This window comes from Ochotona curzoniae, unplaced genomic scaffold, assembly GCF_017591425.1.
Source record: "Ochotona curzoniae isolate NIBS_2020 unplaced genomic scaffold, NIBS_Ocur_1.0 contig_1071, whole genome shotgun sequence".
Lineage (NCBI taxonomy): Eukaryota > Metazoa > Chordata > Mammalia > Lagomorpha > Ochotonidae > Ochotona > Ochotona curzoniae.
The window spans coordinates 11,462,539-11,534,627 of record NW_024464939.1 but is presented as its reverse complement, the minus strand read 5'-3'; the positions used below and the strand labels follow the sequence as shown (position 1 = coordinate 11,534,627).

The 72,089-nt window shown below is 42.7% G+C and overlaps 1 protein-coding gene across 2 annotated transcripts; it reads left to right on the top strand.

Moving 5' to 3' along the window:
• The first annotated feature begins 18,042 nt into the window (after positions 1–18,042).
• ZBTB10 (zinc finger and BTB domain containing 10) lies at positions 18,043–46,843 on the top strand. Of its 2 annotated transcripts, none has more exons than XM_040994065.1 (6): positions 18,043–19,068; positions 27,856–28,747; positions 37,583–37,681; positions 41,298–41,402; positions 41,575–41,747; positions 42,005–46,843. In XM_040994065.1, exons 1-6 carry the CDS (start codon positions 18,043–18,045, stop codon positions 42,308–42,310), a joined length of 2,601 nt encoding a protein of 866 aa, XP_040849999.1. In that variant the 3' UTR covers positions 42,311–46,843. The 2 variants fall into 2 exon arrangements, with proteins under 2 accessions (XP_040849999.1, XP_040849992.1); XM_040994058.1 differs by having other exon boundaries at positions 41,226–41,402.
• Positions 46,844–72,089: the final 25,246 nt, after the last annotated feature.

Here is a 72,089-nt window from a genome sequence, read left to right as displayed (position 1 = left end):
TATATCTGACTTTCTAAGAAAAACAGATCTTTTAAAAATGTATTTATTGTATAAGGAATTGAAGAAAATCATCCTATCATGCTCCAAGTGAATCTTGAAAGTGCAAGATCTAGCAACACACTCCACAACTGAGAGAGATGTGGAGAAAGGGAAGAGATTCACAGGGAGCCACAGAGATGATTAAAGGGTTGGAAAAATAGGAGCTAGAAATTATTTAGCCCAAGTTAGAGAAGACTACTAGGTTTCTTAATAACAGTATTCAAGCATAGGAAGGGTTGTTATATACAAGATGATAAACAGCTGCTTTCTATCACAACTAGAGTGAACACAAGAAATGGACTTTCATTAAAGCATGGAAAACCCAAGTCGCATGTAAAAAAGAGATTTTAAAAATGAAGATTATTGGATGTGCAGTCTTGTCAGGATTCTCTTCTTGCACCTGCTGCTTAAATGATGCTATCTCAGAAGTTTTACTTAAGTTCTCTATCTCTTCCCACTTTATATAAGTCCTCCTTATTTGTCTCTCTTACTTACCCACTATGAACTGACAAGCACCAAATATATAGGTAAGTATCTTTGATTCAGACAACTCCTTAAATGCCTGCCAGACATCAGGCTTTCATCTCTTAACTGTTCTGTTGCCGCAACAACATGCTATCCCTGGCTCTCAAGTCTCCAATTCTACTCTATCTAAAAACAAGCCTAATTGTACCATTTGTTTAAAATCTTCTAATAGGTCCCCACTGGCTATTTGATTGCCATCATTTCACCCCTAAAAAACCTAGTATCATCACCCATCAATTCCCCTACATCTTCAAAAATGGTTTATTTTATTTGTTTGAAAGGTGGAGTTAGTGTGTCTTCCATGCACTGGTTCACTCTCCAAATGGCTACAACGGCTAAGGGTTGGGCCAAGCCAGGCTGAAGCCAGGAGTCAGGAGCTCCATCTTGGCCTCCCACATGGGTGAATGAGGACCGAGCCCTTTGGTCATCCTCTGTTAATTTTCCAAGTGCATTATCAAGGAGGTGAATCAGAAGTGGAGCAGCCAGGACTTGAACTTGTGTCCATATGGGATGCAATGCAATGGCTTGACCCACTGTGCCACAATGCTATCCTCTCCTCAAATGTTAATCTAAGAAAATTTCACTTCTTTCATCTGATTCAGGCTTTTATGTCTCATTGTGTTTTAGCTAACTTGTTGTTGTTAGCTAATTTTCATTGCTAAACCAGAAGACTGCTTATTTCAGCTCTTAGATGTAAAGGTTTGCACCCTGAGTTCTCGTGGTCCTTCTGGCTCAGCATCTGTTGATAATGTTATTGCCTGTAGAGTGCTGAGGCAGCTCAGAGCATTACATGGCAAGAGGGTCCACACATGGAGGACATAGTCAGCCAGGAAGCCAAGAGAATGGCTTCATCCAACTCAGGTTCTTATAACCAGTTGAGGACCTCCCACCCAGCCCCACCTCTTAGGGATTCATCCTCAAAAGTGGTAAATAGCAGACCACTCTGTTTATTGTATTAGACTCAGGCTGCTATTTGTTATTTCAAAAATACTACTCCACTACTGGCCTCAAGGCCTTTCCTTTGCTCTCTCCTAGCCCATTATCCATTTATATTTAGTGTTTTATATCCATTGTCTCCTACTCAGTTGTTACATCCCTGGGAAGCAAGTTCAATAGCACCATCTAATAGTTGAATAACTTCCCACCTATATGCATATGACATATATGTATGTGTGAATGTATTTACACAAACATCTATTGGTTGCATCTTTTATGAGCTCCAGACTATTTGGCATGTCCTTTCATATGACTGTTCTTTAAACAGTTCTTGGAGGGACAAGCATTACAGGAGACCATATTAAGCCTTCAGCTTGGCCAAGAGCTGGCTAATGTAGACATCTGGCGATATATATCTATGTATAAGTATGTATGTATATGTGCCCTTTTCTCTCTGTTGCTCTTTCAAATGAATCTTTTTTCTTTTTGTATTATCAAATTTTTACTTTTTATTTTATTTTTAGTATTGTTACATAGTTGAGAAGGATATGTGCATATGTGAGTCTCTGATTAGGGTAGGGAGGGTCAGCTATGGAGGAAGGGGGTAAGACAATTTTTTTTCCTTCCTATGTCCCTTAGAGAGGGAAGGGGAAGGGGCTACTCCTTGCTGTCAAACTACATCAGCACCCAAGGATAGGGGACAGTTGTTTGATGACGCCTTAGAAACCTCAATGTGGAGAAAGAATGTTCCGAGGATAGTTACTTGAGTGGTTTTGATAGTTCTGAGACATCATTGGCTTTGTTCTATCAGAGTTCAAAAAAATCTTTCCAAGGTCTACTAGTTGACAAAATCCATCTCAAGTGCTTTCACAGATCCAAGAATATGCTGCAAAGCTTGGCCAAGAGTTGCCCAACCTGTTCTGCTTTCCATCCTCTGACATGGCACCCCACATTCTCTACTGACCTAGATGAGCTGACTGTCGCATCCCCCATGTGTATCTGGGCATACTGCCCAGGCCTCAGCAACTGAAGAGGCCTAGTACCAATATATGCACTCCAAGGTCAGACCACACATCCTGATTTTCCAGGGTGGGTCCAGCAGTCCATCTGGGGATTCCCCCACAAAACCTCATGTCTGGTGACCTCATTCTTGACTCTTATGTGCCAGCCAATACAGGGTCAGGTATAGCTTGTCATCTGCATCAGCCAACACATATCAGTAGACGCAAGCTTTCAATTCAGCCCCTAGCAACCATATCTCATGTGAACCAATGGGTGCTGTGGCCCCGCCTAGCCAGTCCACCACAGAGCAGGTCCTCATGCATGCCCTGTGACCCCAAGTAATCCCTACCAGGCCCACCCCAAGCCCATTTTGGCATGTACTAGCCTCTGCTGTGGCCTAGCCCAGCCCAGCCCACATCCCATCCAGCTCTTGTACATATCTGTGGTGCTGCAGCTTAGCTCAATGTAACTGGCCCCAGACCCAGCCTTCATGTATGCCAACAGATGCTGCCACTTTGTGCAGCCTGGCCCACCCCCAGCCCTGGCTCTTGTGCTCGCCAGCGATAGGTACAGCCTAGCAGGTAGGTGCCCTCAGTTCCCCTGCCAGGCCTGTTCCCAACCTCAGATCTTGTACCTGCTGGAGGCATTATCATCTAGCCTAACATGATTCATACCCAGTCCTGGCACTTATCAGATGGTGCTGCAAACCTAGCCCAGCCTGGCCCACCTCCAGACTAGCCTGCCCCCTAGCCACAGCTCTTACACTCACCAGTGAAAACAGCAGCCTAGCAAGGGAGTCCTCAAAGTTTCCCTACTAGGTCTGCTCCCAGCTCAGATCTGTGCATGCCAGCAGGTAATGCAGCCCAGTTCGAGATTACCTGCCACCAGTCTCAGCATTTGCCAGCAGATGCTACAGCCTGGCTCAGCATAGCCCACCCTCAATCCTAGCTCTTGCTGGCATGTGCAGCAGTCTAGCCCAGCCTCGCCTACTATCAGTCCCAGACCTCATGTGAACTGGCAGATGTTGAGGTCCAACCTGCCTGGCCAGCACCCCATCCTGGCTCTCACTCATGCCAGTGTGTGCTACAGATTGACCCTGCTAAGTTCATCACCAGACCAAGCTCAAGGGTATGCCAGCAGGTGTTGCAGCCTGGCTTGGTCTAGCCTGTTCCCAACTTTCGCTTTTTTGCTCACCAGTGGGAACTGTACCTAGCAGGGGAGGTCCTCAAGTTCTCCTTCCAGGCACACTCAGAAATGAATCTCGTGTGTGCCAGTAGGTGCTGCTACCCATATTGACATGGCCAACAACCAGTCCTGGAATTCACCAGCAGATGCATGGCCTAGCCCGCCCTGTCCCACACCCATTCTGGTTCTCAAGATCACCAGTGGGTGCTGGAGCCTAGCCCAGTATGGCCTACTCCTAGATTTAGCCCACATATGTCGATGGGTGCTGCAGCTTTGCCCAGCCTGGCCCACCACAGCCCAGGCTCTTGCTTTCACCAGTGACGTCCCTATAATTCCCCTGCCAGGTTTATTCCCAGCCCTGGGTCTCGTGCATGCTGTTGGGTACTTCAACTTAGCCTGGGATGTCCTGCCCGGAAACTCAGTTGTGATAGCCAGTTGGGCATGGTTCATACCCTGTCCTGACCCTCATGTGTGCCAGTGGGTGCTGAGGCCTGTCCCCAGACACAGTCCTCACAACCGCTGAGTGCTCAGACTTGACTGGCCTGGCCTGCCCCCAACCCTGGCTCCTATATTTCCCAGTGGAGCTACAGTTTAGAAGGGCAGATCCTCAAGTCCTCCTTCCAGTCCCAGCTCCCACATTAGGTGGGTTCCTGTCAGGTGAGTTATCTGGTCCGTTCTGGCTCAGCCTGTCACTATCCTCAGCTCTCTTTGTAAACCACCAATGGCTACTACAGTCTCACAGAGGTAAGCCCACAAATCCCCTAGAATCTGCCACAAGATCCAATTTTCTTATGACCTGCTGGGTGTTGAGGCCCAGGCTTTTCATGGCCTAGAAGGCAGAATTAAGTGTTTTCATTTTTTGTATTTTAAATATAATCAAAGTACTTAACACAGGGCTTGGCAAATATAAACCAACAAATTAATTGACAACAAAACTTATTCTATAATAGCTCCATTTTATAACTGAGAAAACAAGAGTCTGGGGATAGTAAGCCACTTGATCAAGGCTTTACAGTAGGAACACTGCAGCCCTCTACAGCAAAACCATGAGTGATTTCTTCTCATCATTTATGAGATGTCTTTGTAGGAATAAATACATTAGCCTAGGGCCCAGGAGAGAGGGAAGATAACTCTGAATCATGAATTGATCATTTCTGTCTCCTGAGCAAACCTGAAAAGCCTGAAATATTTAGTCAACAACAGAATCCAGAACCCCATGGTTATTAGATCAGGTTACTTAAACGGAAGAGAAGTCGGCTGTACCTGAATTGTACTTGCTCAGTGAGCCTAATTGTTCCACTGACCAGTGAGGCATAGTAACATGGCACAGTACAACACTGGCTGTGACTGGCCTGGGGAAACAAACCTGAGTCGGAAATTCACCAAGTCAAAAATAATGCCCTGATTTTCATTTTGCCAACAGGCCAACAACTTGCCAGACACACTTGTGTTGATCAGTCTTCATTCCTGCAGGAACTACTACTGGCCAACTGTAAGAAGTGCAACTGCTCTGAGCAATTTATCCAATGGTTCTCAAGAATGTTTCCTTCTCCACCCATAGTCTCTGGCCCAGCCCTTCTGTGAATAGAGGCACAGTTGCACAGCTGTTCTTTATGGCTGTTCCTGCAAGAATAATATATCGATGATAGAGGGAAAGTTTATGCTGGTTGACCATGAATGTTTGCAAGAGCTTCATCTTTATTTCTGGAAATTGTGTTGAGGATTTTAAAATATGTATATTTATTTGAGAAGCATGTAGAGAGATGGATGACAGAGAGTCCTCAGTCACTCATTCACTATCTAAATGCCTGCAATGGTCAAAGCTGGCTGACAAAGCGCTGGAACTCAAGAACTCAGTCCAAGTCTCCCAGGTGGATGATAGGGGCACAACAGATACATTAGCCATCACCTGTTGCTTCCCACAGTGTACCTTTGCAGGAAGCTGGAATGTGGAGAACAGCAGGAACTCAAACACAGGCACTTCTACATGGCAGCAACTTAACCACCAGGCCAAAAGTCTGTTCCCAAATTTAAAATCTCATTGCCATCTTTTACAAATTCATTGCTGTGGAGTCTATGGAATTCTCATTTCACCTGAGAAGTGGGAGGCAGATGGGGACATAGCTTACTGGGTACTACAGAGGAAGTAGTTAGAAATCCTAGTAGCGAACTGCTGATCTCAGAACCCCAACCATGAAGAGACTATGTCAGCCAGTGGATTCTGAAGAGATATCATTGTGCTTGGAATGGTGAGGTTGGTGGCAATTCAGAGCTGTGGAACTATCAAAACTGCATGAGCAGGACCCTTGAAGCGTGCCCCACACTGGGGACCTGGGATGGGTGGGAGGCTGGCTGAGGCTTTTCCTTTTCTCTTTCCCCTTACACCAGATGCAGAAATAATAATAGTAATTATATTAATGTGGAAACAATGGTCTTACCCACTTTCCCATAGTCCTTTACCCTTTGTGCCCTAATCAACTATGTAAAGATGGTTAAAATAAAAGAATTTTTAAAATTGTAAAAAAATCCATGAAAAAAAGAAATCCTAGTAGCTTCTCAGGAAGGACTTTGAGAGATGGCAAAATAATGTTTGCATCTTCTTAAATCTCAGTGGACACCCAACAATGAACTTGCAATATACTTACCATATATTAGATCCTTGGACACTGCTTCAAACAAATGAAATTCAGAAGAGATTATGGATTTATGCTTTTAGCAAATCATTTATCTGACAAGTTAATGTATCGTATCGTCTAAGGGAATTTCTTCTTTAGGGATGATCTACACAGGTGGCCAAATTTAAGATCACACTGTTCAAGAAGCATGGAATTAGACTGAAGGAAACTTATAATATTAATAAATTCCCAATTTCATCTTCTCTGCACTCAAAATACTATTAGGATGAAATTTAAGTTCATTTATCACTTCTCCTTTCTTTTCAAATCTCATCTTAAGCATGTCTCTATCATCCAAATACACTGGGCTACTAAAAATGTCCTTGCTTGGGATAAATTTTCTTTTGGCAACATCATATTTGTCTCTCAAAATTCTGGCAATTCAGATTTGTCAAATAAGCAAACAGTTCTGCACTGCAACTTGTACATGCCTCTAGCAACACTTCACCTTTATATTTACTAATCTAAATGTTCTTTTCCCTCAGGGAAATGTGGGGCTTCTTGACAAATGGAATCATCTTACTTACCTGTTAAAGCCTAATGTGTGGCACACAGCAGAAACGCAAAGAAACGCCTTTAAACTGCTGGCTATGTCCACTAACTTAGGTGGGAAACTGGCTCTCTCCACAGCTCAACAATTACAGAACATTCTGTTTCATAAAATATTCCCCTTTGCATTCCAAGGGACCAGTGGTTCTCTTAGGATTTTGAATTTTGTTAGTAAAACAAACATTTAAACATTTAGAGAGCAATGAGGAAAGAACAATATGACAATTTGAAAAAGTTCATTTGAACTCTAAATCCCAGAGGATAGAATTTCAGAATATGGCGATTGTCCAGAAACGTTTGAATTTTAGTTTAAAATGAAAGAGAGAAACAGAGACAGAAACCCTTTCATTGGCTGGTTTTCTCCCAAATGCCCACAACAGCAGAGGATGGGCCAGGCTGGGGCTGGGAGCCAGGAACTCCGTCCAGGTCTCTCACTGTAGTGGGCAGGGGCCCAAGTCCTTGAGCCATCATCTGTGGCCTTGAAGGAGGCACATGAACAGACTGCAATTGGGAGAAGCCAGGAAGTAGGCACCCTATTCCAGGACATGGGTACCCTAAACGGACATCCGTCCTTGGAGGTGTTTTAAATTCAATTTAACTTGATGAAAAAATTCTCTGTGTTTTCACTGTGACACCCATTGGTGGAAGACAGATTTTGGAAAATACTGAACTAGATTAGTGTCCTCTGTACAATAATTTAAAAAAAACTTTATACCATTTTACACATTATGCTAGCATTTGATACATTTATCAGTTTGTAATTTCAAACTGTTGTAATAAACGTTATTTCTGGCAAATTGCAAATTTCTTTTTTTTTTAAGATTTACTTATTTTTATTACAAAGTCAGATATACAGAGAGGAGGAGACAAAGAGAGGAAGATCTTCCATCCAATAATTCACTCCCCAAGTGACCCCAACGGCCGGTGCTGAGCCAATCCAAAGCCAGGAGCCAGGAACCTCCTCCAGGTCTCCCACATGGGTGCAGGGTCCCAAGGCTTTGGGCTGTCCTCGACTACTTTCCCAGGCCACAAGCAGGGAGCCAGATGGGAAGTGGAGCTGCTGGGATTAGAACCATTGCCCCTATGGGATCCTAGCATATTCAAGGCAAGGACTTTAGCTGCTATATCTTTATACATGGAAGTATATGGTCAATCTAAGTTTCATATTAAAAACTTTTGTTACCAGATGTTATATATAAAAAAATTGAATTAGGGCTGGTGGCACAATGGCTCAGCTCCCTAATCTTCCACCTTCAAGCACCAGCAACAGAGAAGGCCCAGTACCAATATATGCACTCCATGGTCAGGCCACACATCCTGTGATTTTCCAGGGTGGCCAGGGTGAGTCCAGGAGTCTATTTGGGGAGTCTCCCCAAAGCCTTCATGTCTGGTGACCTCAGTCTTGACTCTTGTGTGCCAGCCAATGCAGGGTCAGCTATAGCTTGTCATCTGCACCAGCCAACACACACCAGTAAATGCAAGCTTCCTGGTCAGTTCCCAGGACCCATACCTCTTGCAAATCAACAGATGCTATAGCCCAACCCAGCTCACCACAGACCCAGTCCTCATGTATGCCAACAGGTGCCACAGCCCAGTTGAGGCAACTTCCAACAGCCCGTTCCAGATCTACTCCCAGACCCAGTTTTTGCATGTGCCAGCCTCTCTTGTGGCCCAGCCCAGCCCACATCCCATATGGCTCTCGTGCACACATAGGTACAGGTGATTAGCCTAGTTCAACCCACTCCAAGACCATCATGCATGCCAACAGGAGCCACTACCCTGTCCAGCCTGGCAGGACCCCGGCCCTGACTCCCTTACAGCTCAGCAGGAAAGTGCCCACAGTTTCCCTGCCAGGCATACATCCAGCCCCAGATCTTGTACCTGCCAGTTGGTCAGTATTGTGGTCCAGTCTGACATAACCCACACCCAGTCCTGCCACCCCCCGTGGTACTGAAGCCTGGCCTGGCTGGCCCACACCCATTCTGGCTCTTGTGCATGCCAGTAGGTGCTGGATCCTAGTCCAGCCTGACCTGCCCCCAGTCCCAACTTTCACACTCAACAGAAGCAGCAGCCCAGCAGGGAGTCCCCAAAGTTCCCCTGCTAGATCGGTTCCTAGCCCTGGGTATTGCACATTCCAGCAGGTGCTGTGACCCAGTCTGAGACAGCCTGGCCCCAGTCTCAGCATTTGCCAGCAGGTGCTACAGCCTGGCCCAGAACAGCCTGGCTCAGCAGTCCTAGTCCCAGTTCTCATTGGTGGGTACAGCAGCTTAGCCCAGCCTGGCCCATCCCAGACTTCATGTGAACTGGCAAGTGTTGCAGTCCAACTTGGCCTGGCCTACACCCCGTCCTGACTCTCATACATGCCCAGTGTGTCCCACCCCAAGGCCTGGCTCACACAAATACCAATCAATACTGCAGCCCAGCCTGGCCTGTCCTGGCCTGCCCCTAGCACTGGCTATTGCACTCACCAGTGGGAGCTGTAGCCTAGCAAGAGATTTCTCCCAGTTCCCAGGCGCCTTACCTTTTTGCTTCACCATTCTCATCTCCACTTCAGAGTCCTATTTGTAGTGAATCAGAATTGAGAAACACTGAAACCACAAAACTGTAACTTTTGAATATTTTTAACAGTATGAGTTCACAAAAAATGTTTTCTTTGAATAGATTATTTTCAATGACCTAGTTAGTTTTCACTGTAATAATTTTAATTTCAAAAATTACTTGGGCCCGGCAGCATGGCCTAGCGACTAAAGTCCTCGCCTTGAACGCACCAGGATCCCATATGGACGCCGGTTCTAATCACCGCAGCTCTACTTCCCATCCAGCTCCCCGCTTGTGGCCTGGGAAAGCAGTCGAGGACGGCCCAAAGCCTTGGGACCCTGTACCCATGAGGGATACCTGGAGGAAGTTCCTGGCTCCTGGCTTTAGATTGGCTCAGCACCGGCTGTTGGGATCATTTGGGGAGTGAATCATCGGATGGAAGATCTTCCTCCTCTCTGTATACCTGACTTTGTAATACAAATAAATAAATCTTTAAAAAAATTACCTAAAACAATTTAAAAGTGGGGCTGACTTTGTGGTGTTGGCCTTTACAAAGTTTTAACAGGGAGGAGCACAATGGGAGTAAGTATACAATTTTATTTATTGTTTTAGATTTATTTGAAATGCTCAGTGACAGATCATCCACCCATTGTTTCACTGCCCAAAAGGCTGCAAAAGCCAGATTTTGGGTCAGGCTGAAGCCAGGAGTCTGCAACTCCACATCTTCTGTTTTCCCAGATACATTAGCAGGGAGCAACATCAAAAGCGGTTTGGCGGCCAGCGTGATAGTGTATTGCTTAAAGTCCTCACCTTGCACGCGCCGGGATCCCAAATGGGTGCCAGTTCTAATCCCAGCGGCCCTGCTTCCCATCCAGCTCCCTGCTTGTGGCCTGGGAAAGTAATCGAGGACAGCCCAAAGCCTTGGGACCCTGCACCCACGTGGGAGACCCAAAAGAACTCCTGGCTCTTGGCTTCAGATTGGCTCAGCTCCAACCATTGCAGCCACTTAGGGGGTGAGCCATTGGACGGAAGATATTCCTCTCTGTCTCTCCTCTCTGTATATCTGCCTTGCCAATAAAAAAGCGGAGTGGCCTAAGTGGAGCCTGTGCTCCAATGCAGGCTGCGGTCATTGCCAGCGGATGCTTAACTCACACTGCCACATGCTGGCTCCTACACAAGTTTATAAACTGAAATTATGACAAGTGCTGAAGGGCAGAATTAAAGAGGGCTGTGAGGATCTGTAACTGGATAGCCTAGTGTTGGGGGGATATGGGTGATGAGGGTGTGGTCTGAGGAAGAATGTGGGTTGATCCAGCGGGAGGGAAGAGCAATGCAGAGGAAGCACAGTTGGTACTAAGGCTAAACAGGGATCCGAGCAGACAGAAGGCAAAGGAAGCCTCGTTCTGCAGGTGACTTCTGGGGGAGAAGGGGAAGAACTGCAGCAGATGCCAGCCAGACCTCACTGTTGCTGCTGCTATAGGCCTCAAAACGTAACTGCCAGGTCACAGGGATTAGGGTGGGGGACCTCAATTGAGGGTGGGGTGACAGGCTTAGATCAGTTCCCATAAAGCTTATCAGCCTTAGTAGAGAATGGACTAAAAGGTGGGGTCAGAATTCAAAGCTTGATTTAATAGATGGCCCTGAAACTGTACATGAAAATGTAAACAAGATAATGCTTTAAGGGATTGAAGTTGTTGAAGAAAACACCTCGGTTTTTATCTTTTCAATATTCTGTGGGTTTTTCAAGATAAGGGAATGTGGGGCGAAGGGGTGTAGAGGGAGAAGGCAGTCTAACTGGTTCATAGAAAGTGAAGAAAAAAAGTTGAATGGTACCTTTTCCCAAATGTTTTGGGGAACCTACGCAATTGATTACTGAGATTAATTATTAACACCTTTTTCCCCTAAAAATATTCTGTATGGGATGCAGGATGGCTTTGACTGGCCCACAAAACATGCCGACATGCGCAAAAACTGGGGTTGGGCCCAGGTAGATCTGACAACCAGGATGGGGTGCAGGACATTCTGGATTGGGCCACAACACCAGCCAGTTCACATTAGCGCCAGGACTGGGGGCTGACTGGGCTGGATTAGGCTGCAGCACCCACCACCATGAACTGGAATCCAGGGCAGGCAGGACCAAGCCAGGATACAGCACCTGCTGGCAAATGCCGAGGTGAGGTGGATCATGCCAGACTAGGCCACAGAACCCAGCAGCACACATAAGACCAGGGATGAGGGGTGCAAGCCCAGTAGGTAGGGGACAGCACAGGCTCCCCTGCTAGGCCACTGGTGAGTGTGAGAACTGGGACTGGGGGCAGATCAGGCTTGCCAGAGCTGTAACACCTGCTGGCCTGCATGTGAACTGGGTTAGGGGAGAATCAGGCTGGGCTAACTAACTGTACCCTTTGGTGCATGTATAAGCCAGAGCAGTTGCAGGCTGGTTGGCTTTGCCACATCAGCGGGCAAGTGCTGGGACCGAGTGCAAATCCTGTCAAGCTATACTGCAGCACTACAGAAGAGCTGGGACTGGGAGCATTTCAGAAGCATCAAAACCACTTGAACAAACCCTCAAAGCATGCTTCATATTGGGGACCCTGGGGGCTATTCCACATTGCACAGTACTGAGGCAGTTGGGAAGCTGGGTGTGGCTTCTTCTCTTAACTCCTTGATCCCCCCCGCCCCCCCCCCAGACACAGGAGGAAGAAAAAGAAAACTTGGAAACAATGACCTCACCAATTTTACCCTAATCCTCAATACTCTGCACCCTGATCAACTATGTAAATATTATCAAAAAACAAAATGAAAAAAAAAATAAAACTTGGGGCAGGCCCGGTAAGAGTTATTGGGGGTTGCCCCTTCTAGGCTGCAGCAACCACAGGTACGTGTGAAGCTTGGGCCTATGGAGGGCTGGGCTGGGCTAGGATCCAGCACCCATCAATTCAAATGAGAGATGGGGTTGGGGACAGAACTGATCAGAAAGCTTGCATCCACTAGTATGTGGGATACCTGGTGCAGGTGATGCACTGACTGGCACACAACAATCAACTAGATCGCTGGACTCAAACCCCAGCCACAGGGCAAATCACAGCATATGTGGTCCAACATTGGTGTGCATGTATCAGGACTGGGCCTCCTCAGTTGCTGATGCCTGTGCAGTGCCTATACATGGGATATACATGGGAGACAGGACAGCCAGCTCATCTAGGCCAATAGAGAATGTGGAGTGCCTTGTCAGAGGATGGAGAGTGAACCGGTTGGACAACTCTTCTGGGCAACCTTTGGCAGCAAGTATGTGGGTCCACTAAGGTGGACTTGGTCAGCCAACAGACCTTAGAAAGATTTTTCTCAACTCTGGGGCAATGAAGTCAACAGCAGTCCAGAACTATCACATGTGACACCCTTAGAACATTCTTTCCCACATTGGGTTCTATAAGGAGCCATTGAATAACTGTCCCCTATCCCTGGGCACTGATGTAGTTTGACAGCAAGTTGCAGCCTCCAACCTTTCACCCAGTGCAGACACAGGAGGCGGAAATAAACAAAAACCTGAAACATTTGTCTCTCTCACTTTCCTCTATATCTCAACCCTGCCCACACTAACTGGAGGCCTAACTTGGTGCTCATTCATATCAACTACGTAAACAATATTAAAATTATATTAAAATAAAAACAAACAAATTACATTTAAAAATTATATTAGGGCCTGACACGGTAGCCTAGTGGCTAAAATCCTTGCCTTGAATGTGCCAGGATCCCACATGGGCCTCAGTTCGTGTCTGGACAGCCCTGTTTCCCATCCAGCTCCCTGCTTGTGGCCTGGGATACCAGTCAAGGACGGCCCAAAGCCTTGGGATCCTGTACCTGCGTGGGAGACCTGGAAGAAGCTCCAGGCTCCTGGCTTCAGATAGGCTTAGCCCTGGCTATTGCAGCCAGCTGGGGAGGGAACCAGTGGATGGAAGATCTTTCTGTCTCTCCTCTCTGTAAATCTGACTTTCCAATAAAAATAAATCTTTAAAAAATTTAATGTAGCTTATAATTGCACAGATATAACAACTGCTACGTATTGTGTATGTGTTAGTAAATAAGCATGCCTATCTCTGACTGGAAAATATTACTCCTGTTTGCAGTCTGAGACTTCTGCCTCATCCAATCACCCAAGGTCAGGTGGTTAACTTCTGTGTACCTGGGTCTCCTCATACCAAGCCAGGATAACAACACCTGTTTTGATTTAAGTCGCTAGGAGTTTGCATGAACTAAATGTTTGCACTTCATGGTAAGCCACATAGCAAAGAACATCAATTATATTATTTATATTTAAGTACATTATTGCTTTTAAAATAAATACAATAACCCTAGAAGCTATGGAACTACATCATAAAACAAAATGTTTAAAAAACAAAAAATAAATACAATAGAAACATTAACTTCATGCTGCTAAAAAAAAAAAAAGAATATTTTTCACTCACCTAAGGAGAGTGAAAAGAGGAAACGGATGGAAAGGGTGCCTGCTAAAATACATTGCAAGGGCAGACGTGGTAAATGATCGTCTCCTTTGTGCCAGGCCGAGCTCGGGGGAAGTGAGGGAGACCATTCTCCCCTTCCCAACCTTTTACACAGTGACTCACAGACTACTGACCTTAGACCCCGAGGGGGCAGAGTGCTGGCAGAGGTGCCTGTATCCAGGCAATACACAACACATCAGCTGGGTTCTGTCAGTTACAGCGGGGCAGGATCCGGCGTACTCTACAGCTTTTACATAGCCTGAAATGACAGTAGGGGACAAATGGGTTGGGGATCCCCCATTCTGAAGGGGTTCCCCTGGTAAACATAAGGGGGAATTCCCTTGAACCCTAACTGTAAATATAGGGGTTCCAGGCGAGAACAGATCCCTGATTGCTGGTGGGAGGCTGGGAGAGGTGGGGGAATTCCTAAAAACTCCCTGTGCGGGGCAGGAGATCCCCTTGCGTCACTCAAGTTCCCTTATCACAAGGTATTCTGAGAGGTGTGTGACTGCGAGGGCCTTGACACAGGCCTCTGCTCTGACCTCCCCGCGGGGTTCGGGAGAGGGCAACCGGGCACACACAACAAGGGACAAACCTGTGACTACACACGTACATACAAACACACACCGAGGCCTCGCAGTCACACTTCTTCCTGATGTTTGGGTCTTAGGATTTGGGGGACCTAGAAGCTCAGTCATCTGCCTGCACCACTTGAACCCAGCGTCATTCACCCGTTATCAGTCCATGCTTAAATCTGCTCCAGGCAGGAGATAGCACATACACTACACATCTGAGGAAAATGCAGTGCTGACACCACGAGCACGTTATGAATTCAAACATTTGCAGGTGATGTTGGGCAATATTAAAAAGCAAAAATAACAAAATTAACATAAACTTAGATAGTGGTAGTTATGTATAAGACAAGAACCAAAAGATTTGAATTTAAGTGCTGGAAAGAAAAAACTTAAACTTCAATTTTTTTTAAAAAAAAAGATTTACTTATCGTTATCAGAAAGGCAGATTTACAGAAAGAATGAGAGAGAGAAAAAGATCTATCCACCAATGGAACATCAGCCAGAATGGAGCTGATCCGAAGCCAGGAGCCAGGAGCTGCTTTGGGTCTCCCATGTAGGTGCAGGCTCCCAAGGACTTGGGGCCATCCTCTACTGCTTTTCTGGGCTGGAAGCAGGGACCTGGATGGGAAGCGGAGCAGCCAAGACACAAACGGTGCCCCATGGGATGAGCCAGTTGAACTATCGTGCTGGCCCCTCAAAACTTCAGTAACTTTCTTCTTTTGTGGAGGAGAGAGGTGTGGTGATTGGAAAGAAATACATTACTGAATATATTTAAAAGTGCCAAGGATGGGGAAAAATACTGACAATGGATTAAGGGCAAAACACGCTATTAGTCTATTCCTTCACACGAGGCACTAGTAATATGCAGTCAGAGTATGTAGGAATTGTCTACATTCTCTCGGGCCCAGAGCAGGTTCAGGTCACAAGCTCCCCATGTCTGAAGCTTTCCAACAAGTGAAATGAAATAAAGCAGGACAAGAACAGGGCAGCAGAATCCTACAGCAGAGGGCCTCTGGTCCTTGATGGCCTGGGTGACAGCATGCCTAAGAGCAGGGCAGGAGTCGCTTCTCTATGTAAAACTTCCATGTAATCCAGGCGGTACAATTAACGTTCTCTGTTTGATGTACAAGCTTGTCCCTTGCCAAACGACCGTGAATTAGGTGAAAGTTGTCCCCAGTAAATCTCTCTCTATAATCAATACATAGTGGGTCTGGATGAGCAGATATTAAGAGATATTAGAGACATTAAGACCAATGACATTTTATGTGTTCAGAAAAATTATTTTGTTTTCTAATTTTGAAAAATATGCTATAGTCCACATAAGTTCAAAAGTGTTAAGCCCTTTTGTTATTTTAGGAATAGGAAAAAAAAGTGTCTGAAGAAGAATTATAAGGCTGGAGGCTGTGAAAACTGCTAATTCACACACTTTATAAGACATAATTTTACATTAATATATAAAGGATAAGCCTCTTCCAGAGTCCCTTTCACCAGATGATCTTTCATGAGAATACATGCATATTTTCATCAATATGCATATTCTGAATAAATTATTTATATTATGTTAAAAATCATCTTGCCATATAAAGGTCCGCTTTTCTCAACAATTATCCTCAACGTGTTTTATATTCTTTTGCGATTCAACTTGTAATTGATGTGCTTTTAAAGAGTAAATAAAAGGTCTCTCCCACTAACTGAGAACATCTTTTTTTTTAAATGTGAAACTGGCTTAAACCACAAACACACACACACTTGATTTATCTGATCGTGTAAAGCAATAAATGAGACTAAACACTGTAGTCTCCGCAACATAAAGCATCTTAAAACATTTTTTTTTTAAGTGATGAGTGTTAAGGACTCTAAATCGTAAAACGTTACAAGTGAAAAAAGTCGACCAGGGTTTATCACCACAGGGCCTACATTCCCCAGCTCAATCAGTTCTAATCACTCTAAATTCCATATACAATGTAAACAGCCTTTTTTTTTTTTTTGCGTTGGGGCACAGCGTCCAGGGAGCCGAGCTTCAGGTCCGTGTGAGCAGCCTCCTCTCGCGGCTGGGGAAAACCCTGCCTAATATTTATAACGTTATGACATACTGTAATACTCACAAGGTGGTTGTAGAAGTATAAACACGAGCCCCGTCCTCTGATTGGCTGCTGGTGATGTAACACCCATGTCAATACTTCCCAGTGAACGCACGTGTTCGACCTTTTATTTAAATTTCCATTTCATCACAGCAATAAGACACTCGGGGCGGTGCGTTTTTCTGCGAAATGACTATCTCTCTGCCCGGGGCCTGAGGTGCTGCCTCGCAACACACAATGCATCCCTGGCAGGAGGTGGTCCGCGGCTTGCCACCTCCTCGCGTGAAAGGCACTCGCCCTGGTCCGGTCTTTGTCAAGGGACAGCCTAAGTTCACTTCCCAGGGGCACCGCCACCCTCGCCTCTGCCCCCCTCGCGACACACGCACTCAGCCCCCTTCTCCTCGCCACCCACAGCCCCCCAGCACCAAATGACAAGGCTGGAGCGCAGCTTCCCACCGCCAACAGCTATCCGCAAAGTCCCAGGTGAACTCGGTGGCGAGAGGAGGAAAAATGCGCGTCCCGGGCGCCGGGAGGTGCGTGTGGGCAGCGGGGAGGCGCCCGGACCCTGACACTCGCCAGCTGTTTGTCCTCCGCGCGCCCGGGGCCCCTCCCCGAGACCCCCGGCCGGCCGCCCGGCCTTTTGTCCCCCGCCCCTCGGCCCACTTCCTTCCCCCCGGGCCGGAGGCGCGGCCCGGCCCCTTTCCCGGTCCCCGGGCGCCCCCACCCCACCCCAGCCCAGCCCCAAGCCCAGCCCCCCTCCCCCAGCCGGCCCCCACCCTTTCCCCCTCCAGCGGTTACTGCTACCCCGGTGCATTGTGGGCGCACGGTCCGTTGTTCATTTGCCATTCGACCTCCGCCAGGGCCTGGTCGGACGGAAGCGCTCCGCCGGCTTTATTGTCGGCTGGTTATGTGGCGGAGCCGGGCAGTTTAACGCGCCTCTCGTCCTCAGCGCGTCGGGAGCCGGCGGCGGCGGCGGCGGCAGCGGGACTGCTCGGCGCGCCGGAGGAAGGATATCAGTTTGGAGAGGATCGGTGTGTGCGCGCGCGGCTTTAAAGAGGGGCAAGCGCAGAGGGGCTCCCCGCACTCCGCCGCTCAACTTGGAAGGCCCCACGCGCCCCGGCTCGCTCCTCGGCTCGCTGCTCGGCTCTCCGCCGGCCGCCCCCTTCTCCGCGCGGGACGCAGCCCGCAGCGCGGCGGGGCGGGGGTGGAGGACGCGGAGCGAGGGGCCGGCGGCGGCGGCGGCGGCGGGGGCAGCGGGAGCGGCGGACGCGTGCGGCAGCCCCGGGCGCGAGCGCCAGCCGGGGCGCGGGGAGGGCGAGACCGGAACGCCGGGGGCGGGGGCGCCGCGCAGGGGGAGCGGCGGGGAGCGCGCGGGACGCGGCCCGAGGCCGGGCGCGAGCCGGGGCACCGGGCGGCGGCGGCGGCGGCGCGCGCCATGTCGTTCAGTGAGATGAACCGCAGGACGCTGGCGTTCCGAGGAGGCGGGTTGGTCACCGCCGGCGGCGGCGGCGGCAGCAGCAGCAGCAGCGGCGGCGGTGGCGGCTCTACGAACAATAACGCTGGCGGGGAGGCCTCGGCTTGGCCTCAGCAGCCGCTGCCAAGACAGCCGCCGCCGGCGCCGCCCGCGCTCCAGCAGCCCAATGGGCGGGGGGCCGACGAGGAAACGGAATTGGAGGGCCTGGAGCCCCAAGACCTGGAGGCCTCCTCCGCTGGGGCCGCCGCCGCAGCCGCCGCCGCTACCGAGGACGCCAAGGAGTTGCTGCTCCCCCAAGACGCGGGCGGCCCCACCTCGCTGGGCGGCGGTGGCGCGGGGGGCCCCTTGCTAGCGGAAAGGAACCGTCGGACTCTGGCCTTCCGAGGCGGCGGCGGCGGCGGCAGCGGGGGTCTCGGCAACAATGGCAGTAGCCGCGGCCGGCCCGAGACCTCGGCGTGGCCCCTGAGGCATTTCAATGGACGAGGGCCGGCGGCCGCGGAGCTGGAGCTGGACGCGCTGGAGGGGAAGGAGTTGATGCAGGACGGCGCGTCCCTGAGCGACAGCACCGAGGACGAGGAGGAGGGGGCGAGCCTGGGCGACGGCAGTGGGGCGGAAGCCGGCAGCTGCGGTAGCAGCAGGCGGTCGGGCGGCGATGGCGGGGACGAAGTGGAGGGCTGCGGTGTGGGAGCTGGCGAAGGAGACCCCGTCCAGCACTTCCAGCTCGCGCGGCGCAAGTCCCTAATGCAGAAGCTTCAGTGCTCCTTCCAGACCTCCTGGCTCAAGGACTTTCCCTGGCTGCGCTATTCCAAGGATACCGGGCTCATGTTTTGCGGCTGGTGCCAAAAGCCCTCCGAGGATGGGGGAAGCGGGGACCTCCCCCTGGCGGGGCATGATGAGCTTTCGCGAGGGACCCGCAACTACAAGAAAACCCTTCTCCTGAGGCACCACGTCTCTACCGAGCACAAACACCACGAAGCCAACGCCCAGGTACGCTGTATCCTGCGTCTGCTTTTTGAAAAAGCGGGGCCTCGGGGCTGAGATTGGTGGGCTGCAAGAGTTGACTTTTCCTGAGTTAGGGCATCGTTCCCCCCTGCGGGGAGGTGCGGGGGAGGCTGCCGCGTGGGGGGTTCTGGAAGCCTGGGAACAAGTTTTCCAAAGTTGTGGCTGTGTGGTGTAGGGGGAGTGAGGTGGCGTGACACTTTGCTAATCGTGGCGCTGGGTTTGCTTTTTTTTTTTTTTTAATGTCTTTATGACAGATTTTTGTTCCAAAAGAACGTTTTTTTTTTAAAAGTAGATTGAAGGTTTTAGCCTAAAAGGATGACTTTGAGTGCTGTGTTTCATTAGCTGTGATTTTTAGAGAAGTCTCCTTGAGCTGGAAGACATTTAGTGTGCTGTGAGAAGTCTTATCTGGCGACTCTTGGTAAAGAGTGGATTAAACCAAGTTCCCTAACCTGGCGGTAACCCTTTCAAGAAAACATCTAGCTGAAAAAGTTCTTACGTTAGGGCTCGGGCTCCTCACGGGAAGCCTCGGAACAGTATGTAAATGTTGGGGAAGCTATTTGAATAACTCCTTTCTCTTGCGAGTAATTTTAACTAAACTCTCCTCTGCTGAACTTGTGGAAAGAACTTTCTTACCAAGGCTTGCTCGTGGTAAATCTTCCTGGCTCTTACTTGTGTACTTCTGCTCGGATTCCTGTGCTGAGATTTCTCTGGATCCTCTCTGAGAAGCGTGCTTTTGTCAGTTTTTACGTGAGTGCTTTAGACTTAGCAACGCTGGAGATGCTTTCATGTGGAGTGCTGTGTGTTAGGTAGTTGATCTGAACTGGTAGGGAATTTTTTTGGTCGCATCCTTGAAAACCCCAAGTCTTTCAGTTGCAAAATAAGTAAGCCGTGCTTTAGTTCTTAGTCCTTGTTTTAACATTGCTAGTCTAAAGATAGTAGCCTAACCAACAAGCTGATAGATGTTGACCGGTCCAGGTTTTTTTTTTGATTTGTTTTGTTTTTGTTTTGTTTTTTTCCTTTTCAGAAGACCTGTGGTGGTGGATGGCCAGTCATTGATTTTAGAAAGTCAGCTGTCAGACATTTGTCCCTTGGTGTGGCGTTGGCTGGAGTGATCCTGCATCCAACAGACCTCTCACAGCAGGGAAAGGGCTCGAGTTGGCTGTAGCCAAAACGCACAGGGTTAGGATTCCCACAGAACACAGATAGGGTTTGGAGGGGGCGTTGTTTCTCTCCCTGCGTGTATGTAGTTGCTTGGAGCCCAGGAGGAAGGTCACCGAAAGATACAAGGCCCAGAAAGGTTAAGTAAATTGCCCTAAGTCTTAAGCATTCTGTGTGGCAACTGAGACTAGAGCCTATGGGAGTGTCGTAATAGAGAAAGAATGGGTCTGGAGTAAATCTGGGTTCAGATCTCAGCTTTCTGCATTCACTAGCTTTGTGAGCTCGGGCAATGGAGTGAGATAGGACTGACGTTTTCTTGTTTTTCTGTGTGTCAAACACATTTACTGCGCAAAGTATCTTTGTTCCCATTTTATGGAGAGGAATGTAAGGCTTTGAAGAGTTAATTAACATTCCTGATGTTATTTAGTGAAGACCTGTAACAATTTAAATTTCCAAATAATGGTGAGTTGGTTATCCAAAAAAAAAAAAATTCTTTAAAAGACAGCAGAAATTAATGTACTGGGAGTAAGTTATTCCGCTTATCAACACAGTCTCTGTGGGGAATGGGGATGCAAATTGTAATTAGCTTCTTCGTGAACCTGAAATTCTGGGAAGGGAGAATTAGTTGGGTAACCTTAAAGTAGACTTGGTGTGAGGTGTATTCTAAGCGGGAGTCGATCCTAGTTCATTTGAAGGGGAGTCAGTGTCTGTCGTTTTTCAAACTTGAACTGTCATCATTTTCCCCTTTGTGAAATTCTGTGTGGTGTAATTGGTAGATCATCTGATTTTTTTTTTTTAAGGTATTCTGTTAGATTGAGGACAGTACAGTTTAGGATAGCCCAGTTTGTTTAAGGCTATGTATTGGTCCTTGAGTGAGTTTTGCTTGTTTCTGCTTCGAAGGATCCTAATAATTTCCCTAGTTCCTTAAATAGTGGGGAAGACGTCTTGTTTCCCAGATACCACCGTCAAATTTCTTTGTCCTGCTCCTTGGGGCAGTTTGTGATTTTGTTGGTTATTGCTGCCCTAACTACAGGGTCACCTGTAGGAGGCAGTGTAAGACAACCTGTGAGCGCATTCTTGGGTGGGTGGGGGCGCGGACCAGGACCAGGTCATATTCTCTTAGTTGAGGTCCCCTTTCCTTTGCAAAGCATATGGGCCAGTGCACGGTTGCTTAGTAAGTTACAGCTACTATTTACTTGTTATTTTTATTATGGATAGTTATCTCCCTGTCATCAGTTTTGTCCATTTTCTAGCCACTGTCATTTGACTAGAGAGTGAGTTTTTACAGCTCTGGCAGTCAGATTCTTTGGATATTGTCAGCCTGGTTCTTACATCCTACAGGATTTTTTTAAGCTCCCCAAGGAATATCTTGCATTAACCTTGTCTTGGCTTAAAAACATGGAAATGGGAGTTTTGGAATTTCTCAGGCGAGAATTCAGTTTGAACCGGGAGTAGTTTGTTCTCATTTTTCTTTGTAGGAGACCTGTTTTGGAGAGTTTGAACAGATTTTAGTATGTCACCAAAGATTACTTTTCCTATATTTTTCTATAAATAAGAGAAGTTTTTTTTTTTTTTTCTTGTTAACTTCTTGAGGGTGAGTAGACAGATTTGAGCACTCTTGAGCAAAGACTGATAACCTGCTCTTTGGATAGGTGTTAAAAGGACTCCTCACGGAGGCTTTAGGCATGCTCTGAGTCTTTGTTACGTCCCTCCCGTTTCAGAGGTATACCTCTGTAAGGACATAAACTGTGGTTTATTTTGAATTACCAGCTGTACCTCCAGGGTCAGGTTCAGTGATTAGCTCTTTCAGGCTTTAACCATCTGGCCCGGAGGACTTTTTAAAATGACTTTAATAATAGTGATTACTACTGCATCTTGGTTCAGACCACTTTCTCTACCCAGTTGTGAAATTTCGACTGCCTAAATCATGCATTCTGTCAACTGTAACAGTCTACTGAGCCTAGAACATGAACCCAATGTATTACTATTGTAGGTTTAGTTAACCTTTCCAGAAATCCAGACCAGTGATGTGATTGAGACCAGTAATTTCACTGGTTGAAATATGTAGATGTCGGTAGCTGGAGCAACTTCTTGGCTTTTGGCAAAAGTCAGGCCCAGAGGTTGGTCAGTTTTACATTTGAAAGGCAAAGCTGCAGGGCAAGGCCATCTCTGGCCCACACCTCACATAACTGCAGTAACCAGAGATGACCAGGCCAAGGCCAGGAGCTAGGAACTCCACCTGGGTCTCCATGTGGATGGCTGGAGCCCACGCACTTGTTGTCTGCCTCCTGGGATGCATCAGTACTAAGCTGGATGGGAAGTGGTGTGGCTGGGAGGTAGACACTCCAGAATGCAGTGTAGGTATCCCAAGCAGTGGCACCAAAACAACAGATCTAAGTTGGTTAATTACGTTTTTTTTTTTTTAAGACTTATTTTATTTTTATTGGAAAGCCAGATGTACAGAGAGGAGAAGAGACAGAAAGGAAGATCTTCCGTCCGCTGATTCAATCCCCAAGCATGGTGGATCCAAAACCAAGAGCCAGGAGCCCCCTCCTGGTCTCCCATGCAGTTGCAGGGTCCCATGGCCATCCTTGACTGCTTTCTCAGGCCACAAACAGCTGGATGGGAAGTCGGGTCTGCCAGGATTCGAACCGGAACCCAAATGGGATCCCAGCAATGTGCAATGTGAGAACTTTAGTCTCTAGGCTACTGCGCCAGGCCCTGGTTGGCCAATTTTAACAGTTTAGGAAGAAATTGTGACAGATCTTTGAGAGGAAAAATTAAGATGAACCTGTGACCCATTAGTCATTGAATAACTATTATCATTGATTTATTGTGTTTGATTTAGTAGGGGATGGCTCATTTCCTTTGTGGTTTTCAGATTTTTGATTGTATCTGACTACTGTGTAGGATTTGCTTCTTTCGCCCTCTAAAATTTAGTTTGTTGAATCTAAGGCACTGGAGAGGAAAACCTGTGTCAGATTTTTTTTGCCTCTGCTTTCAAGGAATGTGTAGTTGAGTAATGAGAGGCAACCATGCTAGTGCAGTTAAATGCCATGGTAGAAATGTGTTCATTGTGCACTGGACAGCAGTAGGGGGGGATTGAACAGTTGTACCTGCACAGGTTGAGGGACACTTGTAGTCTTGCTCTTGAGCTTGTTAAGTAAGTGTTGCTAACAACGGAAGTGGAAGGATGTTCTGATGATTACAGCTGAGAGCAGCCTGAAGAAAACGGAGAAGTGATGTCTTGCTGTGTCTGAGAGAAGTGGATATTTTGATCAAGATGAGTAAAATCAAGCTGGAGCAGATGGAGAGACAGTGGTGATGGAGGTTCTCTGTCGAACTGATATTTTATTCTTTGAGTGAATGGGTGACAACGGTAGTGTTTTGTTTTTGTTCTTAAGATTTTTTTTTTTTTGAAAGGCAGATTTACAGAAAGGAGGAGACAGAACTCTTCCATCCACTGGTTCACTCAGTGGTTGAACCATTGTGCCAGCCCAGGAAATATCTTCTATTGACTGGTTCGATTGCCAGATGACCAGAACAACCAAGGCTGGGCCAGGACATTCAGGGGAGTGCAGAATTCAGTCTGTCTCCAAGGTGGGAGGCAGAGGCTCAGCTACTTGGTATTACCTGCCACCTCCCACTGTGCAGTGTAGCTGGAAACTGATGGGGAATTTTTATTCCAGGTGGCCTCTAACAGCAACAAACAAGGATCTGCTTGATGTTTTTTCTTGAAGCCAAAGAACATTTCAGTTTTATTAATGGATTGAGTGGGGCTCATTAGGTTATACTGTTTGCAGCTGAAGTTAGCTTCTCAGCCACGAGACAGGGAAGTAGTCCTAAATACTCCAGGAGTTAACAATCCCTGGGCTTTTAAAAAAGCTGAGACTTGGGCCTGCGCAATAGTGTAGCAGTTCTCGCCCAGGATCCCATGTGGGTGCCGGTTCTAATCCCGGCTTCCCTCCTGCCTCCCATCCAGCTCCCTGCCAGTGCCCGGGGAATGCAGTTGAGGACAGCCCATAAGCCTTGGGATCCTGCACCCATGTGGGAGACCTGGAAGAAGCTCCTGACTCCTGGCTTCAGATTGGCTCAGCTCCAGCCGTTGGGGCCATTTGGGGAGTGAATCAATGGATGGAAGAGTTCTCTATCTCTCCTCTCTGTATATCCAGCTTTCCAATAAAAATAAATAAATCTTTTAAAAAAAAAAGCTGAGACTTCTGTAGATTCCTGTGTCTTCTCCCATCTGTTGCATCACTTAAGTTTTGTTAATGTTTTTATCTTTCAAATATTTTTCAAAACTGCCTCATCTCCCTGGTTAGATATTTGTTTTTTCCTTTTTTAAGGATTTATTTATTTTTATTGGAAAGGCAGACCCATAGACAGGAGGAGAAGCAGTAATCTTCCATCTTCAGGGAGCTGTATGGAAAGTGGAGCAGTCAGGACATAAGCCGGCATCCATATATGGTTTCAGTGTGTGTGGATGCGTGCGCGCATGCAAGGCCAGGAGTTAATCATTGAGCCATCACTCTGGAACCCAGTAGATTACTTTTGTCTTGAGTTTTTGATAAGCTAGGACATTTGGTGTGATGAAGACAGAGTCTTAGAAATACTGAATTATCCTCCCCAAATTAAGGATCTGGTGACCATAGCCTAGGATGACTGCCAGTGGGAGCCACCTCCTCAAGTGCTTTGAACTGCTTGATAATAAAAACACAGCCAGCTCTGGATTGGAAGTGCTTAATTTAATTCACTGCTTGCACAAATGCTATGCAAGTGCTGTCATTCTATTCAGGGTCTAACATTTTTTGCTTCTCCCACACGTTCATACCTAAATTATGATATCTTAGAATATTGAACCAGTTAAGCTGGCTGACCAGGTGTAGCATGTATAGCAAAGTTTAGTGTCAAGAATATTCTGTAGAGAACAGAAGCAAATTAATTTTTAAAATGTTATAAAGATTTTTTTATTGGAAAGTCAGATTTACAGAGAGAGGGAAAAACAGAGAAGAAGATCTTCCAACTGCTGATTCACTCCCCAAGCAGCCACAATAGTTGTATCTGAGCTGATCCAAAGCCAGGAGCCAGGAGCTTCTTCCCAAGCCTTGGGATGCAGGGTCCCAAGGCTTTGGGCCGTCCTTGACTGCTTTCCCAGGCCACAGTCAGGGAGCTGGATGGGAAGTGGGGCCTGCCGGGATTAGAACCAGCGCTTTTATGGGGTCCCAGCACATACAAGATAAGGACTTGAGCCACTAAGCTAACTTGCCAGGCCTAATTAATGAAATTTTGTTCAGTTTCAAAAGGGACAGCAAATAAACATTACGATGCCTTTATAGAAAGTTAAACCATAACAGTAATTACAATACTGAGTATTTTACTTTTTTTTAAAAAAGATTGATTTATTTTTATTGCAAAGTCAAATATACACAGAGGAGGGGAGACAGGAGGATCTTCTGTCCAATGATTCACTCCCCAAGTGGCTGCAATGGCCGGTGCTGAGCCAGTCTGAAGCCAGGAGTCTGGAGCCTCTTCCAGGTCTCCCACACAGGTACAGGGTCCCAAGACTTTGGACCGTCCTCAACTGCTTTCCCAGGCTACAAGCAGGGAGCCAGATGGAAGGCAGGGTTGCTGGGATTAGAACTGGCACCCATATGGCACCCAGTGCATTCAAGGCGAGGACTTTAGCCACTAGGCTACCCCACCAGGCCCTTATTTTATTATTTAGTCATACATGTCCTAAGTGTTTTCATTTGTGTCTGCCAAATGGTTTGAAATGTCACACAAGGCTGGTTTATTTAATATACAAGATGTTAAAGTGAGTAAAACTTTTGACAGTTTATGTATTTGTTTCTTGAAAGATGGTTCACTTCACAAATGCCTGCAGGCCATGCCACAAGGAACTCCATTCTTGTCTGCGACGGGATGGCAGGGTCCCAAGCTCCTGGGACGTCCTGTGCTGCCTTCTGTGACAGAGTAGCAGAGTTGAATCAGAAGTGCAGCAGCTGGGACTCCAGTAAGCAGCAGCAAGGGATAGCAGTAGCATCCACACAAGCTTAACTTGTGCCACAGTGCTTGCTTGGCCCAGGTGGCATCTGTGTCGACTTCCCAGGTTCGTTAGATAGATTGTGGTTTAGTTTGAGTGTATATGACGTTTTGGGACCAGGACTCGGAAGTTAAAACCATTGTGGGTGTGTGAATACACTTATATAGCATGTAAGTATATGCTATAATTAGATACACTCCTCACTGGATCAGTTGGATTTGGTGATTGTTTAGGAATCCTCCATTTATAAAGCATTCAAGAATTCTTTCAAAGTCCTCTATCCTGTTATCCTTCCTCCCTTCAATCTTTCAAACACACTTACACATATCCTGTTCCATGTCTTTCTCTGTGGTAATAGGATCTTGGATCTGTTTCATTATCTTAAGAAACAATCCATATGTATATTAGTGCTTTGTGCCTAAGAAGTCATGAAAAGTTTTAGCACTTAAATCAGGGTAGCATTTTCAATTACCTTTTCTACTGGAAATGATCAAGCAGGTTTTCTCTTGGAAAAGTGATTTCCTTCATTTCTTTAACAAAGTTATTAAATCGTGTGTAAGCACTAGTCAAAGTGGTGGAGAAACACAGAGCTGCAAGGGAGCTTACTCACCTAGCAATGCAATGACAAAGTCATAAAATGATTATAACAGTTACGATACTGCTGTATTGTGTTAAGACGAAAGCTCTCAGGGATAGTGACTTGCTCAAGGACACGCAGTTGATCATTGGTACCAGCAACAGTCTGAAATTAGATTGTACTCTTTTATATTTTATAGTACAGATTCTTTCATTGTTGCATAGGAAATTACCTTCTTTAGCAATTTAAATAGAGCTGTAATTGGCAAATTTTATAAACATAAGGAATTCTGAATTCAGAGATGTATGTCTTGCTTTACTGTTGATGTGTTTGATCCTAAAAAGAGAAGGCATTTTGAAAGGTGATTAGTAATTAAATAATTAAGCATTTCTGTAATTGAATCATTTTCTCCTTAGGGTCTTTATCTCTTACTAGATTTAATGAACTCCGCTGACCTAAACTGCTTGATATCAGTGTTTGCCGCAGACTTGGAGTTTACTTTTTAAATAGTGCATGATAGGATGATGTGTCCATAATATTTTACTATTGATATATTAAGTTCACAGAGGCAGACTGTTGCCTTCCCATCTGAGATAAATTAATCTGATTCCTAGAGTTAAAGATTTTTTTAAGAAAATAATTGCTCTTTTCTTTTTTAAAAATTTTTTGCTCTTTTCATTTTAAATAAAATCAGTTTATGTCCTTAGTTTGTATTTGAGATGAGTAATATGCTGCCTGTTATTTAAATGAAGTCCTGGTGATCTTCAGTCAGAAGTGGAGAGTGTTTGGATGGCAGCAGTGGGTTACATCTGTTGACGGGCTGTGCCTTTCGTTGTTTGGGATGATGTACCTTTTGTCTCAGTGCAAAATGGTTATCACAAATTAGCATACCTGATTAGTGTTTACTTAAAAAGTATGTTTAGATGTGTTCTTGATTTGAGGACTTTTAAAAAGTAAGCAAAATTTAATATTTATATTTTTCATCCAATTACAGGAGTCAGAAATACCACCAGAGGAGGGGTACTGTGATTTTAATAGCAGACCAAATGAGAACTCTTATTGCTATCAGCTTCTTCGAGAACTAGACGAACAGAGAAAGCAAGGTATCCTTTGTGATGTCAGCATTGTGGTGAGCGGAAAAATCTTTAAAGCGCATAAGAACATCCTGGTTGCAGGCAGCCGTTTCTTTAAGACTTTATATTGCGAGTCAAACAAAGAAGTCCCTAACCAAAAAAATACTACCCATTTAGACGTTGCTGCAGTTCAAGGTTTTTCAGTCATCTTGGACTTCTTATATTCTGGTAACCTGGTGCTCACAAGCCAAAATGCCATTGAAGTGATGACAGTGGCCAGCTATCTTCAAATGAGTGAAGTTGTCCAGACTTGCCGAAATTTCATTAAAGATGCCTTAAGTATAAGCATTAAATCAGAAGCTCCAGAGTCTGTAGTTGTGGACTATAATAATAGAAAACCAGTTAATAGAGATGGTCTGTCTTCATCGCGGGATCAAAAAATTGCCAGCTTTTGGGCAACACGGAATCTTACCAGTTTGGCAAGTAATTTAAAAATTGAAAATGATGGTTGTAATGTCGATGAGGGCCAAATAGAAAACTACCAAATGAGTGACAATAATTGGGTCCAGGATGGTTCTCCTGAGTTGGCTGAAAATGAATCTCCAGGTCAAACGAAAGTGTTTATTTGGAACAATATGGGCTCCCAGGGAATTCAAGAGACTGGCAAAACAAGGAGAAAAAACCAAACTACAAAGAGATTTATTTATAACATACCACCTAATAATGAAGCAAATTTGGAAGATTGCTCAGTGATGCAACCACCTGTTGCCTATCCAGAAGAAAACAAGACACTAATCGTCAAGGAAGAACCAGGTAAACACTGCAAATGCAAAGATATCTGTTTATTCTAATTCTAGAGTGTATTTTAATTAAAATTCTTTAGTATGAAAGTAATGCTGAATTTATATTTACAATGGAAGAGGGGGAGTCAGTTTAATATATTGTCTGTCTTTCCCTAGATGTTGTGTGTGCAGGTTTCTCAAAAAGTGTTGATGACCATGGCATAGCCTGTATAGATGCCCCATTCTGATGAAAATGTCTAGAGTTGAAAAAGAATTTAGCAGCGTACCAAATCCACCAGACATTATAGCTTAGCCTAGCCTAGCTTGAAATGTGCTCAGAATATGTAAATTATTTTACAGTTAGGCAAAATTATTTCACACAAAGCACATTTTGTGTGCTTAGGTGTAGAAATGATTTTGTGAAAACAGTGCTAAAAGTGAAAAACAGTGATTGAAGTGAGTATACTTTGCACCATTGTAAATTCAAGAAATTCTAAGTTAGAGATATTCAGTCTCTTAAAAGGAAATACGGACTTCACATAAGGCTTTTTCTTTCCCGATTTTAATGCTGTCCATATACCTAGTGCTGGGGTAGAATCTTTGGTTGTAATATACAATTTTTATTTTTAAAGATTTATTTATTTTTAATGTATTTTTATTTTGAATTTTGAACTATGTGGTACAATTTCGTACAGGCTGGGATTCCCTCCAAAATTCCCACCCCCCTGACAGATTTTTCCCATTTTACTACAATAGTGTAGTCCTTCATAAGGAATAAAGATTTATTTTTATTGAAAAGTCAGATATACAGAAAGGAGGAAAGACTGGAAGAACTTCCATCCACTGGCTCACTCCCCAAGTGGCCGCAACAGCTGGAGCTGCACTGATCCAGGAGCCCGGAGCCTCTTCCTGGTCTCCCACGCAGGTGCAGGGTCCCACGCCGCAAGAAGGGAGCGTGATGGGAAGCAGGGCGGCTGGGATTAAAACTGGCATCCATTTGGGATCCCAGCACGTGCAAGGCGAAGACTTTAGCCACTAGGCTATTGCACTGGGCCCACAATGTATTATTAAATTACTGACAACTCCTAGCTAGCTTAAGTATTTTTGTTATTTAACATTTTATAGAATCTTTCAAGTTACATACAGGTTATTATAAATGTGTTTTGGAACTGCTTTTTTTTTTTTTTAACCACAAATCTTAATGGAAGCTGAAATATTCTTCATTTGTCTACTTTCATTTAATTTTTATTCTCCTTTCCATTAGTTGAGAGACATCTGAGACCTTTCTGTTCAATATAAAAAAATACATAACAATCCTAGTAATATCATTGCGTGTTTTTTTTTTTAACTGGGTTATAGGACCATTGTTACAAGTTTAGAAAGATTTAAACTGTTTTTGCTTTGGTTGGGCTTTGTCCAACATTTTTAAAAAGCAGCTCGGGGGGTTTGAGGTTTCCTATGCAAACCTCCTTGTATACTGCTGTCATGAGATTTGATGCTTGTTTTGTATCCAAGCAGTTTGACTATTCAGTGTTGACTATTCAGTTGTTTGATGCTTAATATTAGGGGGGAGTACATTATTTCAAAGAGTCATCTTTTTTTATTTCCCAGAAGGCAAAATGTCATAGTATTCCTGTGAAATGGCTTCTCTGGCTTTTTATATCTGAGTTAGACGTCAGTAGTTAGAAATGCTTTGTGAAAAATCAGCATGTGTGTGTAACTGATAGTGTGCTGATCTTTTTATTTATGCTTTACATCAAGTTTTTATCAGGAAAACACCCAAGACATTGTTAGAGAGTAAAGTTTCTTTCTGTAGTGTGATGATTCCAGTGTGCTAGGAGCACTGTAGTGTTTTTAAATACATCTCAGTGTGGCCATACACAACCACTGTTCTTGTAAAGAGTAAGCAGATTATGGGGAAAGCTGATTGAGAGCAGAACCATTCAGAGAGCTACATCATTCTTAAAATAAGGGCAATTGGAATGATTTAATATGAATGATAAGCCACAGTGCATGCTTTGAAAAAGCAATTCTCCACTAGCAAGAATCTCCACTATTGCTGCTGGTACACTAAGTCTTTAATAAGTCATAATTTATTTAAGATAATTTTATGATCATAATACCACTATGGCATTTGAACTTTTTAAAGATTTATTTATTTTTATTAAAAAGGCAGATTTACATAGAGAAGGAGATACAGAAAGAAAGATCTTCTGTCCACTGATTCGCTCCCCAAGTGGCTGCAACAGCCAGAGCTGAGCTGATCTGAAGCCAGGAGCTTCATCTAGGTCTCCCACATGAGTGCAGGGTCCCAGGGATTTGGGCCATCTCTACTGCTTTCCCAGGCCACAAACAAGGAACTGGATGGGAAGTGGAGCAGCTGGGATACGAGTCAGTGTCCATATGGGATCCCAGTACATGCAAAGTAAGGATTTAGCCACCAAGCCTTCACTCCAGGCCCTGAGCTTTGCTTCTGATGCAGCAAATTTGGTTGTATCAGTGATGTGCTGTATTTAAACACTTTAAAAACTTTAGTGTCTTTAGATTCAACTTGACTAAGCGATACAAAATGGGTCTTTATTAAAGTATTAGATTTGCATGTAATGTGTAGAGTTACGGGCTGGCAACTTCTGCATTAACTCTTGATTTTTTTCCATGAAAGTAATTAGCTCGTAATTCCATTTTTCATGAAATATTTGAAGTCCTGGCATATTATCGGCTTTCCTGGCCAGGAGGTCAGCTATTCAACTCCACAATTTGTAGCCTGTAAGCAATCATGGGTAATATGTAAGCAAATGAATGTGGGTGTGTTCCATAAAACATTATTGCCAACCCTTGGTATAGAACAATGGGTCTTAGTCACAGCAGTACATTGGAATCATTTGGGAGCATTGCATGCCGTGATGCCCATTTCTCTTCTCCTCCAATTTAGTTGGTATCCAGTGTGAATGCTACAGTTTTTTAAAGTTCTACAGGTGATTATGCTATGAGGCAAGCTTGATCTGATACAATGGAAAGAGACATGGATTTGAAAGTCTGTTCTGCCACTTGTGCTAGCATGATCAAACATGCTCCTCCTTACTTTTCCTCACCTTTAATATAATATATACTTATTTTATAGGATTATTACAGAAATGAAAAGAAAAGCACATGAGCTGTCAAGGTCAGCTCACTCTCTCTTAAAGCTGAGGAGGACCATTGAAGCTTTTTCATGTTAGTTTTGCAGTGCTGTATATTTTGTATCAAATGCTAATCTCGGCCTTACTCTGTTTGCATGCTGTAGAGATTACTTTTTTATGCAGCCTATTCCAGTGCTGGTTGAATGATGGTTAGGAAGTTTTGTTTTGAGCCAGAACTTGCTTTTCTTTAACATCATAAATCTGTCGGGCCCGGCGCGGTGGCGCAAGTGGTTAAAGGTCCTCGCCTTGCACGCCCGGGATCCCATACGGGCGCCGGTTCTAATCCCGGCAGCCCCACTTCCCTTCCAGCTCCCTGCCTGTGGCCTGGGAAAGCAGTCGAGGACGGCCCAACGCTTTGGGAACCTGCACCCGTGTGGGAGACCCGGAAGAGGCTCCTGGCTTCGGATCGGCATAGTATCGGCCCATTGCGCTCACTTGGGGAGTGAATCATCGGACGGAAGATCTTCCTCTCTGTCTCTCCTCTCTGTATATCTGCCTTTCCAATGAAAAAATAATAAAAATAAATCTACAAAAAAAAAAAAAAAAAAACATCATAAATCTGTCATTTCGACTAGAATTTGAACCCAATCTTAAATCCCTCTAATCTGCTTGATAGTCCTACAAATGCTAGATACTTAAGAAATTCTTCAAAAGTCCTATTTTTCTAAGCTAAGTGTTGTTTCTTCTGTCTGGTGAATGTGCACAGTTTGCTATAACCTTCCAGACAGTTTTCTGACCATTGTAGACCACAGTGGGCCTGTTTACCAAGGTTAAGACCTTTCTCAGGGTTGTTTGACTAGTTAAAGTAGAGAGGCAGGTTTCATATTTAGGCCTGTCTCATTAAGTGCTTGGAATTAACCACTAAGCTGGTTGATTCCTGTTTTTTGTTTGTTTAAATTAATCCCATTTAACTTTAAATTATTTTTATATATCTACTTGATTTTAATCTCTAATTTCCATTTATTGAAAATAATAAAATTGTTTTTTGTGATCCTATCCGATGGCTTTTAAATTCTGTAGTAAATATCTGGAAAGGCATAAGAATTACTCAGTCTATGAATTGTTGGCATATTTGGATTTGTGAATCCCTTATAGGAAGTGTGATTCCCCAGGTTAAGTTCACAGTTTTTAAAGTATGTTGTAAACTCTTAATATTTTGTGGTGTGTAATGTTGGAGCTGGTTTGGGATGGCTGTTGGAGACAGGTAAGATGGACCGTACGTGTCTCCATAGGCTCATCTTGCACTGCCAGCATTGGCATCCCTTATGGGCACTGGTTCATGTTCCAGTTGTCCATTTCTGATCCAGCTCTCTGCTTATGGCCTGGGAAAGCAGTGGAGGGTGGTCCAAGTCCTTGGGACCCTGCACTCCTGTAGAAGACCTAGAAGAGTCTCCTGGCTCCGGATTGGCTTAGCTCTGGCCATTGTGGCTATTTGGGAAGTGAAACAGCAGATGAAAGATCTTTCTCAATCTCTCTCTCTCTGTGAACCTGCCTGTCAGATAATAAATAAATAAATAAATAAATAAATCTTTTAAAAATTGAACTAAGGTAAATCCATACCATAGTTGTCAGGAATTTTATTCAGATGTTTGGTTTGATTTTTTTTGGTGGTGATTGGTATTTTAAATCTTGAAGGATCTAGCCTGTAGTTCTCACTGCTGGGATTATCCTGATCATGTCTGATGTTTGGATACAAGTGGAACTTGTGAATTACTTCTGTTGCATTGGTGTCAAAAACAGTTTCTAAAATTGACGGAAAGATGGCGGCATTCATGAACTGCCATGGTGGAAATGCTCTCTCATTGTCTTGCTGACTTGCAACTGTCAAACATTATGGGTTTTTAAAATTTACTTTTGTTGGCAAGGCAGATCAGATTTACAAAGAGGGGAGATTGAAAGGTCTTTCATCTGCTGGTTCTCTCTACAAAATGACTGCAGTGGTCAGAGCTGAGCTTATCCAAAGCCAGAAGCTTGTTCGGTCCCCCATGCAGTTGCAGGGACCCAAGTTTGGGCCATCCTCCACTACTTTCCCAGGGCATTAGCAGAGAGCTAGATGGGGAAGGGAACAATCAGGACATCAAGTGGTACTTGTATGGGATCTTGGTACCTGTAGGCAGAAGATTGGCCAGTTGAGCCAACATGTCAGCCCCTAAATATTTTAATTATATATAAGAAGGTAAAAAACCTAAGATTCAAAGCTAGATTGAGGAAGTAAAAATGATGCATAATTTTTTTATTAAACATTCATATTGCATTTAATCAGTACAAGTCAAATTGCTTTTTTGGTCTCTTAATGGTTTGAACTGATGGCATGGTTTCCCGAGTCTAGGCTTTATGTATATGCCAGCTGTAGCTCCAGTTCTACCCATTGAAAAATAATTGGACTCTGCGTATCTGTATTAGAAATGAACATAATTAATTTTAAAATAAATTTTGAAGTGACATTAGCAAAAAAGTAAGAATTAATCATGCTAATAGTATGTATAAATATAATTTCCCTAATGCAATTGTGTCTGAGGTGCTAAACAGGCTTTGTGAAAAGGGAGGAGCATCCTCGCTGCAGGATGACAGAGTCCAGTTCCGATTCCGGATAGACAGTGAGCTGAGTAAGAGGGTGTAGCTTGCATGGCTTCTTCAAGTGTTTCCTAGCAAGTACGACAGATTGTTATGGATGTTTATCTCTCACAAAAGCTAATATAGCTTTTGTTGAAGATTGATGTGTTTTGTAATGCTTCACTGACTTTCAGATGTAAGGTATAATTTAGTTGTTTTAATTAATCTGAAATTTGTTTTCTCATCTAGTCTTATATTTGTTGTAATGGGAAAGTAATTTTAGCAATGTTTGTAAATCTATTAATCCTGACAAGTAGAGGTGAAGTCAGGCTTAATTTATGTAATTGTCTTTCAGTTCAAGGATTTCTAAGTTAGTATTTGGAAAACGATTTTGAGAAAAAGCATCTTTAAACTAGGTATCTTTAAGAAATCTTTGTGAGGTATGTGTATTTGAAGTAATGAATAATTAGAATTATTTGTGCCTTCAGCGTTTTGATGCTTGGTATCCTTTTTTGTACCATTTTTGAGCACTGAAGAATCTTAAAAATGCTTTTTTAAATGATTAAATATTTAAACTATGAAACCTGATCTGAAGTTTTTGGAAATAGGCCAGATTATTATCTCCTGTTTTAATCATTCTATATAAATTTAGTGTATGCTCAGGAACAACAAGAAAAAATAGCAAATTTGGAAGCCATGAATTCACCCGATTTTCTCTAAACCTTGGTCCTTCCCACCCTGATCAACCATGTAATCATTGTTTTTAAAAAGTTATTTTTTAAAAAAAGCTGGAAAAAATGACTTTGGTGTATGAAGTGTTCGTGGTGTTTGGCTGTGGTGAAGGAAGTAAGCATTGGGCTGAAGTTCTGTCACTGAGCTAGCTGTGAATGTGTCTGAAATAACACTGTATTCTTTCGTGAAATAGATCTTCCACCTCATAGTCTTATGATCTTTAAAAGCTTTCAGAGCCCAAAACTTATCATTTTAACAGCAAAAGTTACATTTTTTAATTTAGTTCTTTAAATGTCTGTTCAGGCCTTGTTCTAGAAATGTTAGTGATTGGTTATAGATGCTTCCCCAGACTCCATTGCAGTGTTGTACTTACTACTTTCCTAAAACCTCCAAATACTATGCTACATTTTGCCCAAAGGAATTTATAACAGCATAATAACTTAGCATCTTACCCCATGTTTTTTGTAATAAGTTTATTGCCCTGGATTTGATTTCTTTTAGAGATTCCAGATGTTTTGCTAACCTTTTAGGTGTCTTTTTGATGGGATATGTTAGAAGCATAAGCCACAAGCCAAAAAACTAAAACATTTTTTCATTAGAACTTAACTAGGGCTTGAAGATCTAGTGCTTGTTTTTATTGATCCTCAGTGTTCGTCTTTTAAAAGAAACACCAGGGCCCGGCGCGATAGCATAATGGTTAAGATCTTCTCCTTGAACACGCTGGGATCCCATATGGACGCCGGTTCTATCCCGGCTGCTCCACTTCCCATCCAGCTCCCTGCTTGTGGTCTGGGAAAGCAGTTGAGGACAGTCCAAAGCCTTGGGACCCTGCACCCATGTGGGAGACCTGGAAAGAAGTTCCTGGCTCCTGGCTTCGGATTGGTGCAGCACTGGCCATTGCGGCCACTTGGGGAGTGAATCATTGGATGGAAGATCTGTCTCTCCTCCTCTCTGTACACCTGCCTTTCCAATAAAATATATAAATCTTTTTAAAAGATAAAAAGATACACCAAGGGGCTGGTGCAATGGCTGAATTTTAAAAAATCTTTTATAAAAATCACCTGAGAATTAGGGGCTGTCAACTACAAAATTGTATTAGTATCTTTAGGTTTAGGACCCAGCGCGGTTCCCTAGCATCTAACGTCCTCACCTTGCAAGCGCCGGGATCCCATATGGGTGCTGGTTCGTATCCCGGCAGCCCCACGTCCTGTCCAGTTCTCTTCTTGTGGCCTGGGAAAGTCAAGGATGGCCCAAAGCCTTGAGACCCTGCACCCACATGGGAGACCAGGAAGAAGCTCCTGGCTCCTGGCTTTGGATATTTTTTATTGGAAAGTCAGATTTACAAAGAGGAATAGAGAGAGAAAGGAAATTATTCCATCCAATGATTCACTCACCAAGTGACTGTAAACAGCCAGAGCTGAGCTAATCAGGAACCCTCAGCCTCTTTCGGGTCTCACGCACAGGTGCAGGGTGGCAAGGCTTTGGGCCGTCCTCAACTGCTTTCCCAGGCCACAAGCAGTGAAGTGGATGGAATAGAACCAGTGCCCATGTGGGATCCTGGCTCATGCAAGGCGAGGGCTTAAGCCACTAGGCTACTGTGCCAGGCCCAGAAGAAATAAATCTTTAAAAAAATTTTTAAATAAAATTATGAATGTTATTTAATGAGTAATATTAGGCAAACATATGCTAGAAGTAATCTGCCTTTTTTCCTCTTCTCCTTCACTTTGGCTCTGTATAATTTTCCTTTCCAACCTTTTCTACTTTACCTGTCCTAAGGCACACCTGTATGGTTAGTTATTCCCTGTGAAGTTAGAAACCTGAGAGTATGGGCTGTGTCGTCAGGAGAGCTGGGGGACGAAGAAGCCGTACGTGGAACAGTTTATTTTGCACCATCCACTCAAGTTCTTGCACTATGACCTAGGTGAATGTGAATGAAGAAACGGAGAGTTTCACACAGTTGTCAGCCAGTTCATCCTTGTTCACTGTTGTGGTTGAAGATCTTGAATAATCAATTCATGCATTGTTTTATGGCTATTATTATTCCATGTAGTGGATAATGTTTGTTAGCAGCACACTGACTCGATTTCTCTAAGAATTTTAAAATGTGTGTAGCTCAAGAATAATGTGTTCATTCACGTTTGCTGGATATTTATCCAAAAACAGGGGGCATATGTTTTAGATATGACAAGATGAGCAAGGCAGGAATAATCTCTTGACACTTAGCTTGTTTTATATTTTCAGTAGTGATTTAGATTGACTTTGCCTTGTGTTCAGCATACAGGAGATAACTTCACATGTGTTCTTTTATTTATTGGCATAGGAAATCAGTCCAGGAGGAGGTGCTTTGGGTGATGTGGCTGTGGTACGGTCTGTAAGTGAATCGCTGTGCATTTCCTTTGCAGATTTGGATGGTGCTCTCCTCTCAGGGCCAGATGGTGATAGGAATGTGAATGCAAATTTATTGGCTGATGCTTGTGCTGGTCAAGACGGAGGTGATGCTGGTAGGTACACTAAGACTTTAGCAAAAGTACATTGAAGAGAATTTGAAGATTGGGAAATATTTGTATACAGGTAAAGTTGTGGAGCCTATTGCATGGAGTTCCCGTTTGTGGAGAAGGTCATGTGAATCGCTTTGGTAGGCAGTTTGGGAACTGGTTCAATACAAATTTGATGGATCTTTTAAGTTGTGTTTGAGGAGGCATTTAAGAGGTTTTTAAAAAATGTAAATGTTACATGTTGTTAGATTATTACAGATGTAGGGCTTCCTCCTGGTATATGGACAGAATGAAAATCAGAATAGTTGAGTAACGTATTTTAATCAGATTTGATAGATTGCTATAATAAATGCTGATTTTTAAAAATCATTTTTATTAGCTATACTTTGAGGAGACCACTGGATATAGATAAGAAGATTCATGAATATATTATGAATAAAAGGGGGACTGGGTCTTTGTAGAATTGGGAAAACACCTATTTTGGAACTCTCATGGGAGATACTTTTTTAATTGGAAAGTCAGATTTACAGAGAGAAGGAGATACAGAGAGATCTTCCATCCACTGTCCAAAGTGGCAGCAAGAGCCAAAGCTGAGCCGATCTGAAGCCAGGAGCTGCTTCTGGGTCTCCCATGTGGGTTCATGGTTCCTGGGACCTGGACTGTCCCTCGACTGCTTTCCCAGGCCACAGGCAGGGAGCTGGAAGGGAAGTGGAGCAGCCAGGATATGAACATGCACCCATATGGTATCCTGATGCATTCAAGGCAAGGATTTAGCCACTAGGCTGCTGTGCCATACCAGTGGGAAATAATTTAAGATCATCAGTTGATATTAAGCCATTGTAAGTGGATAAAAGGTTGGTGGAGAATCGCATATTGGTAGATTCTCAAAATGTTTTTAATTGTTTCCAATCACAAAAGAGAAATGGTTTGTTTACAATTGAGAACTGAGGACCAAACTTAGTAATAGAGCAAACTGAAGTCAAGTACCAGTTAATGTAGGTTGCATAGAATATAGTGTTCTTACACAGATCTCTAACCTGAATCTAAATGTGAGAAGTCAAATATACATAAGCCCAGGTGTATTGCAGATGTTCTTAATTGATGTCGATGTCATGAGAAAAGAACAGGAAAACCACTAAATTGGATGAAATCCGATTAAGTCAGGGTCCAAAAATGAATGTGCTGGGTGTTGCGGGGGAGTAGTTAGAGTATGAAAGTTGGTGGGATAAAAAGTCACTACAGGCATTCCTTACAAAGAACAGCTACAGGTTTTCTGAAGTGTGTGCACTGAGCAGAATTCAGCCACAGTTCCACAGAAGTGGCCTTAATGTGATCTGTCTGCCTCAAGTGTATGTTTTTGACATTGGAAAACTAGAGGAGAGTGAGACACGCTTGGTCCTTGCTGTGTTGGAGCTTACCTTTGTTTTTGAATAGGCTGTGACAAGAAATATGAACCACTAAGGCACACACTTGAGTTTGAAATGAAAAACTAAAAATTGACATATCCACAGGCTCTCATCCTCCCTCCATCCCTCACCCATGGAAATCACTTCAGTGACTTGGCCCTTTACTAGCAATGCCTTATAGTTATACATAGTTGCTGGATTCAGAAGGCATTCCTAACAATCAGAAAGTATGGTAACGGAATTCCAGTTGCAAGTTAATTTACATTTATTGTGAAGAAGTTAAGCTTTAAAATACTCTAAAATAGGGGCACTTTATTAAATAGTTGGGACCATATTTTAGGAAATTGGTAATTATTACAATTATTAAAATCCAAGATATCTGGATCCAGTGCTATAGCCTAGTAGCTAAATCCTCTTCTTGCAAGCATTGAGATCTCCTGGGTGCCAGTTCCTGTGCCAGTCACTCCGCCTCTCATCCAGCTCCCTGTGTGTGACCGGGGAAAGCATCGGAGGATGGCCCAAAGTCTCAGTATCCTGCTTCTGCCTGGTAGACCCAGAAGAAGCCCCTGGCTCCTGAATTCTAGCTTTTGATCAGCTCAGCTCTGGCCATTGCAACCATTTGGGGAGTGAACCAGCAAATGGAAAATCTTTCTTAAAATAAATAAATAAATAGAATGATAATAAAATTTGCCTTTCCAATAAAAGTAAATTAATCTTTTTAAAAATCCATGTATGGGATTTAATATTTAATACTCTCTATCCAGAAATGAATGGAAACAGTATTTTAGAGTATGTTGGATGTTGGAATATATAAATGTACTTTACTGATTAATCATGCCTAATCCAGAATAAAAAACAATCCAGTACTTGTTGGAGGGTCTCAACGCCTGAAAGGGTTAAGGCTCAACATACATTGCTGCCTGAAGGAGGGCCTGCAGACCTCTGTGGCAGGGCAGTGAAAACCTGAGTGCCTTGAAGTGGGGGCCTCCTCCCCTGGGGCACATCCCCCAGGCCAGGAGGCCAGGGGTGTGGTGCGGTCGTGGTCCTAAGGAATGGTAAAGGTCTCTAACTTGTATTGTGAGTGAGATTAGTTGCCTTTGCAGCTTTTTGACCAGAGAAATACTAGGGGAGAGTGTAGAAGTTTAGCTTTGCAAATATCTTCTGTTTATATTCTTTATCCTTAATCCATTTTTTCTATGCCAGTTAATTATTATTATTATTAATTACTTACTTACTTGAAAGAGATACAAAGAAAGGATGAAAAGGCAGCAACAGCTGGAGGTGGGACAGGCCAAAGCAGAGCCTGGAATTCCATCTGGATCTCCCACAAGGGTGTTAGGGACCATCTTCTGCATTCCTGGGTGCATTTACTGGGAGTTAGCTTAAGTGGAGCAGCCAGGACTGCAGCCAGTGCTCCTGGGATCCTGGCATAGCAAGCTGTGGCTTAACCTGCTAGTCCCTGGAGTAGTGATTGTCTTGGGTGTAATATTAAGAATATCCAGTGTAATAGTTGGGACTTCTGGGTGACAGCATCGTTTCAGATTACAGAAGAACAATTACAGTGCTGTCTTGGATATATTGTGAAGCTACATTTTTTTTTACCTCCACCATTTGCTAGTATTTCTGTTTTCTTTCTTTTTTTGTTTTTGTTTTAATTTCCATCTACTTGAAAGGCATAGTGGCACAGAAAGGGAGAGACAGCTGTCTTTCTCTGCTGGTTCACTTCCCTGCAGGATTGAACCAAGTCAAACTGAGATCAGCTTCAAAGTTTGCGTCTCCCGTATGGGTTGCAGGGTTTGAACCATCATCTGCTGCTTTGCAGGGTGTGTTAGGCAGATTGGAGGGAGAGGAGCTGGAACTCTGCAAGCACTCCAGTGTGGAATGTGGAATACATGCTTTACCAAACCCATCACTTGGTAGTTTTTATTTTTTAAACTAAACTTACTTTTTTTCAATCATGGTCATTTCATACTTGTTTAATTGTGCATAATAAAGTATTGAGACACCTCAGTTATAAAAATGTAGAATTTTTATGGAAGTTAGAATGTTCTAATATAATGCTGTGAGGATATGCCTGTGTTTTTTGGTTTCTCACAGAGATCTTTATTACCACTGTTACTTAATAATCCTTTTTATTGCATTAGGTCCTTCAAATGATTTCAAGTATGGTTTGATGCCTGGTGCTGCAAATGATTTCAAGTATGGTTTGATGCCAGGTGCTGCAAATGATTTCAAGTATGGATTATTGCCAGGTACTTCAAATGATTTCAAGTATGGATTATTGCCAGAATCTTGGCCAAAACAAGAAACTTGGGAAAATGGTAAGGATTGGTTCATAAAAATTAGAAATAATTTTAGCAACAAAGAGTATAGATTTCAAGGATGAATGATAGCCCTAAGTCTGTTACTAGTCCCAGGGAAAGAAATAGATGTTTTCATAACGAATTTTTTAAAAGTTTAATAAGTACACTTACATTTTTTTAATTCTCACAGGTGAATCATCTCTAATCATGAACAAGTTGAAATGCCCTCATTGTAGCTATGTAGCCAAATACAGACGAACACTAAAAAGACACTTGCTCATTCATACGGGAGTGAGATCATTCAGCTGTGATATTTGCGGAAAGCTGTTTACTCGAAGAGAGCATGTCAAAAGACATTCCCTGGTAAGTAAACGCACTCTGAACTTTGAGGTCTCTATCAATGAAGCTTAAAAGGCATTTTTTGACAGTTAATTGCAAATTTAGGGAAGATTGATACTTAATCTTGTTAAACCGTGAATGTATCTTAGGGGCTGCTAATGATTGTCATTCAGGAAAACAACAGTAAACTAGTTAATCACTAAATGGCTGTTTTGAGTGGTTCAGATGCGTTCGGTTATGTATACCATCCTTACCTTGGGTTTCCCTTCCCTTTCAAATAGGTGCATAAAAAGGATAAAAAATACAAATGCATGGTATGTAAGAAGATCTTCATGTTAGCAGCCAGTGTTGGAATAAGGCATGGATCTCGGCGCTATGGTGTTTGTGTAGACTGTGCAGATAAATCACAACCAGGAGGGCAAGAAGGTGTGGATCAGGGACAAGATACAGAGTTTCCTCGGGATGAAGAATATGAAGAGAATGAAGTAGGAGAAGCTGATGAAGAGCTGGTTGATGATGGAGAAGATCAGAATGATCCGCCTCGATGGGATGAAGCAGGAGATGTGTGTATGTCTCTAGATGACTAACTGACCTACTATACTCCTCAAGGATGCTGCATTTGGACATCATATGAATCGACAATTTGGATTGTTGAACTTGAAGGCTTGCAAAATATGGTACATGCTGGATGAGTTAGTTAACATTGCTGTGAAAACTAGGGTCAAAGCCTTATAGCAAAAAAAGCAAAAACAAAAAAAAAAACTTTTTTTTAAGTATTTGCACAGGACTGTACAGCAGACAACCATGTGGTTGGATTACATGGAGTCCCCACATACTCAGTCAGTTATCAAAGTTAAATATTTTTTATTTATAGGATATACAGTAACTATTTGGGTCCTTTGGAAATATATTTACCTGTCCTTACAGAGCTTACTCTTCATGTGCCACTTCCACATGAATGCAGAAAATCCATTTATGGAAGTACAGCGACAGTTGACCCAATCAGTCTGTCCATCAAACCACTCAGGCTAGTTTTTACTAGTAGAGCTTTGTTTCTATTTTTATTTTTATTAATTTTATTTTTTTTAATACAGATTTTCAGTGAGGGGCTTTTTCAACCCCATTGGTTCTATTTTCTTGTATTTTACATTTTAATTTGTTCCATAACTTAAACCAAGACTCTGGTATTATTTCTCAGTTTTGTGCTGATGGGCATGTTTATAAGAACTGGAGAGGTAATTTATTGGAATGAACTAACTGACTTCCCCCACTCCCTTTTTCCTTTTTGACATGAATTTTACTACTTCACAAATGAAGAGAATGATGATGCGAAGTTGACAAATACCACTAAAATGATTATGATTTAGAAGTAACTTTCTCCTGCTGCTCTAATCTGATAAATGGTTACTATATGATGTCTTCTGACATGATATTCGGTTTTGGGTATCTGTTACTTTGGCACTATTCTTGTTTGCCTCATTATTTTTGCCAGTGTACTATACCTCAGACTTATTGCAAAGACAGAAATATAATTGAAAGAAAAGTCATAGAAACAATAATTAATTTGTTTTGTAATTTATGCTCCATGTCCAGTTTGGTTAGCTTGTTATGCAATATAAGTGAAATATCAGGTTTTTTATTCCTGTGCCCTTTTATCATTAAAATTAACACAAAATGTACATTCTCTTTTGTTTCATATTTGCCAGGATATCCAGTGTTTTGAAATGATGGTTGATAAAGCTAGTTTATTTTTCTATTCCTTAAAATCAGTATCATCTTTATATAGTATTTGTTTTCACCCTGATTCGACAGTCTGCAAGAATCTCACAGATAAAATAATGAGAGGCTTTATTCTATTGACTAAATTCAGGGTACAAAGAGTGATATATAAGTTGAAATTGCTAGAGATATATTTAGCCTGGTGGCAAATGAATTAGCTGATCCATGGAAATCCAAGCAACATTTCATGTACTAACATGTACAACATTTATCAGGAGCATATTGTACATTGTAAGATTAAGGAACGTCATATTTTCAGTTTTTGTTTTTACATGAAAATAGACTATTTTCCTATTTCATATCAGGTAACTAAATTATCCTAGTTGTGTGGGAAAATTTGCAAAGATGCGTTGACAGATACAGTCCTCTTGGTGCTCCATCTGATGACAGCTGGAAAGAGACAGGCTTTGTCGTTGTCTCTGAGCTCAGCAGAAATGGCTTAGCATTAGACAAGGATGATTCTGCTTCGATAAATCAAAACCGATTTACAGTTAACATGGTTAGATGCAGTTTTTTGTCATCTGAATTTTTGTTGTAATTTCTACGTAACTGTAAACTGACTTTTGTTTCAAGCTAAGAGTACACCTGATTCTCAGCGTTCTAGACAGATGAGTACGATGTGATTCTGGGCAGGTCCAAAAGTAGAAATTAGTTGGGTAAAAGATACTATGAATGAGAAAGTATTTTAAACGTAAAATGTTTTGCTTTGTGAATATGTAAGTATAGCATAAAGATTTCTTGCATCCCATTTATCCCCTTCCTTTAAAATAAACCATAGTTTACAATTGGTAGATCTGTCTATATATAAATATATATTAAAGAGCAAAGATATATATCTTAAAAAATCACCTAAATCTGCTTTATTAGGCTATTGTTCACTTATTGCATAGAAACTGGACTTGGCTTTACATTCGTAATGTACTTTTACTTTCTTGAAAATATGATATGAACTTATTCTCTTGGAAACTGAGTTTTCTTTTATTACTGAAATCATTTATGTATATCTGGTAAATTATGACCAAATTTTTGTTAGAGTTTGCATACAGTAAATTGAAATACACACTTGGTACACTACGGGATTGTTGTGCTTTTGTTTTGGTTTTAGTTGGAAACAAGATTTGATGTAGATGGCTTGTTACTGTTAATTTAAAGTATTCTATAATTGTCCATTACCTTTAATGTTGTGTTGTGAAAGATTTGGCTATATTTTTAGTCGACTGAAGTATGCTACTTTAAAAAGTTTGTTTTTAGGTAATCCAAAGGAAAAATGTTTATACTCTTGAATATATTAGCCTCAGCCTATATAAAAATTTCTTTGAAGTAAACATTTTACCAGAAACTGAATGGACAGATTTTTCTACTTGCTGACTGCCTAACTTATTTTGTTTCATGATCTCAAGGGACTGCCTTTGCCCTTCTAGATCTTTTGTAAAGAATAGTTTTAGTACTAAGGTATACTACTGGACGTTTCTATTTTTTTAAGTATATTCTTTTTCTGACTTAACAGTACAACAATTTCAGGAAGTTGATAGATACTAAGAGCTTATGATTGGTCTCAGAGAGATAACCATGAAATATTCGTAATTTTGTCTCTGGAACTCTGGTAAAATTATGTGTAACACAGTTGGTAAAGTTTTTCTCCTGTAATTTATATTTTAAATGAAAGTATTTTAGAGCTTTTAATTTTCATGAAGGAGAAGAACGTAAACTGTTTTTTTTTTTTTCCTATTTACTCTAGCAACAGACCCTCTCACAAGTCAAGATCATGTGTACTGTTAGGATTCTCAGACAGTTACTTCCTTGTGACCCCTTCTGTCATAGTTCTTCGCCCTCATTTCATTATTTATTAGATGATTTGCTAAATATAGCACCTTAGCAGTTAAAGAGCTTTTGAAACATTACAGGAAGGGAAAACTGGACAGAAACAAAGAGCTTTCAAATTTGGGGGGAGGGTGGGGAAGCACTAGCTAGTTTAAGTAGAACATCGTGATGGGGAGAGTGAGCCAAATGAATTAATTCAGAAACATGGTTAGAACACTGGTACTTGTTATGTGTAAAAGTTTGGACATACTCCAATAGGAAATGAAACCAGGAGGGTAGCAATAGTAAGTGAGAGGATCAGGCCTTACAAATGTTTGTGTAAAACACCATTGAAAGCCTGAAGATGGCTGGAGTAGCATAATGTGGGGGAAAGTGTGGTGAAAACTGGGTTTTAAAACAAAATACTTAAATAAGCTTTATTTATATCTTTAGAACTTTTTTGAACACAGCATGGAGGGCTTAGGTTCATTTTTCTGGATAATGATCCCCAAAGCTGACTTTTTTTCTTTGAGTGCCACGTTTGCCATTGTGCAATTATACTTTAATCCCTTACAAGGTAGGTGCTATTGTCTCCGTTTTATAGAACAAAAGCTCAGAGAAATTCAAACACTTGCCTGATTGTAAGCAGCTGTGACAGAGCAGGGCTTTGCCCAGGTCTGACTCTGCAGCCCTTGCTCTGTCTAGGTGGCTGTACTGCTGCCTCACTGAACACCTTTTTTTGTAGAACTTGAGCTCTCTATGGAGATTTGTATTTTCCCTGTATAACAGCTATGTAAGGAATTTTGTCTCCCTCCACCACCCAGTATCCTTACTACTCTCTCCTGATGAAGCAGCTTGTTTTGTCACTTAGATTAGAAGAAGACACACAACCTCAGTACAGCACATGCTGTTGTTAATGGGCTGTGGCATTTTCATTTTTTAAAGAATGATTTTTATCTGAATAACTAGCTATAAGCCCCAGTTTTTGTGCTGTTCAGTCACCCAGATCCTTAAGCTTAACTTTGGTACATAATATACACACTTTAAAAAAAAAAAAAAAGAAAAGAAAACAGGTGTTTTCTTAGTTACTTTAGGATTTAAAATGAAACTTTTTTTATCCCTGCTATATCCCTGCTTTTAAGTGAAGTTGAGTTAATCTAGATAGCTTAAAATGTGTTAGGGATAAGCACACTTTACAGGATGTTTTCTCGCCCTGAATACTATGACATTGGGTACTTAGCATTTGCAGTACACTATTGAAAACAGAATTGTGGGTTGAGGAGAGGGGTGGTTGAGGCCGTTATGAAATGGGAGAATCAGCATTTTAAACACTGTAAACATGAAAACACTTTTCTTCTGCCTGCTGTTTGTAAAAGCTCTTTGGGAAGATCTTTTACGAAGACCAATTTTTTTTAATGTAATTTACCTACCTAATATTGAGTGTCCTAAGACATGTATGTAAACTTCCAAAACTGTTTTGTCTGTGTATTTAGAAAATACACAAGAATCTTTATCAAACCTAAAAAATATAAACTTGTGAGCACTAAACTTCTGCCTTTGTGAATTTTATTGACTCTCAATTCAGGTCTCTGAGTGATTTAGGCTAATTGGGGTGGGTGAATACCTTTGTAAACTCTGACCTTAGTGTAAAATTCAGGTATCTGCACTTTCCCTTGTACTGTGGGACATTTGTTTGTTTCTTCGTATTTGCATATGAAAGTGTGTAAATGACTTCACACTACCTCTTGGGGCTCTGCAGAGCTGCTTAAAGATACAGCAGTGATATGTAATCAGTGTTTCACCTTTATATTAGAAAGCACTATAAGTTCTTGCATTTTACTCCTGAGCATAGTATTGGAATGGGTTTAAGGCAAAGGGAAACTGCTTCATCTCATTTAATATATTGTTGGGCTTAGACTACAAGCAAATATGTAAATTTTAAGTCTTTGAAACTTGTTTATTAACAGAGAAAACGCAACTAATTTAAAGTATTTTTCCAAAGAACAGAATAAAGGCAAGATACTGAGATTTTATTAATGAGATTCTTGTCTACTTTGAAGAAGTGGGGGAAATGGCAGGCAGGGTATAGGGGAGATCCACATAGGATATCTATTAGATATTTTAATATGTAAAAATTTTTTTAAATAAAAAACCTCATGGCAGAATTAAGGTAATAATTGGGAACAAATTGACTTAAGTTCAAAAAGCCTTTATTCAAAGATGAAATGGGGTTGCTTCAAAAAAATGCAGCCTCCTACCACTGAAGATATTGTAATAGAGTAGAAGAAACAGAAAATTACTATTTCTCTTGATCAAACATTTCTGTGTCAGAATGAGTTTTAAAGTCTTATATACATACTTGGCCATCTTGCTTGCTTAGTAAATAATAGTTGGCAAGAATACATATTTTGTATGCATTGAAACTTACTGAAGGATATTTTGCTGTTGAACATTTAGAAGTTTAACTTTGTGAAAACTGCTGCTACAGGAGCTTTTCTCACTGTAAGTCATTGCCACACACCAGTGTTTGAGAGCTGGTGTAGAGAACAGAATTGGTGGGGTTTTACTTAGAAAAACAAGCTTCAGAAATTAGTCCTTGGCATAAATATCTGAAGTTTGGAACAAGTGCAGAAATAGCAAAGTCTGGAAATGTAGTCAGTTGAGTCAAGGATGGGTCCTCTAACTGCACTGATGGCCTGATAATACCTTCCGTCAGCCACGTTTTTTCCTGAAAAAACTAAAGTTAAGCAACAAGAAAATAAATTTCTAGATAAAATTAGATGTTAAAATTTTAAAGACTGCCTCAGCAAACATCCCAACACCTCACGAGAGAACAATAACCAAAACATTTATAGAATAATTCTAGGACCACCTAGATTCAAAGAGACCTAGTGAAAAAGATCCATAAAAGACTGTAACTTGTTTGGATCCTAGTCCACAGAATAGCAAACCCACAACTTGAATCCTCAATCACCATTCTATAGTCAAATTTGTAGCAAAGGGAAATTAGAGAAGTTATTTTAAACGTAACAAGATCTAGACCTGTATAGGTATAATTTTTCTGTGGTTGATGGTTTTAAATTTACCTCTACTTTAGATGTGATCAGGTTAGTTCCATGTAAGAGGTCTCTGAAGGCAGTAATGGAGCCAGTTAACCCTGGCAACCTGCTCTATCCCCGCTGTCCCTTAAGTACTGATGACACACACCACATACAAACAGGAACTCTTGGAGTAGAGGCACTGTTTTCCTCTGGGCATTTTCAAAATGTATTCACTGGATATTCATTTGATTCCAAATGTACCCTGGTTAATGAGATCCTAGTGTTTCGCATGTCCCTTTCGATGGAAAAGATGCAAAATTAGGAAAGTAGAGAATTTCTTGGGTTTGCCACCACGTGATATTCCCACAACCTACCTCCCAGGTTGGAGTTAGGCTTTCTGCTGGTGCATCCCGTGGGAGGCAGCAGCTGGCGATGAGTCAGCTGGTTCTGGGCTCACAGCTTCACCCTCACTCAGCCTTGACTGTTGGGAGTATTTGGGGAATGAACTGGCAATCAGAGATTGTCCGGCCCCTCTTTTTGATTTTCAAAATATTTTTGAAGAGGGAATTTCATCAAAGAGGACCTTCATTTCAGTTAATTGAAATAGCAGAAGTGGGTGGAAAGGGTGGACTTGTAGGATAAATAGAAATAGAAAATAATGGGCCGGCGCTGTAGTTCAGTGGCTAAATCCTTGCCTTGCATGTGCCAAGATTCCATGTAGGTGCTACTTCATGTCCCAGCTGTTCCTCTTCCCATCTAGTTCCTGACCAGGCTCCTGGCTTTGGAGCAGCCCAGCTCCTGCAATTGTGGCCATTTGGGGAGTGAACCAGTGAATAGAAGCTCTTTCTGCCTCTCTGTAAATCTGCCTTTCAAGTAAAAATAAAATAATTAAAAATATAGTTTAAGATAATGCATACTCATGGCACTCAAGTCCTCTTAACACAATAGAAGGGAAATAACACTGTACCTTCAAAATATATATTATTAAGGTTTTCTGGAAGGAAAAATAATGTATTCCCCGTTCCTTTTGACCCAGGCTTTGGTGAACCGGGCATTGTCTGAACAGACAGGAGTATCAAATTGATAATATTAGCCAGTTTTTCTGGAATAGGAATATTTAGTTTTCTAGGTGTCTACTGTTTGACAGCTGTTTTCTGTAAATCTGCAGAAAAGCTCTCAGAAGCCTCACTCTGAACTTGGAGACTTGTCTTCATAATAGAGCCTACCTACTATCTGAATAGCCTACATGATGTGACTTTGACCCAAAGTCCTCCTGGCTCATAACCCAGTTCATTAACATTGTAGGCACCTCAGGGTTCATGCTGACGCCACGTATTTATTTGGCATGGAAAAAAAAAAAGCAATTCTTGGGATCAAATCACAATCTTCAATGGCTTTCAAATAGTTGTCCAGAAAACCTGTATTCAGTTATGCAATATGTTGTTAGGACTGTTTCATTTGGGACACAGCAAGAGTTCCCATCCGTGGTTCCCTTCCCAAACGGCCCCAATGGCTAATGCTGAAGGTCGCCTGACAGGGCGAGAGGGACCCAATCCTATGTGCCATCCTTACTTGCCTCCACACCAAGATGGAATGGATCAGGAGCCAGAGGCAGGCACAGAAAGCAGGTACTTCAAAACAATATGGGAAGTAGATGGCTTAACTGCTAGGTTTTACATTGGCACTTTTTCAAATTATTTAAGATTTATTTATTTTTATTGGAAAGTCAGATATACAGAGAGGAGGAGACACAGACAGGAGGATCTTCCATCCCATGATTCACTCCTCAAGAGACTGCAATGGCTGGTGCTGTGCTGATCTCAAGCCAGGAGCCAGGAACCTCCTCCAGGTCTCCCAAGTGGGTGCAGGGTCCCAAGACTTTGGGCCATCCTCAAATGCTTTCCCAGGCCACAAGCAGGGAGCTGGATGGGAAGTGGAGCTGCCGGGATTAGACCTGGTGCCTCTACGGGATTCTGGCGCATTCAGGGTGAGAACTTTAGCTGCTAGGCCATGGCACCAAGCCCCAAAATCATCTTTAAGGATAGCATTGTTTTTAGCCCCCAAACTCACCTCAGCATCAATGTTCCAAATTACAGTGGTCTCACTCATCTTCGTGGGTGTGCATGGATATTTTCCCTTTTGGTCAGGATTCTGATGTACTAAGGAATTAGCAGATTTTCTGTTAACGGCCAGGTAATCCTTTTTGTGGTCCAGAAGATTTCCAGCTCAACTACCCAACCTTGCCATTGTTAGACTGAAGTAGTCATACACAATACAGCTGTTTGATGCTTGTTTACAAAATTAGATAACAAACCAGTTTGTGCTTCCCTTTCCCCTAACCTTGTCCATGTAGTACATACATTGAAAGTGATGGGAAGACCAGGTAAGTCTGAGCAGCAGCACAGCACTGGTGTCTGTGGATACCTGTGCTGGCCCAGACTTCCTGCTGGGGATCCTAGCTCCCCACGCAGTGCTGTTAGTCTTATGGGAAAAAGCCTGGTCTATTCAACAAATGCTGTTGGTTAGCAGTGTGCAGAATTGAGAAGCAAGACGCACACCTGTCACAGTATACAAAAATCAGTTCTGAATGGATCAATGACCTAAATCTAGACCCAGAAACCGTCAAACTATTAAAGGAAAACATTGGAAGCACACTCCAAGATATAGGAACAGGGAAAGACTTATTAGAAAAGACACCAAAAGCAAAGGCAATCAAAACCAAAATGAGTAAATGGAACTACATCAAACTAAAAAGCTTCTATATAGCAAAGGAAACAATTAACAAAGTGAAGAAGCAACCAACAGAACGGGAGAAAATTTTTGCACACTACACAAGTGATGGGGGACTAATATCCAGGATTTACAAAGAGCTTCAGAAACCAAGGGGGCGGGGGAAACAAAAATAAAACTAACAAAACCCTGTAACAAAATGGGCAACAGAAATGAACAGATAGCTTTCAAAAGAATAGATTCAAATGGCTAACAGACATATGAAAAGATGCTCAGGCTCCCTAGCCATCAGAGAGATACAAATGAAAACCACCTAACTCCAGTGAAACTGGCCTACATACAGAACTCAACTAACAACAGCAGCCGGTGTGGATGTGGGGAGAAAGGCATCCTCCTTCACTGCTGGTGGAAGTGTAGGCTAATACAACCACTGTGGAAATCAATATGGAGAGTGCTTGGAGAATTGCAAATAAACCTGCCATATGAGCCAACTATCCCACTCCTAGAAATATACCCAATAGAAATGAAATCTGCATATGAGAAGCAGATATGTAATCCTATATTTGCAGCAGCACAATCCACAATAGCAAAGATGTGGAAAAAACCCAGATGCGCATTCAAAGAAGAGTGGTTAAAAAACTATGGTACATCTACTCCATGGAATATTATTCAGCTATTAAGAACAATGAAATTATGCTGGAATTACTATGGAAAGTGTAACTTCAATAATCCAATCCATATTGATTTTTTTTTTGGCTGCATCCCATGTGTTTTGATGTTTTTTATTTCAGTTTTATTTATTCCAAATACTTTCATTACTGGCTCATGGATTGTGTGGTGGCATCATTTTTCCTTTTTGTCACCTATGTTTTGGTTACTCAGTGGTACGTTTTTTCATGGTGCTGTAATTTGTTGTTGTTGTTGTTGAGGCTGTTGTTCTAACTCATATCAGTTCTTGACCTTGCTTCATGGCTTCTCAATTATGAAAATGTATAATGATGGAGTACTGGGGTCTACCATATCCAGGTGTGGGGGTATAATGCAATATGCATCCCTTCACCCACATGAAAGATGGACTCCCAATGAAAGTGTTGGACATGTGTAGATAATGGGATGCTGGACTGTTTGATATTGTACCAACAATGTTGGGGTACACTTAAATGAGAGACTGATAGAATTATGCTTCCTTATGAAGGACTATACCACTGTGGTAAAATGGGAAAATTCTGTTGTGGGGTGGGAGTTTGGGGGGAATCCCTGTCTATACAAAATTTTTTTTTCAAAACCATCCTTTTATTTTAGATTAGGCTTCAACTTTGAATATGAAATATTGCATTTCCCTAGCTTTTAGGATGTCTATTATTTGTGTGTCATTAATGCCCGCATCACTTAGAGGCTGAGGAAATTAGAGTTGTCAGTCACATGTAGTCTGCAAATACGAAGCTTGTGAGTCAAAATCTGACCTGGAAAACGCTTTCCATCAAAAGTCAGAAGAAAGAAATTCTGAAGATTATAGATTTTTTTTGGTTATATTTTTATTTTGAACTTTTAAATTTTGTGGTACAATTTCGTATTGAATTACGTATTGAATTTCGTGTTGGATTACCCATGCCCCACCAAACTCCCATCCCTCGACAGATTTTCCCTATGTGGCTACAATAGTATAGTCCTTCATAAGGAGTCATAATTCCATCAGACTTATTTAAGTGTGCCCCAACATTGCTGGCACAGATGTTTAAACAGAATCAGACATCTTCATAGCATCATTTTCAGAGACTCCGGTATACGCTGAGTCCCACTGAGGGTATTCTGACAGTCTTTGTGTTGCCTGTGTGCTGGCAGTCGTAGCCGCTCACTGTGTCAACTTTCACATGAACTATCACTGAGCACAATTCACCACGGTCAGGAGAATTCCAATTTGTAATAAGATTTCAACTTTGATCTATAAATGTTCCAAGAGCTTCCCCTTAACATGAAGGTGAAAGTTGAAACACGTAGTTTGATTCTCTAAGTGTTCAGAAAAAGTTTTTTGCTCTTCCTGTCTAATGATATAGGATTCCACCCAGAGATCTGGATATAGTTAGAAAGCAAATGTGATGGAACTCTGCAGAAAACGTTTAAGAAGACACTGCTCAGGCATGCCCCACGCTGCTCAACCTACCGTGCTCTAGACTCTGTCTCCCATATTTGAATAAAAGTACTTTGAAAAGGCTACTAGTGACCAACGGTCAAATTCATTGCCAGAGCTGCAGCATTTGACTTTATTAATGCACGATTTTCTTTTGATCATGCTCCTCTTATTTAACCCTCCGCATGCTGGTGTGGTTAATATTCTTGTCCTTAGTACCTCAGTTCCAAAGTTCAGAGTGGTTTGAACTCTGGTAAGTTTTGTCCTTGACCTCTTTTCAGAGCTCACAAATATTTGTTTGAATGACATCAAATATTATCTTTTGATATATGAAGGAATTTCATTCACAATCCTAATTTGGGTCATAGTTCTTAAGTTCTATATGATGCCTTCAAAGATCATTACATTTACATTTTAGCGTACGGAACCGCACCAGGGGCTGATGTTACATGGCAAAGTCACCTTTAGACAAATTATTTTTTAAACATTTTTTACAAGATTTATTTATTATTTTTATTGCAAAGTTAGACCTACAGAGAGGAGGAGAGACAGAGAGGAAGATCCTCAGTCTGATAACTAACTCCCCAAGTGAACGCAACGGCCAGTGCTGTGCTGAATCCAAAGCCAGGAGCCAGTAAGCTCTTCCAGATCTCCCATGCGGGTGCAGGGTCCCAAGGCTTTGGGCCGTCCGTGACTGCTTTCCCAGGCCACAAGCAGGGAGATGGATGGGAAGTGGAGCCACCAGGATCAGAACCGGCACCCATATGGGATCCTAGCGCATTCAAGGCAAGGACTTTTAGCCGCTAGGACACCGCGCTGGGCCCTTTAAACATTTTTTAATTTTTTTTTTTCTGAAGATACTTTGTGCCTGCCAGCCATTGAGTTTGAGTCCTACTTGACCTCATTATGTCACATCAGCATAAATGAAAGTACTTTAAAAAGTTTGTGGGAAAGTACGTTGTGAGAAAACTATGCACACATTTCAAAAATTTTACCCCAAAATAAACGCACCTTTTCCCTATTTCCACAGACTTTTTCAAGTCTCTGTTAACTATAACACAAGAATAGAATCTTGGGCTTCAGGAACCTCAGGGACACAATTGTACAGGTATTGTACTGCATACATGTTTATGTGCCACTCGTTGCTTCATTTGGTAGGTCACACTCGTCAGAGCTGACTCTTAAGTTCTCCCCTAACAGAAATGTACATCCTTATAACTCACACCCGAGAATCCTTGTCCATCTCCTGAAACCCCGTTGATAAAACTTCAGCATGCCGCATCATGGTTTAGGTAACAGCGCAAATTAGAAGAGAGGAAAATAACTATTTCAAGTGGTCCCGTGGCTTTCCGGGTCTTTCCGGGCTAGGAAACAGTCCTCTGTTCTCCCTGTAACTAACACGGGAGGAATGTGTGCTATTTACCTCTTCCCAACTGAAAGCTTTATTATTCATTTTAAGACTAACCATTTCGTATTTACCATGTGAAATCAATGCACAAAGGAAAAAGCTTCTAGACGTATTTCTTGTAAAATCAAATATTAATTTGTTGTCATTGATATAACACTTATCCCAGGCAAGCCAGTTCAAGTCTATGATTAGATTATGTTACATTCTCAATTTGGTATCAACATTTAAATGTTGCTTTATCCCAGGCTTTCAAGAATTTCATAGTAATTGGTTAATGCAGTATACTTTTAACATTTATAAATGTAATAATTTGATTTACAAAATGTGTTTCAGAGAAAATGACAGTCACTTTTTTCTTTAATTGAATTTCAAGTCATAATCTAAAGGAAATAAGAAATATTTTAACTTTCACTGTTAAAATCTTATGAAAGTTCGAGTCAGGTGCAAGTCATTCCTTCTCTCTCTTTTTTTTAAAGATTTATTTTTATTATTTTTTTTATTGGAAAGGCGGATATACAGAGAGGAGAGACAGAGAGGAAGATCTTCCGTCCGATGATTCACTCCCCAAGTGAGCGCAACAGGCCGATACTATGCCAATCCGAAGCCAGGAGCCTCTTCTGGGTCTCCCACACGGGTGCAGGGTCCCAAAGCTTTGGGCCGTCCTCCTTTCCCGGGCCACAGGCAGGGAGCTGGAAGGGAAGCGGGGCTGCCGGGATAGAACCGGTGCCCATATGGGATCCCGGGCGAGCAAGGCGAGGACCTTAACCACTGCGCCACCGCGCTGGGCCCCCATTCCTTCTCTTAAGAAGCTTGGTAGATTTATAATCCTAGCTGCTTTATTATTTTTATAACTATGTTGAAAAAGGTCATGAATGTGGACCTGGCACTGCAGCCTAGTGGCCAAAATTCTTGCCTTGTACTCACCAGAATCCCATATGACCATCAGTTCTAAGTCCGGCAGCTCCACTTCCCATCCAGCTCCCTGCCTGTGGCCTGGGAAAGCATTTGAGGATGGCCCAAATCCTTAGGACCCTGCACCCGTGTGTAAGAGACCCAGCAGAAGCTCCTGGCTCCTGGCTTTGAACTGCCACAGCTCTTTGCATCCACTTGGGGAGTGAATCATAAGACAGGAAATCTTCCTTCTGTCTCTCCTCCTCTATGTATAACTGACTTTCCAATAAAAAATAAATTAATTAAAAGCAATAGATCATGCATGCAAGCCCTTGTATTAGTTTTGATTAAGTTGGAAAAATGAAATTATTGTTCACATTAGGTATCCAACTTAAACCCTAAAAATTATTGAGTGCTTGTTAGCATATTTTTCTCAGTATTTGAACTTAAAAATTACTACTCATAAAATTTCACAGTAATGGTCACCTAAAAAACACATTTTGTAAGGTTTATTGTAGGCTGTTTTAAATTACAACAGGACCTGGCGTGATGGCCCAGTGGCTCAATCCTCACCTTGCATGCCTGGGATCCCATATCTGTGCTGGTTCATGTCCCAGCTGCCCCACTTCTGTTCTAATTCCCTGCTTGTGATCTGGGAAAGTAGCAGAGGACGACCCAAAGCCTTGGGACCCTGCACCCACGTGGGAGACCCAGAAAAAGATTCTGGCTCCTGGCTTCCGGTCAGCTCAGCTCCAGCCATGTGGTCACTTGGCGAGTGAAGCATTGGACAGAAGTTCTTCCTCTCTGCCTCTCCTTCTCTCTGTAAATCTATCTTTCCAGTAAAAATAAATAAATCAAGGCAAGGCAAGGCAAGGCAAGGCAAGGCAAACAAGAGAAAAGAAAAGGCACAGCAGAACTCATTGTTCTCTTGGCTCAAAATCCAAGAATCCGGGAGAGCTGAGGCCAAGGGTGCTTTCCCTGTGAAGGTGATCAATTCCACTGCCATTTTCAATGATGTAAGTATAAAAGAGAAGAGCAGGTATGTTTTTGCTATGCATTTATTACTCCCTAGCATGACACCTGTTTGTCTTAAGCTTTTTGGTTAAAGAAGTTTCTTTATGGAATCACGGTGACTATAATTTAGAGCTCAAAGTGACCATTGTTGCGAAATAAAAGTTAAATAAAGCAGATGGGTAATATTATTTGCAAGCAGAAAATAAATACATTAGTTGGTTTATCACTGTGAAAATCCATTTTCTGTGTCCATGATGGAAATAACTTGGAAAAGTCCGATTTAAGGATGTTTCCACTAGATGACAATGCCATTAACATCCTTTTCTCAAAAACGTTGTTTTTATCTTAACACCTTTATTATCACAGTTCGTTGTTCGAGATGATTAATGAGGCAAGAGCTAAGGCAGAATCTGACATCCTGCTTGCCCTATAAAGGGGGAGTGTAATTTTTAAACCACATGCAGTCACATAAAACAGAACCTAATCATACATTAAAGTAAAAGTGTGAGCCACTGAAATTAAAAATCAGTGCAGGACATAATTGAGTCCCATCACAACAACATTACTTAAAGTATTTTTATTGTGGGATTAATAATTACAATGTGGCATATAGTTAAGATCTTTATATTTGGGCTCAAGAGATGAAAGTTTTGAAAGGCTTTTATGACGTAGTAAGTTACAGCTCTTCAACGCAGGGCTCGCGCTCACTGCATTGCAGAGGGGAGTCTGAACGTCTAACAACACACAATGTGTTTAAAGTCTTCATCATCTGTAGCCAATGTTTTTGTGATGTAGAGAAGTGTTTTACAAGGGTAAACTTACTTCATATAAACTGGCTTTACTTGTCTGAGCAGACAAATTTGTTAAATAAGGAAAAGAATGTTATCCTCATTAATCCAGACCATGTGAGATATAATGGAGTCACTATTGTTATCTAGTATATTTCTTCAGCTCTGTTCAAGACTCTTTGTTCTTTTTCCCTGGAGTAAACAGTGGTCTAAATTCATACCTATGTGGTTGTATTCTGCAGTGACTCATTAGCATAAACTATTCAGATACTTCAAAGCATCTGTGTTTTACAGACCTTCCTTACAGAGAAAATGTACTTTGTGATGTAATTTTTTGTAGTCATGATCATTTTTTATAAATAGTCTAGTTGCCTTATTTCTAGTGCGAGATGTTTCTCAGGGTAGATGCCTTATTTGAACTTAGCTCGCCTTATCTTTAGCACCTCTGCTGGCCCCTTGCTGGCCTGGGCCTGAGCCTTGGCTGCTTCCTGGGGGCTGGTTTCCTGGCTGGATTCTTTTGGCAGAGACCAGCCATACCTTAGATCTGTTTAGGACCTCAAGAATGTGCCCTGCTTGGGCAACAGCACCCTGCACCTTTCATTCCTGTAAGGATGATGGGAGGAGTTTATGTTGGCTCCCTTTTTTTTTTTTTCCAATTTAATGTTTTCTTATTCATCTGAAGACTTAAGAAAGGATTACTTAATATCCAAAATCCATGCCCAAAAAGGAATCTTATGGAAAAATCTCCCACCCTCAAGAGTTGTGAGGCCACCTTATCCTCAAAGCCAACCCAGAGGGCACTTTAATCCTACTTTGCCCCAAATCATCTCAGTTTTCGCCTTTTTATTCTGAGGGTAATCCTGTAAGTGTGCTGCCTGATTCTGTGTCCTTTGCTTCCAGGCACAGTGTCTCCCTGATGTCTTTTTCTCTGTCTTCAAGCTGGCCATTTTGCCCCAACGTTGACCTTTCTTATTTAAGCCTAACTGGCTAACAAATGCAGAGGAAACCTCCAAAGGCCAGCATTGTTTTCGCTTCTAAATAACCTTCTTCAGGGAGTTGTGCTTTGGGATCCTGGGGGTTCTTTGAAGATGCCTCTCTGGGTGTCAGGGCTGTGGGCTGGCTGGGGCAGAGGGGGTGGGGCCCCCCATGCTTGAGCCAAACCTCAGCTACTGCAGCTTCAGTTTTATTTTGTTCTGCTTTCAGTGGTCATGGATTTAATTTAAAGACATTCATGGGTGGTTATATTAATAGTAATAAAAAGTTGTTGTTTTTGTTTATAGAGTGCTTCTTATATCCCAGGCTCTGCTCTTAGGAATTTGAACATGAATCCACTATTTCTTTAGAAACAAAATTGTTAAGATTATGTACTTTTATAATCTCTGTTTTGCATATGAGGAGAATGAGGCTAGCCAATTGATTTAATCTTAAATGATTTAAGGTCACAGCTACTAAGTGGCAGAATAAGATTCAAATCTGGATGTGTCTATTGATGATTTAGTTTAAAGCAGAAATGGCAAATACAAGGTAAGTGCATCCTGTCCCAGTACTCCCACACCTGAGACAGACAGGGCTAATGGATGAAAACAATATTTTGCCCTAATCACCAATATAGCCTTAGGATCCTCCCCAAGGTGCTGTGGGCAGTCACTCTTAATGTGTGAGTGTTGGCTCTGAGATGAGAGCTGCTGTCCCTGTTTCGGGTGAGATTTTGGTGAGCCCACACTTCTGATGAGGAAATCTCACCCGACCAAGTGTTGCCATTTGCTTGTTTTGATATTGGTAGCAGATAAACAGCAGCCTGTCTTTGATGCCAGAAGTAGTTGTTCGCAGGGAAGTTCTTCGAAGTGATACATACAATTCCACCCTCTTATCTTCAGTCTGAGTGACTTCTAGAAGAAGTGTTGTGTTTCTGTATTTATGTCTTTGCAATTTGGACAAATTTACGTGTGGATCATTATAAACTTGATATGCTCCTCATAGTGTAATGCCTACAGTTTTTGTTTCTCTTTGAGTGTCTAGGGAATGAAGGCCTAATGCCATGTGTGTGCTGAGATCCAGTGCTTTAGAAGGGAGGTGAAGGTAGTGAGGAAGAGGGCGGAGCAGTTGGGGTAAGTCAGCTAGTCAAGAAGTTAGTGGTCTGATAACCTTTGCTATTGCCACAGTCCGCTCACGAGCGGCATAGCCACAGGGCTGGTGAGTGCTCAAACATTTAAAACGGAACACATACCCCGTTCCTAGCTGATCTCTCAACTTCTCTTGCCAAGAGGTAATCAGTAGTTCCTGTGTGGTCCCCACTTTTTTCTTCCTTTTTAAAAATGTTTAATTTTTTATGGTGTTTACATAATTGAGAAAGATGCAGACCAATGTCCACCTCCGATTAGGGTGGGGAGGGTCAGGTTTGGAGGAAGGTGGGTGGGACACATGTTTCAGGTTTTTTTTCTCCTGTGTCTGTAAAGAGGGAAAGACCAGGGTTCACTCCTCACTGTCAAGCTACAGCGTCACACAGGGATAGTGGTAGGTCATTTTAGCATGCCTTAGAGGCCCCAATGTGGGCAAGTGTTGCAAAGATATTACTTGAGTGGTTTGATGGTTCTGAGAAGTTTTTGGTTCTGTTGCTCCAAGGTTGAGAAAATCCTTCCATGGTGCATTGGTTAACGAAGTCCACCACAGTGCATCCACAGACCCAGGAACAAAGTTGGGCCTGGAGAGTGAGTGGTCCAGCCTGTTGTGTTGATCTCCTCTGCTAGGCTAGAAGAGCTAGTTGCTGTGCCCCCTGTGTGCATCTGCACACGCTGTCCACTGCACAGGCCTCATTAACTGAGGAGGCCCAGTCCTGACACATGCTGCGTCCATTATCACCAGGGTAAAAGCTGGGGACAATTCAGGCTTTCTTGCTGCAGCCTAGCACAGTGCGGAGCATCTCATCGTGAGGCACAGCTAGCTGCCAGCGCAGGTCCCTCTCCTCCTTGTGCTTTCCTTCTTCTCCTTTCTTCCTTTTCCTCTTCCTCTTCATCCTCTTCCTCTTCATCATCTTCTTCTTCACCTTCTTCTTATTTTTAAGGGCTATTCTTTTTTTTACTGGAGAGACAGATTTACAGAAAGGAGAAACAAAGATCTTCCATCTGCTCTTTCATTCCTCAAATGGCCGCAATGACTGGAGCTGAGCCAACCCAAAGCCAGGAGCCAGGAGCTTCTTCTTCTGGGTCTCCCAAGCGTGTGCACAATTCCAAGGCTTTAGGACAGCCTCCACTGCTTTCCCAGGCCACAGATAGGGAACTGCATGGGAAGTAGAGCAGCCAGGACATGAATTAGTGCCCATATGGGATGCTGGCACTTGCAGGGGGAGGATTAGTTCATTGAGCCATCATGCTGAGTCATCAGTTTTAATATTTTTAAAGGTAAATATACAGCGCCCTCACCTCCTAGAATTGTTGAGTAGTGGTCCATAGAAACAGAAGGGCCTTTGCAGTATGAACTTACAAACATACAAGGATATATTGATGGCAAACACTGTGAACTGTAAATTAGTACATTTTCACCTTAATGATTTAATGAAGTGACTCTGATATAAGATAGGAACACTAAGAACTACCTATTTAACAACTTAAATTAAAATGCCATGTGATGCAAACACTCCCATCTATAGGCAGATAAGAAACCATCATTCTCTAAGAATAAAAAATGCCATAAAAATGAAAATCATAGACAAAGTTCTTCTTTTCATAAAAACTCATTTTACCATTACAGTATAATCTCGGGTTCATGTTATATTGGGTAATTGACATCACTATAGTGCTATTATAACACAGGCCATCAAAATATAATTTATATGACAAATATATACCAATAGTCCACTGTAACTATCTGAAATACAAAGTAAAGCTAGCCAATTAATAGTGTTCCTTTTTACAATGTTACCAATTCTGAGAACTGTGAGATGAGGGGAGATCTGGGAGACAGTGTACTTGGCAAACCATATGAGTACATTTCAAGAATTTAAAAAAAAAATGCTTAGACCTCAAAATGAACTCTAGAAAACTATCCCAAAGATGATTTCTGTGCAAGACATTTCTCAAATTATTATTTATAAGAGGAAAATTAAAAGCATATTTCCATCAATATGGAAGTAAATAAATTATTAGATTCTCATAGTAGGTACCCCTTTATGATAATATTTCCAAAGAAAGTTTGATAATTTAATATCCTGCCTGAATATACCATTCCTGAAACATCTGAAACTGTAGCATGCTTCTAATTTCATATAATAAAATACACCAAAAATTAACTTTTAATTTTCATTCATGATTTTATTGTAATTTGCTGTATTTTTTAAGATTCCTTTCAACAAATATCTATTTTGATTAGGAAACTACATGATCAAAATGAAGAATGAGCTTGTTTCTTATCATTTTTGGGAACATAATTTTCGTTTCATGATTTATGAAAATAGTGCTATTATGGATTCTTTTTTTTTGAATTTTCCTCTCCTTTGCTTTCTTTTCCCAAATACTCAAAAATTTTAAGAAGTTTATTTGCAACTAGCAACTGTTCTGGCTGCTGAATGACTTTTCCTAACTGAAGGTAAAACATCCTACCTGTCAACTTTTTCCTAGCTAGTGACTGATAGATTTTTAAAATTTTTAATGGAATCATATTATGTGTTCTGTTTCATAAAATGCTTTTTAAATCTAATAATATAGAAACACCTTTTCAAAAATATTTATTTCTATTTGAAAGGCAGAGTTACAGAATGAAAGTAGGACACAGAGAAATCTTCCAGCTGTTGGTTCACTCCCTAAGTGGCTGCAATGGCCAGAGCCAAGCTCATGTGAAGCCAGAACACACCTCCAGATGTTCTAGGTCTGCGTACGGAGCCAAGGCCTTGGGCCATCCTCTGCTGCTTTCCCAGCTCATAGCAGGGAACTGGATTAGAAGTGGAGCAGCTGGGACATGGACTGGTACCCATTTGGTATGCCAGTGCTTGCAGGTGGAAATTCAATCTGCTACACATGGCACCAGTTCAATGGCATCTTTCTGTGTTAACAAAAATGTAGATTTACTTCATTATCTTCAGCAACTAAATTGAATGTGATTGTATGAATAACAAAATTTCTGCACTTCAAAACTATTAAAATAGTCATTTATTTTTCTTTGCTATTGGACTTTACTGATCAGTGATCAAAAATGATTTTCTGTAAAGGCAAGATAGTAAATATTTTGGAGCCATATTCTGACACAGCCACTCAATTCTGCCATTATGAGAAGAAGCCATGGATAGCCAATACTTAAGCACCATGCAGCTTAAATTTCATATAATCCTTATATATCACAAAATCTTTAAAAAATTTTTCAAAAGTTTTGAAACTATAAGGCTTTCCTCCCATTCTTGGCTAAGTAGATGTATCAAGACAGGTGGCAGATTGAACCTGCCTCTTCGGCTACAGCTTGCCGACTCCTCCAGATGAGTGCTTGCCTTCAAAGCTTTCATCTGCTATCACATGTCTCAGGGTCACACCTGTGTTTCCTTCAGCCAGAGGCCAAGCTTTCAAGGAAAATATTCTTTTGAAGGCACAGAGATGCCCTGAGTTATAAAGCAAAACATAATGATTAAAGAAAAGTCACTCATCTGACTTCACATCTCTAACCCATAACCCAAAATGATAAAACACGGGGTGGAATTTAATGCCAGGTTTGTGTATCTTTGCAGATCATGAGAGCTCTTAAGCAGGCTAGTCTGCATCCCTCCATTTAATTTGCTTCCCTGGTGTTTTTTGATATCCAATCAAAACCTTGTTAGACATTTTTCCCCCATGTCATTGCAAAGGCTTGTCTGTGCAATGCCTATCTCCTATCTGAAAATTGATTGCAGGGTCATTATTAGAGGCTCTGAAGAACGAAGCTAAACAAACTCATGTTCAGACTCTGTGCAGTGTAGAGTGGTATGTCATTCTGTGATGCAGTACACATTCATAGTGTGTGTGTGTGTGTGTGTGTGTGTAAAACAAAAACATACTTACTTGAAAGGCAGACTTGCAGAGAGAGAGGGAAAGACCAAGATTTTCCATCTGATGGTTGACATCTCAAATGGGCTGCAAAAGGCCAGGGTTGGGCCAAAGCCAGGAACCAGGAGTTTCATCGAGGTCTGCACATGGCAGCCGGGGGCCCAAGCACGTGGACCATCTTCCATAGCTTTCTGGGCCATTGGCAGGGAGCCGGATGGGAAGTAGAGCAGCTGGGACATGGAACACTAAGCCACTGATTCACAGGATATGCCAGTGTCACAGGCAGCAGCCTAACGTTTTGCACTGTGCCAGCCCCTCCATTATGAATCTTGTAATCTGAATTCAGTACAAATTTCACTTCACTTTCCAACACATTCAATTACCTTGAAACTCTATTTCATGTTTAGTAATTGCAGAGAAGTACAGGAACTGTGAAGAAAGTTCCTATTGCTAGAAATGAGCCTCAGACACTATTTAAATAACTATCTCACATCATAAGTGATTGTGTAAATGGTCTATTATTAATTCCCCATGAGATATATAATTTAATTGACTAATTGTCTGTTGCATTGCCTATCTGTGCACTTGCAGCCCACAAATGGATGGTTCATATGTTGCTTCCTGGAGCAGTTGACTGAAGTTTCAATCTCTGAAGATTCACTACTCTCTGTTCATGTAACAGCTTTGCAGTCCACTCAGTGAGCCCTATTGGTTTGCAGCTGGGCGCTGGCCACTGGCACCCTGTAATACCTTTAAAGTAGCCACAGGATTTATTTTATTTATTTGAACGGCAAAGTAACAGAAGGCGGGGGGTGGGGGGTGGAGTGAGAAAAGTGGCAGAGAGAAAGATATCTTCATTTATTGGTTCCCTTCATCTACTGGTTGCCCAAGATAGGCAACTAACCCTAGCCTTGCCAGGCTTAAGCCAGGAGCCTGGAATGCCATCTGGGTCACCTGTGCATATGGCAGGGCCCCAAGCACTTGGGTCATCTTCTACTGTTTTGCCAGGTGCATTAGCAGAGAGCTTGCTTGGAAGTGAGCAGCTGGGACTCAAACTGATGCACATATGGAATGCTGGTGTGGCAGGTGGCAGCTTAAATTGCTGTGCCAAAACACTGGTCCCCATAATATCTTCTTTAAAAAATGCATTTTATCTGATTCAATCAGATGTTTTACTCTACACCTTCCCTTCCCTTCCACATTACTTTATTTCAAAAGTAGTGGCAGAGAGAGGCAGAGAGAGACACACAAAGAGAGGAATCTTCCACCTGTTTGTTTACTTTCCAAGTGGCCACACCAGCTGGAACTGGACCACGCCAAAACCAGGAGCCAGGAACTCCAGTTGGGCAGCAGTGGCCCAAGTATTTGGGTCACCTTCTACAAATTACCCAGGTGCATCAGCAGGCAACTGGATCAGAGAAGTGGAACAGCAGAGACTCAGACCGACATTCTGATAATTACAGGGATATGCTCACTTTGTAAACACTATTCAGATTAGAAACTTTTAACAGTTGAGTACTTTTCTGCATACGTGCTATACTTTAACTGATGAAAAAGTTTACAGGGTGAGAGTGGGGCCTGCATTGCAATGCAGTAACCCACAGATTGGGTTGCTAGAACTTTTATTTTCTCTAACCTCACCTCCAGATCTGGCCAATGATAGCAGCAGATCTCCTGGACCCAGAGTATGTCTCCAGCAGGGTCAATCAATGTCTTTCTCTCGGCCCCTTCGTTCATCAGGAGAGGGTTGGAAGGGTGGTGATAGGTGTTGGAGTTGGCACACACACACACACACACACACACACACACACGTGCGTGTTTTGTAAACTTCAGTTCTCTACAAATTTAGCAATCTGGGGATGCAGTAAGCTGCTTTTAGTATCTCACTTTCCTCTTAGCCTTCATTGGGATACAAAGCCAACCGCTACCTAACAACTTTTCATATTTTGACCATCATATTTGTTTTTCTTGCTTAAATCTGTCAGGTTCTTTAGCCTAAGGAGGAAAATGCTGCCCCAGGACCTCCCTTGCCTCTATCTTTGATCCGTATGAGACTCAATCTTAGATGTAAGTGAATTCTTTAAAAGAGAAAATGCTTTAGCAATGATTTCATTATCAACCACTGAAATAAAAAAAATAGGACTAGTTATTATGTGTCACTTGTGTTTATAGAATCACTTGCTGTGGGCAGGATGAGATTACATAACAGACCTTGCCAATGCCTGAGGCCCAAGCTGTTCCCACCAGCTTTTATACGTCTGTCAAGTTCTCCTTTCCAACATTTTAACTCTTCTTGATGTATTAGATGGGTAGCCCAGAAATTACTTATGACGGAAACTCATTGGTCAAGGGATTTTGGTTGTGGCACTACCTGGAAATTGATTAACTGCCCTATGTTGTAGGACTCACACATTGAAGGATTCCTACATGAAAGGAAAGTCAAGAATCAACACACTTTTCAATTCTGATTAGCCAGAGAAAGCAAAACTGGAGTAAAGATAGGGAGATAGCTGACATGGTGCTTTGTGTGTTTAAGATTTATCTCTCTCAGGCCCAGCACGATGGCCTAGCAGCTAAAAGTCCTCACTTTGAACGTGCCTGGATCCCATATGGGAGCCAGTTCTAATCCCAGCAGCCTTGCTTCCCAACCAGCTCCCTGCTTGTGGCCTAGGAAAGCAGTTGAGGACAGCCCAAAGGCTTGGGACCCTGTACCCGCTTGGGAGACCCAGAAGAATCTCCTGGCTCCTGGCTTCGGATTGGCTCAGCTTCGGCCATTGTGGCTACCTGGGGAGTAAATCAATGGATGGGAGATCTTCCTCTCTGTCTCTCTTTCTCTCTGTATATCTGACTTTCCAATAAAAATAATAAAAGAAGCCTTTTTTAAAAAATGGTCACCCCTGCTTTGACAGACTTTGGCTGTACCCACTGAGATTGGCCGGGGGCAAGAAGAACACCAATCGAGGGTTCGATCTTCAGGATGGATTCACGGTATTACCTTTCCTCCAGGAAGCAATGCAGCTCCATTGCTTTTCTAAGGTCATCAGCCACTGCCGTCCATCTGCATTAGCAGGAAGTTGGATTGGTTACAGCGATGTGGCTGTCTTAAGCTCCCCCTGCCCCCTTTTCTACTTTCTTAATGAGCAACTTTCTTCCTTCAGAATAACTTCTAAATCTTCCAGTGGAGTTCTGTTGCCAGATGTTCTGACAAGGAAGCACCGTGGTTAAACTTTTTTTCTCTCAGTGGATGAGAAGCCACGAGCCTCGGGTTGGCCAACCTTCGAACCTCTGAAGGTTGAATTTCTGAGGTTCTGACCTCTGAATCAACTACAGAAGGTAAACATCTCTTTTGTTCTTTCCTGGATGAAGCACCAGCTGTACACAATGTCCACATGTCTCACATGACCACAGTGTACCCCATAAATATGTACAACGATACCTCTATGTCAATAAGGAAGAATTTGAGGAGCAGGGACATAGCCTGGTGTTTGTGACGCTGGGACACTCATGTCTCCTGTGTGAATGTCTGGATTTGTAACCCAGCTTCCTGTGCATGGGGACCCTGGGAGGCGAGGTGATGGCTCAAGAAGTGAGGTTTATGCCACACATGTGAGAAAACTGGACTGGGTTTTATGTGCCCAGCGTTGACCAGATCCAGCCCTGATATTTGGGAAATGAAACAGCAAATGGGAATTCTCCCTGCAAATCAGTCAATGTTCTTAAAAAAAAAAAAAGTGACTTAACTACTCTAACCTTGTGACTTTCAAAGCCGGTGCTGCATCAGCATTACCTGAAAATGCATTAGAAATGCAAATCTGTTGGGGACTGGCACTGTGGCTTGGCGGACAAATCCTCTGCCTGCACTGTCAGCATCCCATATTGGTGCTGGGTCCAGTACTAGCTGTTCTGCTTTCTATCCAGTTCCCTACTAACAGTCTGGAAAAGCAGTAGAGGATGTCCCAAATGTTTGGACCCCTGCACCTACCTGGGAGATCTGGAAGAAGCTCCTGGCTGTTGATCAGCACAGCTCTGGCTGTTGCAGCTATTTGGGGAATGAACCATTGGATGGAAGATCTCTGTCTCTCTGTAAGTCCATTTTTCAAATGGGAAGAAATAAAATCTTTTATAAAAAGAGAGAAAGAGATGCACGTTTTGGGTTCCATCAGAGCCACTGGTGTTGGCAGGTAGGGCTGTGTTCAGCAGTGGGGTTTAATGAGTTATCCCATAATGGGGTCTCGAGGCAGTTCTGAGGACTACTGCCTTATGCCTGCAATGCATGCCCTTTCACGGTGCTAAGCTATACGTAGGGCCTATACCACAACTTGACTCAGAAACTGCCCCCACCTTTTTTTTTCTTAAGTTAGTTATTTTGCTGAGGCCTAATAAGCTGTCATTCAGAGTCCCAGGCTGAAAGAAAACATGCAAGAAGCCAAGAGAAGATCTCTCTACTCTTGGATACCAGTAAAGTCATCAACAACCTGAGATTTAATAGCTAAGGCATTGCAAGACAGTAATTCACCATAGTTATAATTATAGTTGCAGGACTACAATTAATTCATGATTAATTACCAAGTGAGTGATGTGGCGGAAGAGCAAGAGAATCTTTGTGATGAAATGTGACTGTAGAATCCCTTGTTCCTGGCCTAAGGCTTGCTGGAATGCATTCTCAGGCGCTGAGGAGCACGGCACTGTTTATACACCTCCTTCCCGGCTTGGCGAGAAACTGGCATGTAGGATCTGTGAACTCCTTGATAACGTGTCAGTGCCTACTTATTGGAACTTCTTCAGAGTAAGGGTATTCACAAGGGAAGTGCCGGCAGGCCTAGAGCCCAACAAAGGCTGTTTTTCCCCCCATATGGTACTTCCGACTGCGATCCCTCTCTTGTTCTGGCCTGGGTTTCTGCAGGTGGAAGGAGTGTGGGAAGCTCCAGGTGACAATCAGGGCTATGGTCTTCCAGGAAAGGATGTGGCGAGGCCCCAAGCCAGGTCATGGGGCTGGCTGCAGGAGCCTGCCCCCGCATCCTGCCCCCGCATCCTGCTCCCCCAGCTTTCCTCAGAGTTTTTTATTTGAAAGGCAGAGCTATAAAGAATAAACACATGCATATACACAGAGAGGAGAGAGGGAGAGAGCTCTTTCGTTGGTCTTCTTCCCGAAGGGCTGCAACAGCCAGAGCTGAACCCAAGTGAAGCCAGGAGCCAGGAGCTTCTTCCAGTTCTCCCAGATGAGTGCAAGGGTCTAAGGATTCAAGCCATTCTCCCCTGCTTTCCCAGCTCATAGGAAGGAAGCTGGATCAGAAGTGAAGCAGCTGAAACTCAAACTAGCACCAATAAAAGATGCCAGTGCCAGCAGCGGATGCTTTAGCCTATTATGGTAGTGCATTGGGCCCCTCTAGACTCTTCTGCCTGGTCCTCTTCCTGTTAACCAGTGTCCCCAAACACGTGGGTAAATACCTGTCTTGCTTATCCATACTTGTCAATGGAATTACTGCATAATATCATGTCTAAGGCATTTCAAGTGCCCACTTCAGTGTCTGTTGCACGAGGGGTGCTCTTTATTACTAAGGAATAGAAAAGGCCGAGGTGCAGGCTCCATGTCTGGCTCTGGGCCAGCTACTCTCTATATGCATCGTGTCATTAAAACACATGCTGTGGAATGAATTTTCAAGTGGTGTGACAAATCTCCGTCTATACAACTAGAAAGTGCACTTAATTCACTGTCATTAATCCCTCTACTCTGCTGTAAGTGGCAATAGAAACCACCACATTATCACTATCTCTTTATATAATTATAAAATTGACCAAGTCCCTCTTGTGACTTAAAGCCTTTAATTATTTAGAATTGAGCAGGCTCTCATTAAAATTGTAAGCTAACCCATTGGCTACGTGCAGCTCTGCATGTTTCTCAATGAGGTGACTAACAGCACTTTGCAACCAGACAACAACTTGCATTTGATTGTTAAACCTCCTGTGTGCCTCAGTCCTTACCACTATCAATCTTGTTTTAAAGTTTTATTTTGTTTTATTTAAAAGACAGTGTAGAGTAAGTACAATGACTCCACTGGCTAATCCTCCACTTATAAGCACCTATAAACACCAACATCCCACATGGGCACTGGTTTGTGTCCTGGATGCTCCACTTCCCATACAGCTCCCTCTGTAGGCCCTGGAAAAGCCACAGAGGATGGCCCAAAGCTGTGGAACCCTACGCTCATGTGAGGGACCCAGAAGATGCTTCTGGCTTCAGATCAGCTCAGCTTTAGCCACTGCAAAATTTGGGGAATGAATCCGTAGATGGAAGAGCTTTCTCTGTATCTCTTTTTCTCTGTGTGAATCTGCCATTTTTAAATTTCAAAACAATAAATCTTTTTTTAAAGGAGAGAGAGAGAGAGAGACAGTGAGAGACAGAGAGATCTATTGTTCACTGATTCCATCCATACCTACATTCCTACAACAGCCACAGCTGGACCAGGCCAAAGCTAGAAACACAGAATTCCATTTGGGTCTTCCAGATGGTGTCATGAATCCAAGCAACTGAGCTGTCATCTGCTGCCTTCAAGCATGAGCATCAGCAGGGAGCTGGATCGTGGGAAGAAAGTAGCAGGGACTCAGACCAAGCAGCCCACATGGCACCCCAAGTTGGGAATCAACCACTGGTCAAACACCTACTGCAACTATCACTAATATTAGGATGACAACAAACTGAACCAGATCTTTTAAACTTCCGGTTTCACTTGAAGTCCTTGTTGCAGTTAGGGAGTATTGAAAAATAATTAAGCGACAGTTTATACAACTTTTCTAATGAAATAGTATTTTCTCAAACCCTACACAATTAAAAATGTGTTATTGTGGAAAAAAATAGTATGTGACATATGTTTGGGCCATCTTTTTGAATGAGAAAAGTCATTTATTTCAGAGGTGGAGAAAGAGTTTTTATCTGTTGATTCACTCCTCACATTCCACCAGGGCCAGGGCTGAGTTGGGCAGGAACCAGAGCCAGGAACTCAATCCAAGTCTTCTGCCAGGATAGTAAGGACCCAACTACTTGCCTATTAGGAAGCCAAAGGCAGGAGCCAGAGCCTGGAATAGAACCTACATTCTCAGAAAGAAAAGCCAAGGGTCTTTTTTCCTTTAAAAAACATTGCTTACTTTTTGTTTGAAAGTCAGTTACAGAAGAAGAAGATGAAGCAGAGAAGCAGAGATGGAGAGAGGTCTTCCATTTGCTGATTCACTCCCCAAATGGCAACAATGGCCAGAGATGGACTGGTCTGAAGCCAGAGATGGACTGGTCTGAAGCTGGGAAGCAGAAACATCTTCTGGGTGCAGGGATCCAAAGACTTGGGCCTTTTTTTTTTCCTGCTTTCCCAGGCACATTAGCAGGGAACTGAATCAGAGGTGGAGCAGCTGGGACTTGAACCTGTGCATTTTGGCTATTTTTAAGAGCACACTTAAGCAGCATTAGGCATGTTCACATTACTGAGAAATATAACTTCAGAACATTTCATCTTGTAGTTTGAAACTGTACCCATTAAAACAACAGCTCTGAGCTCTGTTTCATGGGGAATTCAGGCACAGCCCTTACAGAGTTCAGTCCCTTTTCTGATCGAAGTCTCTGGAAATAGAGGAAGAAAATAGAGCATTGCTGCTCATGTTTCCCGTGGAGCATTTTATCCTTCTACGAAATCACTGGTTGTTCAAAAGCTGAGTGCACCTGGGAGCTGGAACACCTTTTGCTTTTTTGTGTGTTTTGGGAGAACATCTAGAAATGGGTCCTAGGAGATAAAAGGGCTCCTCCCCTGCCCTCGTTTCCCCCTTTCCCGCACCCAGCTGGCATTCGTTCACTCACAGCACAATGAGCATGTGGTCTACACATTCTACTCACCGCATCTGAGGTCATTGTTTCTTTGTCATTCCTCTCTATAACTGTCATGGGTTCGGGGACAATGATAAGAAACGTAAGAATACAATACATTAGGTCCTGAAGCTGGCAGATCTGCTAGGGCATCCTTTTGTTTTGTTTGCACTTCTGTCTTCTCTAGATCCCATTGATACCATTCTTCTTTCCATTTTTGATCCATGTGGTTTAGACAGTTGATCAAGTCCTAGGCTGCCCCCCTTATGGGCAAGCATGTCATCCACGTCTGTCCAGAGTTCATCGTACCTCAGTGGCATGGATGAAGGAAGTCACTGCATTACACACCCCCACCCCCACTAACTAGAGTTCTAGGAACTGCCTATTGACAGACCTGAGTGTCCAGAGCCAGACCCAGTAGCAAGCTCTGCCAAGTGATGTCCAGCCACAGGGTAACATGAGCAAAGAGCATCACTATGAACAGTCATTGTTTCCACCCAATCCAGTTCACAAGAAACCTAGGAACCTGAATAGATTATATGCATATAATATGAAAATATGTGGGCTTGGCACAGTAACCTAGTGGCTAAAGTCCTCACCTTATATGTACCAGGATCCCATATGGGCACCAGTTTGTGTCCTGGCTTCTCCACTTCCTATCCAGCTCCCTGCTTGTGGCCTGGGAAAGCAGTAGAGGATGGCCCAAAGCCTTAGAAATGTGTGCCCCCTTGGAAGACCTGGAAGATGCTCCTGGCTCCAGATTGGCTTAGATCCAGCCATTGTGGCCACTTAGGGAGTGAATCAGCAGATGAAAGATCTTTCTATGTGTATCTCCTTCTCTCTGTAAATCTGCCTTTCTAATAAAAATAAAGCTTTTTTAAAAGAAAAGTATGTGATTTCTTGAAGAAACTGCTAATGAACCGAGAAAATATGAAAGCC

Bases quoted from the DNA above. Each gene is read 5' to 3' on its own strand.
- ZBTB10 (XM_040994058.1), top strand. From the start codon at position 18,043: ATGTCGTTCAGTGAGATGAACCGCAGGACGCTGGCGTTCCGAGGAGGC. The intron at 28,748-37,582 runs GTAAACACTGCA...TTTCCTTTGCAG, and splicing joins AATCGTCAAGGAAGAACCAG to ATTTGGATGGTGCTCTCCTC. The intron at 41,748-42,004 runs GTAAGTAAACGC...CCTTTCAAATAG, and splicing joins ATGTCAAAAGACATTCCCTG to GTGCATAAAAAGGATAAAAA.